The following is a 71,539-nucleotide window of genomic DNA, read 5'->3' as shown; positions in this document are numbered from 1 at the left end:
CAGAAATGGATTCTGAAGATGGGAGGAAATGGAGAAGACACAGAGCATTGCTTTGGAGAATGAAGGAAGAATGGAGGGGACAGGTGTCAGGTTCCCTGGGACACCTTCCCACCACTTCCCCACTGGGATCTCCTATCTGGGCTATGCGGTCTTCTCCCTGCTATGCCATCCATGCTTTGGGTAGAGAGCCTCGTTCCCACTCAGCATCTCTTTGCTTATTGTTTCCAAGGCTGGGTCTTTCTCGGCTCCTCAAATCACACCTCCTCCGAGAGACTTTCCTGGACCGTGCTAGCTAGAGCAGCGTTCTCTCTTCTGCCGTACACTCTTTATAGCACTCATGACTCTCTGAAATGATACACTTGCTTATTATCTGCCCTCTCCCCAGTGAACTATAAGGTCACAAAGGCATGGCCTTCCTGAAGGATGTGTTTGCTACTCTCTGAACCCTGGCAGGAGTTGGAGAATTTATATTCCCCGGATGCTCTTCAGGCACAAAAAGCTAGACTAGAGGTTTTCAACAATGTCCTAAGGGTCTTTAAAACTCTGGAGTCACCTCCATCATCTGTAGTCCTTTTACCTCCACTGGTGTGTCCATGGCAGGGCCCTGCTTTTTGCTGTCCTTTGGGGCCCTGGAAATCCCAGATCTGTTTTCAGGAAACACTCTTAGCAGAGGTAGTGCTCTGCCCCAGACCACACTTGCTGGGCCTCAGTTTTCTTGCCTGCAAAAATGGGCGGAATGATAACTGTTGCAAGCTCGTAGGGGTGTGAGGAGGGGAGGGCACGTTGTCCTGTGAGGTGGTAACCCCAAACTCTGTCACGAAGTATGGTGTCCCCTGGGTCCTGCCTAGGAGCTTGGAGCCCATTTTATACCTAACCCCACCAAGCAGCGCATGTATTCTGCCTGCCTTATTTCCTGCCCATGGCCCTTGCACAGGCCTGCTCTGCAGTTGGTCTCCCTCAGCGTGGCAGAAGAGCTTAAGGATAAAGTTGGGCTGAGCCTCCAGGAGCAGAGAGCGTGGGAGAGAAGTCACAGATACAAGGAAGATACTCAGAGCCTGCGAAATCCCCTCGGCTGCCTCTCGCCACCCTTGTCCTTGGCCTTGGAGTGTCCCTCCTGGGGAGGGGGATTGGCAGATGAAACTTTATCATGATGAAGGCAAGGGCCAGCACAGCTGAGCTCCTACATGGAGAGGACTCGGCAGCAGGGACCAGTTTGATGATACAGATGACAGCAACCATATACATAGCTGCTTGTCATGGGAGGGAACCTGGGGCTGGGGGGGAGGGCGGGAGTTCACTGTTGGGTGCATTTGTATCTGCTGCACCCACAGGGTTCAGAATCATAGATGGCTGTTTTCCTTGGGCAGGGGGGCACGGGTGGCCCACCCCAGAGCTCTGATTTCATCTTAGCTTCCTCGGTGCTGTTGATGAAATTCAGAGAAGTAAAGTTTATCAGGTTTGCAGAGAACCCAAAGCTGGGATACAAGGTGTCTAAGTAGGAGGACAGAATCAAGATCCAAAGCAACTGGAAGGTTGAATACTGGGCCTGCTTCCTTCTGGCAATGCCATTTCAGACAAGTCTCATGAAGTTTTTGAGCCTTGGTTTTCCCATCGCAAAATGGGGACAATGGCACCGACACTGCAGTGCTGTAAGGGTTAAGAAGACAGCCTACATACAGCACCCCGCAGAGGCTGTATGCCTGGCACACAGTAGTCCCTCACTCACTGGTGGCTACTGCTGAGATGAATACCAATGTGAGCTCCTTAGGCCAGCAGCCTTGTCTTTCGTTCCTGTATTCCTGGTGCCTGGTATGGCGTGGGCACTGAACAAATGTTTGTCAGATGAATGAACAAGATGAATTTGACAGGGATAAATGTCAGTTCCTGGACTCAGATCCAAAGACCCAGCTGCACGAGGATGCAGTGGGGGAGAAATGGCTTAGCAACAGCACATGTGAGAAAAGCGGAGGGATTGAAACTGACAGAAATTCAGTCAACATGAGGTGGCTGCCAAAACCAGCCAGGGCAAGCTTGGGTAGCATTATTAGAGGCTGGGTGCTCAGAGGAGGGAGGCCACAGTGGTCAGATCAGCCTCAAGAGCCACAGGGCCTTGTACGTTTCGCCTGTAGGGAGGCTGGCCAAACAGATGAGGTGGGGAAGAGCCCTAAAGAGCACATATCATGAGATACGACTGAAGAAACCAGGGCACTGAGCTTGGAGAAGAGAATCACAAGGCACGTGGCGGCATTCGGATCTTGCCTCTTCCACTTGCTCTGGACAATCAACAGCTCCAAGTCCCAGTTTCCTCATCCGTAAAATGTGCAAGCCACAGGTTGGAGGTCACGCCGCTGCTGGAGAAGGGCAGGAATGGGAACCCAAGCCTTAACTGGACCCAGCCCCCCTCCGCCTCCCTCCTGAGCTCTTCAGCATGGAGGTTGTTCATGCTGAGGACAGCTGGCAGGGAAACTGTGGGTGGCCAGAGGCGTCTGTTTCCATTTTAGGGGTTGGACCAGGATCACAGGGGCAGCTCCTTCCAGCCCTAACACTCCCTTCTCCTTTTCTCCACTTGTGGCCGATTCTGTAGTCTGGGTGCTTTCCTGGCGGCCAGCTTCCCTCTATTTGCATGGTTTCTGCGTGTAAGATTTTGTGTGCAAAAGGCTGGATCTGTTCCTCGTCTTCCCAGAAACCGCCCGGTGCCTGCAGTGTGCCCGCCTGGTGGGCCCTCTGCTCCCTCTGGTGGCTACAGGGGGTACTGCACTGGGCTCAACAGAGCCAACCAGAATAGCGTTGGAATCAGACATCTTGGTAAAAGTCCCGGCTCTCCATCAAGAGATGAATGGATAAACACAGTGTGGTATAACATACAATGGAATATTATTCAGCCTTAAATGGAAGAAAACGATGACAGCTGAATGAGTCCCAAAAACACGAAGAGAAAATAAGTTGGCACAGAAGGACAAATATTTTATGATTCCATTTATAGGAGGTACACAGAACAGGTAAATTCAGAGATAGAAAGTAGAACAGAAGTTACGAGGGGCTCACAGAGGGGGAACAGATGAGTTATCGTTTAATGGGTTCTGAGTCTCTATTTGAGATGTTGAAAAAGTTCTGGAAATGGATAATAGTCGTGGTCACACAACATCGTGAATATACTTAATGCCACTTACTGTGCCCTTAAAAATGGTTAAAATGGTAAATTTTGTGTTATATATATTTCATTACAATAAAAAGTAGTAAAATGTACGTAACACAAAATTTACCGTTTTAACCATCTTGCCACATAAGGGCTGCATGAGGTTTATCAAGTCACTTAACTTCTCTGGGCCTCTCTTTCCTCATCTGTAAAGTGGGGAGAGCAATAATGCTTACCCCACTGCCACCACCCTGGTCCAAGCCACCTTACTTTCTTACCTGGAGGATTGAAAACTGCCTCCTTGATGGTCTCCTGGCTTCACTTGGGCCCTCCCCAACAAGTCTTTTTCTATTAAGCAGCCATAACATCTAGAAACCTAGGTCAAATCAGTCATGCTCCTGCTTAAAATTCTCCGCACACTTCTCTTCTTGACCAACAGGATCTGGTCTGTGATCACCTCTCCTCCCTCAGTGCTTTCTGCCACCTCTCCCTCACCAAAATATTACTCCATGCTCCTTTTGCCTCCAGGCTTTTGGCCTCATTGGTTACCCTGACTGGAATGCTGTTTTCCCGATTGTCTTATATTGTCAGGTCATCCTTGTCATCAAGGTCTCATCTCAAATGTCATCTTCTTTTTCTGGGGATTTCATTTCTTACCAGCCACTCCAATGTTGCCTTACCTTCTAGCCTGACTCTTATCACCTCTGTCTTGTTTGATTTTCTTCATAGCACCTGTCATGATCTGAAATTGTCTTACCTCTGTGAAACTGGGTCATTTTATGGGCTGGATTTTGTAGAGTGTAAAGTAGGATATAGTTTTTATTTTTCTTCTGCCTCCATCCTTGCACTTGTTCTGTTGCTTCTCTCTCCCCACATTGTCTTAGTCCATTTTCTGTTGCCTATAACAGAATACCACAGACTGGGGAATTTAAAAAAATAAAAAAAGAGATTCATTTGGCTCATGGTTCTGGAGGGTGGGAAGTCCAAGAGCATGGTACCACATCGAGTGATGGCCTTAGTGCTGCATCATAACATGGTGGCAGGCATCACATGGTGAAAGAGGGTGAGAGTGAGACACAGAGAGAACTGGGGGTTGAACTTATCCTTTTACCAGGAGCCCGCTTCCAGGATAACTAACCCACTCCTCTGATAACAGCATTAACCCACTAATGAGGGCAAAGCCCTCATGACCTAATCATATCTTAAAGTTCCCATCTGTTTCAGATGGAATTTCACTCTTGTCTCCCAGGCTGGAGTGCAGTGGCATGATCTTGGCTCACTGCCACCTCCACCTCCCGGGTTCAAGCGATTCTCCTGCCTCAGCCTCTCAAGTAGCTGGGATTACAGGTGCATGCCACCAGACTCAGCTCATTGTTGTATTTTTAGTAGACATGGGGTTTCACCATGTTGGTGAGGCTGGTCTTGAACTCCTGACCTCAGGTGATCCACCTGCCTTGGCCTCCCAAAGTGTTGGGATTACAGGTATGAGCCACTGCGCCAGGCCCCCAGCTATTAATACCATCACAATAGCAATTAAATTTCAACATGAGTTTTGAAGGGGACATTCAAACCACAGCACCCCTCCTTGAAAATGTTTCAGCTAAGTATAGTTTACCCATTTTTTTCAGGTATTAGATCAATTTCAATTTTAGACATTAAAAGTCTGATTCTTTTAGAAGTTGTACATTGAAGGATTTAAGAATGAAGAGTCATGATGTCTGAAGCTAGCTTTCAAGTGGTTTAGCAAGACCATGTATACACACATACACACAATGTTAATAATTTTTGAATCTAGGTGGTGAATATATAGGTATTTATTATACTATTCTTTCAACTTTTCTGTATGCTTGAAAATTCTTATAAAATGTTAGGCAAAAAGGAAACTGCTTTTGTCAAGTTAAGAAAATAAACCCAGTCCTATCTAAATAAAAATATTTATCTCCCATCTAATAAAAAGCTTCTCCTATTCAAGCTGACCCAGGCCTGGCTTTCCGCAGTGAGGAAGGTTGCGGGGATGGGCAGTGGGTGTATGGCCAATGTCCTTACTCTCTTGGATTTACCTCCTCTCCCCATGCTAGCAGCTGCTTTAGCGGCTTCAGGGTCTGGGAAGGGAGGAGGGAGGGAAGGAAAAGGAGAGGGCTCCTCAACTGTGCTCTTGTCATCCATGTGGGGTGTACTGCTGGGCGTCCCCCTCTGGGAACTCTGCCCACACTATTGTTTTATTATTATTTTTATATTATTTGCTTATTTATTTGAGATGGAGTCTCACTCTCTCACCCAGGCTGGAGTCCAGTGGTGCAGTTTTGGCTCACTGCAACCTCTGCCTCCTGGGTTCAAGCAATTCTCCTGCCTAGGCCTTCCTAGAAGCTGGGATTACAGGTGTGCACCACCACATGCGGCTAATTTTTGTATTTTAGTAGAGATGGGGTTTTACCATGTTGGCCACGCTGGTCTTGAGTTCCTGACCTCAGGTGATCTGCCCACCTCGGCCTCCCAAAGTGCTGAGATTACAGGCGTGAGCCACAGCACCCGGCCCCCACACCATTCTGGATGTGAGTGATGCCCAGCTGATCTCTCACACTCTGCCTAGTACTACCAACAATGTCTCTTTCTGCTGGGGTCATCTGCCCACAGGTAGCCTTCTTGGGTGAGGTCCCATTGAGGAGACAGTGTATTAGTTCTCATGCTGATAATACAGATACCCAAGACTGGGTAATTTATAAAGGAAAGGTGGTTTAGTGGACTTGCAGTTCCACATGGCTGGGGAGGCCTCACAATCATGGTGGAAGATGAGGGAGAAACAAAATCACGTCTTACGTGGTAGCAGGCAGAAGAGAGTGTGTGCAGGGGAACTCCCCTTTATAAAACCATCAGACCTTGTGAGACTTATTCACTATCATGAAATCACTATCATGGGAAATGCCCACCCCCATGATTCAATTATCCCCTCCTGGGTCTCTCCCATGACACGTGGGAGTTATGGGAGCTACAATTCAAGATTTGGGTGGGGAACACAGCAAAACCATATCATTCCACCCCTGGCCCCTCCCAAATTTCATGTCCTCACATTTCAAAACCAATCATCCCTTCCCAACAGTCCCCCAAAGTCTATTCCAACATTAACTCAAAAGTCCATAGTCCAAAGGGTCATCTGAGACAAGGCAAGTCCCTTCTGCCTATGAGCCTGTAAAATCAAAAGCAAGTTAGTTACTTCCTAGATACAGTGGGGGTACAGGAATTGGGTATACACACCCATTCCAAATGGGAGGAACTGGCCAAAACAAAGGGGCTACAGCCTCCATGCAAGTCCAAAATCCAGCGGGGAAGTCAAATCTTAAAGCTCCAAAATGATGTCCTTTGACTCCATGTCTCACATTCAAGCCACACTGATACGAGAGGTGGGTTCCCATGGCCTTGGGTAACTCTGCTCTTGTGGCTGGGGAAAAAACAGGAGCGATCATGTAACATTCCTGAACACCAAGGTATAGTACAGTGGACTTTCCTGAGCCCTGCTTGGTCCCTGATGAAGGGATAGGGTTAGTGTTAGGGTTAGGGTTAGGATTAGGGTTAGGATTACAACGGGCTGGGATGGGGGTGGAGGTTGGCAGGGCTGCACTTCTTTTGGAGGTTTTCTCAGGCAGAATCAGTTCTGTTTTTCTCCTAGCATCTGGTGGCTCTGGGTCTTCCTTGACCTCTGGATGCACTCTCTGCACTCTCCAATCTCTGCCTCTGTGGTCACACTGTCTACTCTGCTGTGGGTGGAATCTCCCCCTGCCTCATGATCATAGGACATTTTTCACTGGACTTAGAGCCCTCTCAGGTAACCAGGATGAGCTCCTCCCTTCAAAACCCTTAAGGTTTTTTTTTTTAAAAAGTTAATTAATTTAAAAAATTTTTATTTCCATAGGTTTTTGGGGAACAGGTGGTATTTCATTACATGAATAAGTTCTTTAGTGGTAATTTGGGAGATTTTGGTCCACTCATTTCCCGAGCAGTGTATACTGAATTCTATTTATGGTCTTTTATCCCTCACCTCCTTCCCAGCTTTTCCCCCTGAGTCCCCGAAGTCCACTGTGTCATTCTTACACCTTTGCATTCTCATAGTTTAGCTCCCACTTATGAGTGAGAACATATGATTTTGGTTTTCCATTCTGAGTTACTTCACTTAGAATAATAGTCTCCAGTTCCATCCTGGTTGCTGTGAATGCCATTAATTCATTCCTTTTCATGGCTGAATAGTATTCTATTGTATATGTATACCACAGTTTCTTTATCCATTCGTTGATTGATGTGCCTTTCGGCTGGTTCCACATTTTTGCAATTGTGAATTGTGCTGCTATAAACATGGGTGTGTAGGTATCTTTTTTGTGTAATGACTCCTTTTCCTCTGGATACCCAGTAGTGGGATTGCTGGATCAATGGTAGTTCTACTTTTAGTTCTTTAAGGAATCTCCACACTGTTTTCCATAGCAGCTGTACTAGTTTACATTCCCACCAGCAGTGTAGAAGTGTTCCCTGTTCACTGCATCCACACTAACATCTATTATTTTTTGATTATGACCATTCTTGCAGGAGTAAGGTGGTATCGCTTTGTGGTTTTGATTTGCAGTTCTCTGATCCTTAGTGATGCTGAGGATTGTTTCATATATTTCAAAACCTTTAACTTAATCACATCTTTTATCATTTACAGTTATATTCCCAGGTGTTGGAGTTTAGGATGAAGACATATCTTTTTGGGAACTGCCTTTCAGTCCACTACAAGTGGATTTGGAAAGCTAGATTGACCTCCATCAATTTTGTAAAGGTGGAAGGAGAGAAAGAATGTGGATGAGGATTGTTTTCTCATTTGACCCAGCAATCCCATTACTGGGCAAATACCCAGAGGAACAGAAATTATTCTACCATAAAGACACATGCACATGTGTGTTCATTGCAGCACTGTTCACAGTAGCAAAGACATGGAATCAACGTAAATGCTCGTTAGTGACGGACTGGGTAAAGAAAACGTGGTACATATACACCATGGAATATTGTGCAGCCATAAAAGAAGAATGAGAGCATCTCCTCTGTAGGAACATGGATGGAGCTGCAGGCCATTATCTTTAGCAAAGTAACACAGGAACAGAAAACCGAATATGCATGTTCTCATTTATAAGTGGGAGCTAAATGATAAGAACACATGGACACATAAAGGCGAGCAGCACACACTGGGGTCTGTTGGAGGGTGGAGGATGGTAGGAGTGGGAGGAGCAGAAAACAATAGCTATTGGGCACTAGGGTTAGTACCTGGGTGATGAAATTACAACACACCCTCGAGACACAATTTTACTATATAACAAACCTGCATTTGTACCCCTGAACCTAAAAGTTAAAAAAGAAAAAAAAAGGAGTGTGGATATGGGAGGAAGCAGGCACCGGGAGAGCTGGGGGGGAGGTGTGTCGTGAAGCACACACACCCAAAGTGTATGTTTCATGCCTTGTGCTGAAATTGACCCTGACCTCAGTCTGTTCTTTTCATTTCCATGCCATTAGAGGAAAATCCAAGCTCCCGTCTTCAGGATACCCATTTCAGACCCTGCTGCAAAAACTCAGATTCCCACAGGACATCTCTCTATTCATTATTACTGTGTGGCAAATGACTCCCTCCACCAACCCTGGCTTGGTGATTTAAAACAGCACCTTTGTACTAGCTCACAGTTTCTGTGTGTCAGGATTCTGAACCTGGCTTAGCTGGAGGTCTCTGGCCCAGGGTCGTTCATGAGGTGGCCGTCGAGCTGGTGGCTAGACCCAGGGTTTTATCTAAAGGCTCTTTTGGGGCAGATGATCCAACTCCATGTGGTCATTGTCAGGTTTCAGTCCCCTACCGTGTGAGCCTCTCTGCATGGCTACCTCACAGCATGGCAGCTGACTTCCTCTGGAGTGAGCTGTGAGAAAGAGCGACTCTGACTCTCAAGATGGAAGCCACAGTCCTTTTATAATGGAATCTTGGGAGTGACAGCTTGTCACTTTTGCTGTTTTCCATTTGTTAGAAGCAAGGCAGTAAATGCAATCCACACTTAAGAGGGAGGGATTACATAAGGGTTCCAATACCAGGAGGTGGGAATCACTGGGGTACCTTAGAAGCTGCCTACCACAGCCCCCAAAGTCTAATATACATAAGACGTAAAATGAATTGAATTACCTTGAAGGTTAATCGTAGATTTATTTCCCAATTTATGATAATAAACCCAAACATTGGGGGGCTGTGGGGGAGACGGGTGTTACGGTTTCACTGTGTCCCCACCCAAATCTCATCTTGAATTGTACTCTCATAATTTCCATGTGTTGTGGGAGGGACCTGGTAAGAGATAATTGAATCACGGGGGGCAGTTCCTCCCATACCTTTCTCCTGGTAGACAGTAAGTATCGTGAGATCTGACAGTTTGATAAGGGGAGACCCGTTTTTCTTGGCTCTCATTCTGTCTCTTGTTGCCGCCATGTAAGAAGTGCCTCTTGCATTCTGCCATGATTGTGAGGCCTCCCTAGCCACATGGAACTGTAAGTCCATTAAACCTCTTTCTTTTGTAGATTGACCAGTCTTGGGTATGTCTTTATCAGTCGTGTGAAAACAATACAATGGGGATGGTTAATGGGCACAAAAAAATTAGAAAGAATGAATAAGACCTACTATTTTCAGCACAATAGAGTGACTATAGCCAATAATAACTTGATTGTATGTTTAAAAATAACTAAAACAATGTAACTGGATAGTTCATAACACAAAGGATAAATGCTTGAAGGGGTGGAGACCCCATTCTCCATGATGTGATTATTTCACTTTCTATGTCTGTATGAAAACATCTCATGTATCCCATAAATATATACACCTACTGTATACCCACAAAAATTAAAAATAAAAAAATAGCTCAGGTGTGGTGGCTCATGCCTGTAATTCCAGCACTTTGGGAGGCCAAGGCAGGTGGATCGCTTTAGCTCAGGAGTTTGAGATGAGCCTGGGCATCATAGTGAAACCCCGTCTCTATCACAAGAAATACAAAAAATTGGCCAGGCATGATGGTGCACGTTTGTGGTTCCAGCTACTCGGGAGGCTGAGGTAGGAGGATTGCTTGAACCTGGGAGGCAGAGGTGGCAGTGAACTATGATCACACCTCTGCCCTCCAGCCTGGGCAACAGAATGAGACCCTGTCTCAAAAACAAAACAAAAAACAAAACAAAACAACAACAAAAAAATCACACACACACACACACAAAACCAAACAAACAAAAACCAAAAAACAAAACCCCAAAAACCAAAAGGACCCATATAAATTAGTTAAAAAACCCCTAAACACCTTAAAACTAATGTGTATGTTCCCAAATCATCAATGAAACTGACATAAATGTCTCAGTAGGATTTTGAGTTAGATGGCTTGATCCCATTCTCCCTTTGTTTTCCTAGAAGAAGGGCCTAGAGAAGTTAATAACATTTCTGGAGTAAACACAAGAGTATGCTAGCATTGAACCCTAGGTCTCCCCAGTTTCACATCCTAGATGTGCCCGGGTTCCTGACAGGAGAGCAGATTTTACGAGTGACCTGCCACTGTGCGTCAGTGCTCAACTTCTCCACTCAGTTGACTTTACATTAGTTTCTTAGGGCTGCTGTAACATGGTCCACCAAACTGTGTGATTGAAAAAAAACCCAGAAATTTATTGTCTCACAGTTCTGGAGGCTGGAAGTTCAAAATTAAGGTGTTAGCAGGGTGAGTTTTTTTTCTTGTTAAACAAAGAATGCTTTATTAATACAAATACACATAAACCCTAAAGCATCAAGAAATTTAAATATTTATGTCATAGCATGGCCAGGCACGGTGGCTCACACCTGTGGTCCCAGCACTTTGGGAGGCCGAGGTGGGCAGATCACCTGAGGTCAGGAGTTTGAGACCAGCCTCTACATGGAGAAACCCTGTCTCTACTCAAAATACGAAATTAGCTGGGCGTGGTGGTGCATGCCTGTAATCCCAGTTACTTGGGAGGCTGAGGCAGGAGAGTTGCTTGAACCTGGGAGGTGGAGGTTGTGGTGAGCTGAGATCGCGCCATTGCACTCCAGCCTGGGCAACAAGAGCAAGACTCCGTCTCAAAAAAAAAAAAAAAAAAAAAAATATATATATATATATTTATGTCATAGCAAACAGGTGGCAATTCAACATCCAGTGTCAACAGAAGGGTTGAAAGAGACTACAACAGATTGGGTTCCCATGATGGAGAGGGCATCTTCACAGGTGGAGGCAGGCCCGGCTGAAAAAGCTTTTCAAGCTCTCTCTCCTTATCAAGGATCATAAGAGGTACTCCACTCAAGGGGAGGCCTGTAATCTGGTGCTCTTCAGGTTGGTTAAAACTCTCAAAATCTAGAAGATTGAAGTGAAATAATTTTTCTATTTCTGGATAACATTATCTGAGGCAGGAACAGAGCTTTTTGCTTCAACAGTCTTCCTGGTCATCTTTTTGGCAGAGAAATTTGGGTGTTTTAGTTTGAGGAGTCTGTTGGTCTTTACTCGCGTTTCTGTAGCCTTGTTGACAGTTCCAAAAGCCTTTCTGGTAGCTTTAGGTAAGGCTGGTAAAGCACCGGACATTTTGCCAACACATGGTGTTGAAACTTGAGATCTCCCCTTTACGGCTTTGATTGAAGGTCCAGATCCCAGCTTCAGCCTATCTTTAGGGGCTGCCTGGATACCTGGTTCTCCATTCTCCTTATCAATATAGATCAGAGCAGGGTGGGTTCCTTCTAAGGGTTCCGGGGGAGCATCTGTTCCATGCCTCTGTCTTTGCTTCTGGTAGCCCCAGGCATTCCTTGGCTTGTGGATGCATCTCTGCAGTGTTCCATCTCCACATGGTGTTCTCCTTGTGTGTCTGTGTCTTCTTGCCTGGACACCAGTCATATTGGGTTAGGGGCCCACTCTGCTCCAGTAGGACCTTATCCTGACAAATCACATCAGTAACAGCCCTATTTCTAACATGGTCACGTTCTGAGAACTTCACTATATCTTTTTTGGGGCCGCAGTTCAACCCATGACATACCCCTGAAAGATGAAAAGAGTAGAATTTGGGACATTATATTTCTAAGTAGTTAGAAAAACTACTTTTGTTCATCTAATAAAGGAGGTATTTGAAGTTGCCCCTTCAGCTTTAATGTTTTTAAAAACTGTTGACTCTAGGGTTTGCCTGATGGGTTAAAGGCTATCCCAGTTTTAGCCGCAGGTCAGTCATTTCACCTGCACCCTTCTTTGCCCTCAGGTGTGGATTAAGGACCTGGAGGCTGGAGGGGTTTTTCCTTTAGCAAGTGTTCCTATGACAAAATACTGAGCTGTTGACTGAGGCTGGGAAGAGGGGATATCCTTAGGACTCCTGTAGAGGGCTTATTCCAAGCTGTCTCTAAAGCCTCTTAGGCAGTGGGCTTTTGGGATGAGGACTGACACACCTTGCATGCCTGGAGGATGCTGGGCCACTGGGAGCTGGCTCTTCCTACTCTGCTCCAGGCTAGGGACCGAAGAAGCCCAATGAGTCATTTGCACAGCTGCAGTGAGTCCAAGAAGAGGGCTTCTTACCTGGTTTTGCCCATTCCTGAATCAAGAATCATTTCAGCGTTAGGTGGGATCCATCCAGACCAGTCACCTAGACATTTCCTTAAATTGGGATTTTTTTTTTTTTTTTTTTTTTGAGACAGAGTCTCACTCTGTCCCCCAGGCTGGAGTGCAGTGGTGCGATCTCTGCTCATTGCAAGCTCCACCGCCCGGGTTCACACCATTCTCCTGCCTCAGTCTCCCGAGTAGCTGGGACTACAGGCGCCCACCACCACACCCAGCTAATTTTTTGTATTTTTAGTAGAGACAGTGTTTCACCGTGTTAGCCAGGATGGTCTTGATCTCCTGACCTCATGATCTGCCCGTCTCAGCCTCCCAAAGTGCTGGGATTACAGGCGTGAGCCACCGTGCCTGGCCAATTGGAATTTTTTTAAGCAAAAAAAAGGATATATTGAGAATGATGGAACTCCTGGTCTAAAATGAGAACTATATATAACTCCTGGATTTTTGCCTTTCCCTCAACTCCCCTGCAATGGATTGAATGTTTGCGTCCCCCACAAATTCTTATGTTGAAATTCTAACCCTCAATAGAACAGTATTAGAAGGTGGGACTTTTGGAAGATAATTAGATGATAAGAGTAGACCCCTCATGAATAGGATTCGTGCCCTTGAATAAGAGCCACAGAGAGCTCTCCAGCCTTCTGTCTGTCATGTGAGGAGACAATGAGAAGACAGTAGTCTTCAACCCGGAAAAAGGCTTGTACCAGAGCCTGACCAAGCTGGCACCTATCTCAGATTTCCAGCTTCTGGAACTGTGAGAAATCCATTTCTGATTTTTATTGGCCACCGGTCTATTGTATTTTTATGGTAGCAGCATGAACAGACTAAGGCCTGTTGGCTTTACTTTCACAATGGAAACCAGTCTTTTCACTCCTCATTCTCTGCTGCTTCCTTTCTAATTCAAGCTACCATCACCGCTCCTCCGGACCCCTACACCCATCTTCCAGCTGGTCTCCCTCCTCCATCCCTGTCTTGTACAATTCATCCTCCACCTAGAAGCCAGAGTGGTGTTTTAGAAACCTGAATCCAAGCATGTTCTCTCTCTGTTAAAACTCTCCAATGCATTTAAAAATATCCACAATCTGCCCCCCCCCCCCCCGTTTACCTTTATCTGACACCACTCGTGTTGATTTTTTTTTTTTTTTTCTGACAGAGTCTCACTCTGTCACTCACGCTGGAATGCAGTGGCACGATCTTGGCTCACTGCAGCCTCTGCCTCCTGGGTTCAAGTGATCCTCCTGCCTCAGCCTCTTGCCGTAGCTGGGATTACAGGTGCATGCCACCACGCCTGACTAAGTTTTGTATTTTTAATAGAGACAGGGTTTTGCCATGTTGGCCAGTCTGGTCTTGAATTCCTGGCCTCAAGTGATCTACCCGCCTCTGACTGCCAAAGTGCTGGGATTACAGGTGTGAGCCACCTCACCCAGCCTCATGTTGGTTCATTTCTTGTTACTGTCTTTTCCTTCGCCCACCCTTACCCTCCTCTCCCCTTAGAATGTACACCTTTGAAAGAAGGGGCCTTGTTTGTCTTGATCATAGAGACAGGGCTGTGCCTGGCACTAGGTGGATGCTCAGTCAATATGTTTATAACGCAAATGGCAGAGACAGAAATTTAGGCAAGCCACCGTGGGTTTTCTGTATTCAGTTCTGATACCGACTTTCAGTTCTTTTCACCAAAGAATTGGCAAGAGTCCCGAGCTGGAGGGAATCGTTGTGACTTCTCTTCTAGGCTCTGCAGATAGCCTTCTGTGTGTCCCAATATTGTTCTTTTCGCACACCGATCCATGGCTTGGTGGCCCTTTTCACGTACAGCTTTCATTCTCGCCAACGTAGTTATGCAATGATTGTGTCAAGTACCGGAACATTCCACTAGAGGGCAGTAGAATATAGTGTTCAGAGTTTGGGATCTGAAGCCATTGACTGCCTTGCCATCTATTCTCTTCCAGGAATCATTCTGGAGAGAGGGCAGCAATCATTTTGAACTGTGATGATATGAGGGCAACCACCTAGGGATGGCAGAAGAGCAAGCTGGATCAAATGGCCATATAACACAAAAATCGCTATGGTTAAGAACTTAGTACCCCCTGCCCCTCCTTCCTGCCCCCTAAGGGCAGGCTGCCTGGGTTAAAAAGGGGAGGGAGAGGGAGATGATGTACATTACTCCTGCTCACATCCCACCGTCCAGAAAATACTGCTTGCTGAAGGGTTATATGGCTACACTTCCCTATAAGAAAGGCTGTGAAATGTAGCCTTTTTTCTTGGTGGCCAAAGACCTATCATGGAAGAATGGGAAAATGGATATTGGAAGTTAACTGGCAGTTTCTGCCACAATTTTTTTTTTTTTTTTTTTTTTGAGACGGAGTCTCGCTCTGCCCCCAGGCTGGAGTGCAGTGGCGCGATCTCGGCTCACTGCAAGCTCCGCCTCCTGGGCTCACGCCATTTTCCTGCCTCAGCCTCCGGAGTAGCTAGGACTACAGGTGCCCGCCGCTTCGCCCGGCTAATTTTTTTGTATTTTTAGTAGAGATGGGGTTTCACTGTGTTAGCCAGGATGGTCTCGATCTCCTGACCTCGTGATCCGCCCACCTCAGCCTCCCAAAGTGCTGGGATTACAGGCGTGATCTGCCACAAATTCTTAAAGCAGCTGAGGTTAAATAATCTGAGTTAAGGCTGGGCGCAGTGGCTCATGCCTGTAATCCCAGCACTTTGGGAGGCTGAGGCAGGGGGATCACAAGGTCAGGAGTTTGAGACCAGCCTGGCCAATATGGTGAAACCGTGTCTCTACTAAAAATACAAAAATGTGGCAGGTGCATGTAATCCCAGCTACTCGGGAGGCTGAGTCAGGAGAATCACTTGAAACTGGAAGGTGGAGGTTGCAGTGAGCCGACATCGTGCCACTGCACTCCAGCCTGGGCAACAAGAGCAAAACTCCGTCTAAAAAGAAAAAAAAAATCTGAGCTAAATAATCTGGGCTTTTGTTAGGGCAAGGGATTTCCAAGGTGATTCAGACCCAAGCCACTGGTCATCAGGCTTTGCTTCCTTCTTTGTAGTTAAACTTAACTTGTTATGTCAACTAGATTTTTGGATTTTATAGCCTGGAACCTCCCCCAGGGATGCACTTTTAGAATCCCCTATAGCTGGTGTCCTATCATTATGATTATGCAAAACTGGTCTGTTAGTATTATTAAAAACTTTTGTTTGCCTTATTAGCATCTTATTATATTTAGTAGCGCCATCTGGAAGTTTCATCTACTAGTGAGAGGTGACAACACGCTAGCAGCCCTCGCTGGCTCTGGGCACCTCCCCGGCCTCGGCTCTAGCCGCGCTTGAGAAGCCCTTCAGCCCGCTGCACTGTGGGAGCCCCTCTGTGGCTGGCGGAGGCCGGAGCCGGCTCCCTCTGCTTGCCGGGAGGTGTGGAGGGAGAGGCGCAGGCGGGAACCGGGGCTGCGAGCGGCCTGGCCAGCGCGAGTTCCGGGTGGGCGCGGGCTCGGCGGGCCCCGCACTGGGAGCGCCTGCAGGCGCTGCCAGCCCGGGCAGTGAGGGGCTTAGCACCCGGGCCACCAGCTGTGGAGGGTGCCCAGGGTCCCCTAGCCGTGCCGCCGGCCCATGCCGCTCTAATTCTTGTTGGGCCTCAGCCCCTCCTGGTGGGGCAGGGCTTGGGACCTGCAGCCCACCATGCCCAAGACCCCCACCCGTGGGCTCCCTCCGAGCCTCCCCGACAGGCACCACCCCATGCTCTGCAGCACCCAGTCCCATCAACCTCCCAAGGGCTGAGGAGTGCTGGAGCAGGCAGGACTGGCGGGCAGCTCTGCCCACGCCACTGCCTGGGATCCACTAGGTGAAGCCAGCTAGGCTCCTGAGTCCCCTGAAGACTTGGAGAACTTTTATGTCTAGCTAAAGGATTGTAAATGCACCAGTCAGCACTCTGTGTCTAACTCAAGGTCTGTAAAGGCACCAATCAGTGCTCTGTGTCTAGTTAATCTAGTGGGGACTTGGAGAACTTTTCTGTCTAGCACTCTGCCTCTAGTTAAAGGATTGTAAACACACCAATCAGTACTCTTGGTCTAGCTCAAGGTTTGTATATACACCAGTCAGCACTCTGTGTCTAGCTAAAGGTTTGTAAATGCACCAATCAGCATTCTGTGTCTAGCTAAAGGTTTGTAAACACACCAATCAGCACCCTGTCAAAATGGACCAATCTGTTCTCTGTAAAATGGGCCAATCAACTCTCTGTAAAATGGACCAATCAGCAGGATGTGGGTGGGGTCAGATAAGCGAATAAAAGCAGGCTGCCCTAGCCAGCAGTAGCAACCCTCTGGGGTTTCCTTACGTGCTGTGGAAGCTTTGTTCTTTTGCTCTTTGCAATAAATCTTGCTGCTGCTCACTCTTTGGTTCCACACCACCTTTCACTTGCTATTATGACCTATTTTTCCTTAGAATTTGGGGGCCAAATACCAGGCACCTGTTGGCTAGTTAAAAGTGACTAGTGTGGCTGCCAGACTAAAGACATGGATGTCAGGCTTTCTGGCAAAGGACTCTCTAATAACCCCCGACTCTTCGGAGTTGGGAGCGTTGGTTTGCCTGGACCCAGCTTCTGCTTTTCCTGTACTTCTGGGCTGAGCCGAGGGTCGACAGAGGGGAAAACCATTGAGCTCCGGGGTCCTGACAACAAGTTGGTTGGCCCTGTGGCCTTGAGCGGAACTCTCAAAGTCGTGTTGCCCAAGCGAGACTCGCCCATCTATTCTATCTACCCTGACCCTTACCTCCTGGGTCCTAACGCCTGTCAGACAAACTTCCTCTTGCCTCTCTTCTCCAAGATTGGTCCTGCTTCTAAAAATCACTCCCTGTTTCTGGTACTTTTCTAATTTCTCCTATAAGACTGATTTCTAGTATAAACTTCAGGACTCTGTTACCTTCTTTAGGTACCCAGAGTCACCAATCAGAAAGACATAATTTTTGCCCAAAACCCCATCGTAGGGGGGACTATCCAGAATTTTAGGATCCCTCCTCAGACAAGCAGGCCTAACAAAAGCTATTCCTGAAGCTAGGATATCGGGAGCCTCAGAAATCGTTTCCTTCCTATTCATATAAGTGAGGACAACAGGTGTCACTCTTCCAACCCTGGAGATCTCTTCCCTCCCTCAGGGTATGGCCCTCCACTTTGCTTTTGGGGCATAACATCTTTATAGGACATGGGCGAAGTCCCAGTACTAACAGGAGAATGCTTAGGACTCTTAACAGGTTTTTGAGAATGTGTTGATAAGGGCCACTAAATCCAATTTTTCTCGGTCCTCTTTGTGGTCTAGGAGGACAGCCAAGGGTGGAGGTTTTCGAGAATGCATCGGTAAGGGCCACTAAATCCGACCTTCCTCCGTCCTCTTTGTGGTCTGGGAGGAAAACTAGTGTTTCTGATGCTGTATCGGTGAGTGCAACTATTCCGATCAGCAGGGTCCAGGAACCGTTGTGGGTTCTTGGACGGGTTGTTTCTGCTGCTGCGTTGGTGAGCGCAACTATTCTGATCAGCAGGGTCCAGGGACTGTTGCAGGTTCTTGGGCAGGGGGAGAAACAAAACAAACTGAAACCATGGGCAGGTTTGTCTTTCAGATGGGAAATGCTCAGGCATCAACAGGCTCACCCTTGAAATGCATCCTAAGCCACTGGGACCAATTTGACCCGCAAACCCTGAAAAAAAGGTGGCTCATTTTTTCTGCACTATGGTCTGGCCCCAATGTTCTGTCTCTGATGGGGAAAAATGGCCACCTGAGGGAAGTACAAATTACAATACTGTCTTGCAGCTTGACCTTTTCTGCAAGAGGGAAGGCAAATGGAGTGAAATACGTTATGTCCAAGCTTTCTTTTCATTGAAGGAGAATACACAACTATGCAAAGCTTGTAATTTACATCCCACAGGAAGACCTCTCAGCTTACCCCCATATTCTAGCCTCCCTATAGCTCCCCTTCCTGTTGATGATACTCCTCCTCTAATCTCCCCTGCCTAGAAGGAAATAAACAAAGAAATCTCCAAAGCACCACAAAAACCCCCAGGAAATTGGTTATGTCCTCTACAAGCTGTAGGGGGAGGGGAATTTGGCCCAACCTGGGTATATGTCCCCTTCTTCCTCTCTGATTTAAAGCAGATCAAGGCAGACCTGGGGAAGTCTTCAGATGATCCTGATAGGTACATAGATGTCCTATAGGGTCTAGGGCAAAACTTCAACCTTGCTTGGAGAGATGTCATGTTACTGTTAGAGCAAACCCTGGCCTTTAATGAAAAGAATGTGACTTTAGCTGCAGCCTGAGAGTTTGGAGATACTTGGTATCTTAGTCAAGTAAATGATAGAATGACAGCCAAAGAAAGGGATAAATTCTCTACCGGTCAGCAAGCCACCCCAGTATGGATCCCCACTGGGACTTTGACTCAGATCATGGGGACTGGAGTCATAAACATCTGTTGACCTGTGTTCTAGAAGGACTAAGGAGAATTAGGAAAAAGTCCGTGAATTATTCAGTGATATCCACCATAACTCAGGGAAAGGAAGAAAATCCTTCTGTCTTCCTCGAGTGGCTATGGGGAGGCCTTAAAAAAATATACTCCCCTGTCACCTGAATCACGAGGGTCAATAGAGTCTAAAAGATAAGTTTGTTAGCCAATCAGCCACAGATATCAGGAGAAATCTCCAAAAGCAAGCCCTGGGCCCTGAACAAAATCTGGAGGCATTATTAAACCTGGCAACCTTGGTGTTCTATAATAGGGACCAAGAGGAACAGGCCCAAAAGGAAAAGCGAGATCGGAGAAAGGCCGCAGCCTTAGTCATGGCCCTCAGACAAACAAACCTTGGTGGTTCAGAGAAGACAGAAAATGGAGTAGGCCAATCACTTGGTAGGGCTTGTTATCAGTGTGGTTTACTAGGACACTTTAAAAAAGATTGTCCAATGAGAAACAAGCCGCCCCCTCGTCCATGTCCACTGTGCCGAGGCGATCACTGGAAGGTGCACTGCCCCAGAGGATGAAGGTTCTCCGGGTCAGAAGCCCCCAACCAGATGATCCAACAACAGGACTGAGGGTGCCGGGGGCAAGTGCCAACTCATGTCATCACCCTCACTGTGCCCCAGCTACATTTAACCATTGAGGGCCAGGAAACTGACTTCCTCCTGGACACTGGTGCGGCCTTCTCAGTGTTAATCTCCTGTCCTGGACGACTGCCCTCAAGGTCGTTACCATCTGAGGAATCCTGGGACAGCCTGTAACCAGGCATTTCTCCCACCTCCTCAGTTGTAATTGGGAGACTTTGCTCTTTTCACCTTCCTTGTTATGCCTGAAAGTCCCACACCCTTATTAGGGAGGGATATATTAGCCAAGGCTGGAGCTGTTATCTACGTGAATATGGGGAACAAGTTAGCCATTTGTTGTCCCCTACTTGAGGAAGGAATCAACCCTGAAGTCTGGGCATTGGAAGGACAATTTGGAAGGGCAAAAAATGCCCACCCAGTCCAAATCAGGCTAAAAGACCCCACCACTTTTCCTTATCAAAGGCAATATCCCTTAAGGCCTGAAGCTCATAAAGGTTTACAGGGTATTGCTAAACATTGAAAAGCTCAAGGCTTAGTAAGGAAACACAGCAGTCCCTGCAACACCCCAATTCTAGGAGCACAAAAACCGAACGGTCAGTGGAGACTAGTGCAAGATCTTAGACTCATCAATGAGGCAGTAATTCCTCTATATCCAGTTGCACCCAGCCGCTATACCCTGCTCTCTCAAATACGAGAGGAAACAGGATGGCTCACTGTTCTGGACCTCAAGGATGCCTTCTGTATTCCCCTGCATTCTGACTCCCAGTTTCTCTTTGCCTTTGAGGATCCCACAGACCACACGTCCCAACTTATGTGGACAGTCTTGCCCCAAGGGTTTAGAGATAACCTTCACCTGTTTGGTCAGGCACTGGCCCAAGATCTAGGCCACTTCTCAAGTCCAGGCACTCTGGTCCTTCAGTATGTGGATGATTTACTTTTGGCTACCAGTTCAGAAGCCTCTTGCCAGCCGGTTACTCTAGATCTCTTGAACGTTGTAGCTAATCAAGGGTACAAGGTGTCTAGGTTGAAGGCCCAGCTTTGCCTACAGTAGGTCAAATATCTAGGCCTAATCTTAGCCAGAGGGACCAGGCCCCTCAGCAAGGAACAAATACAGCTTCTACTGGCTTATCCTCACCCTAAGACATTAAAACAGTAATGGGAGTTCCTTGGAATCACCGGCTTCTGCTGACTATGGATCCCTGGATACAGTGAGACAGCCAGGCCCCTCGATACTCTAATCAAGGAAACCCAGAGGGCAAAGACTCACCTAGTAGTATGGGAACCAGAGGCAGAAACAGCCTTCAAAACCTTAAAGCAGGCCCTAGTACAAGCTCTAGCTTTAAGCCTTCTGACAGGACAAAACTTCCCTTTATATGTCACAGAGAGAGCAGAGATAGCTCTTGGAGTCCTTACTCAGACTCGTGGGACAACCCCACAACCACTGTCATACCTAAGTAAGGAAATTGTTGTAGTAGCAAAAGGCCAGCCTCACTGTTTATGGGTAGTTGCGGTGGTGGCCATCTTAGTATCAGAGGCTGTCAAGACAATACAAGGAAAGGATCTCACTGTCTGGACTACTCGTGATGTAAATGGCATACTAAGTGCCAAAGGAAGTTGATGGCTATCAGACAACTGCCTACTTAGATACCAGGCGCTACTCCTTGAGGGACTGGTGCTTCAAATACGTATGTGTGTGGCCCTCAACCCTGCCACTTTTCTCCCAGAGGATGGGGAACCAATCGAGCATGACTGCCAACAGGTTGTAGTCCAGAATTATGCCACCTGAGATGATCTCTTAGAAGTCCCCGTAGCTAATCCTGACCTTAACCTATGTACTGATGGAAGTTCATTTTTGGAGAATGGGATACGAAGGGCAGGTTGTGCCATAGTTAGTGATGTACCGTACTTGAAAGTAAGCCGCTTCCCTGAGGGACCAGTGCCCAGTTAGCAGAACTAGTGGCACTTACCTGAGCCTTAGAACTGTGAAAGGGAAAAAGAATAAATGTGTATACAGATGGCAAGTATGCTTATCTAATCCTACATGCCCATGCTGCAATATGGAAAGAAAGGGAGTTCCTAACCTCTGGGAACCCCTATTAAATACCACAAGGAAATCGTGGAGTTACTGCACGCAGCACAAAAACCGAAGAAGGTGTCAGTCTTACACTGCCAAAGTCATCAAAAAGGGGAAGGAGAAGGGAGAGCAGCAGCATAGGCAGCTGGCAGTGGCAGCAGAAAGGAAAGAGAGAAAGAGACAGGAAGTCAGAGAAGGAGACGGAGACAGAGGAAGAGACAAAGAGACAAAGTCAGAGAGGAAGAGACAGAGAGACAGAGAAAGAAAGAGAAAGAGAAAGACAGAAAGTCAAAGAGAAGCAGACAGAGAGAGGAAGAGACAGACAGAGGCAGTCAGAAAGAGAGAGATGAAGAAGTTAAAGAGAGAAAGAGAGATAGAAGTAGTAAAGAAAAAACAGTGTACCCTATTCCTTTAAAAACCAGGGTAAATTTCTAAATGTCTACCCAGCCAAGGTATATTCTTCTTATGTGGAACATTGACCTATATCTACCTCCCCACTAACTGGACAGGCACCTGCACCTTAGTCTTTCCAAGTCCCAACATTAACATTGCCCCAGGAAATAAGACCTTATCAGTACCCCTCAAAGCTCAAGTCCGTCAGTGCAGAGCCATACAAGTAATACCCCTACTTGTAGAGTTAGGAATGGCTACTGCTACAGGAACCAGTAATAGCCGGTTTACCTACTTCATTATCCTACTATCACACACTCTCAAAGGATTTCTCAAACAGTTTACAAGAAATAACGAAATCTATCCTTACTGTACAATCCCAAATAGACTCTTTAGCAGCAGTGACTCTCCAAAACTGCCGAGGCCTAGACCCCCTCTGCTGAGAAAGGAGGATTCTGCACCTTCTTAGGGGAAGAGTGTTGTTTTTGCACTAACCAGTCAGGGATAGTATGAGATGCTGCCTGGCGTTTACAGGAAAAGGCTTCTGAAATCAGACAACGCCTTTCAAATTCTTATACCAACCTCTGGAGTTGGGCAATATGGCTTCTCCCCTTTCTAGGTCCCGTGGCAGCCATCTTGCTGTTACTCATCTTTGGACCCTGTATTTTTAACCTCCTTGTTAAATTTATTTCCTCTAGAATTGAGGCCATAAAGCTACAGATGGTCTTACAAATGGAACCCCAAATGAGTTCAACTAACAACTTCTACCGAGGACCCCTGAACCAACCCTCTGGCACTTTCACTGGCTTAGAGAGCTCCCTTCTGGAGGACACTACAACTGCAGGGCCCCTTTATCACCCATATCCAGCAGGAAGCAGCTAGAGCGGTCATCAGCCAAATTCCCAACAGCAGTTGGGGTGTCCTATTTAGAGAGGGGATTGAGAAGTGACAATGTGCTAACAGCCCTCACTCGCTCTTGGTGCCTCCTCGGCCTCGGTGTCCACTCTGGCCATGCTTGAGGAGCCCTTCAGCCCACCGCTGCACTGTGTGAGCCCCACTCTGGGCTGGCCGAGGTCAGAGCTGGCTTTCTCTGCTTGCAGGGAGGTGTGGAGGGAGAGGCACGAGTGGGAACTGGGGCTGCACGTGGCGTTCGTGGGCTAGCACAAGTTCTGTGTGGGCATGAGCTCGGCGGGCCCCGCACTCAGAGTGGCCGGCCGGCACCGCTGGTCTCAGGCAGTGAGGGAATTAGCACCTGGGCCAGCAGCTGTGGATATGAAATTCTGGGTTGAAAATTCTTTTCTTTAAGAATGTTGAATACTGGCCCCCACTCTCTTCTGGCTTGTAGAGTTTCTGCCGAGAGCTTTGCTGTTAGTCTGATGGGCTTCCCTTTGTGGGTAACCTGACCTTTCTCTCTGGCTGCCCTTAATAGTTTTTCCTTCATTTCAACTTTGGTGAATCTGACAATTATGTGTCTTGAAGTTGCTCTTCTCGAGGAGTATCTTTGTGGCGTTCTCTGTATTTCCTGAATTTGAATGTTGGCCTGCCCTACTAGGTTGGGGAAGTTCTCCTGGATGATATCCTGAAGAGTGTTTTCCAACTTGGTTCCATTTTCCCCCTCACTTTCAGGCACCCCAATCAGACGTAGATTTGGTCTTTTCACATAATCCCATACTTCTTGAAGGCTTTGTTCATTTCTTTTTCCTCTTTTTTCTTTAGACTTCTCTTCTCGCTTCATTTCATTCATTTGATCCTCAATCGCTGATACTCTTTCTTCCAGTTGATCGAGTCAGTTACTGAAGCTTGTGCATTTGTCACGTATTTCTCGTGTCATGGTTTTTATCTCTGTCAGTTCATTTATGGCCTTCTCTGCATTGATTATTCTAGTTATTCATTCTTCCATTCTTTTTTCAAGATTTTTAGTTTCTTTGTGCTGGGTATGTAATTCCTCCTTTAGCTCTGAGAAGTTTGATGGACTGAAGCCTTTTTCTCTCAACTCGTCAAAGTCATTCTCCGTTCAGCTTTGATCTGTTGTTGGCGATGAACTGCGTTCCTTTGGAGGGGGAGATGCGCTCTTATTTTTTGAATTTCCACCTTTTCTGCCCTGCTTTTTCCCCATCTTTGTGGTTTTATCTGCCTCTGGACTTTGATGATGGTGATGTACTGATGGGGTTTTGGTGTGGGTGTCCTTCCTGTTTGTTAGTTTTCCTTCTAACAGTCAGGACCCTCAGCTGTAGGTCTGTTGGAGATTGCTTGAGGTCCACTCCAGACCCTGTTTGCCTGGGTATCAGCAGCAGAGGCTGCAGAAGATAGAATATTGCTGAACAGCTAGTGTACCTGTCTGATTCTTGCTTTGGAAGCTTCATCTCAGGGGTGTACCCCGCCGTGTGAGGTGTGGGGTGTTGGTCTGCCCCTAGTGGGGGATGTCTCCCAGTTAGGCTACTCAGGGGTCAGGGACCCACTTGAGCAGACAGTCTGTCTGTTCTCAGATCTCAACCTCCATGTTGGGAGATCCACTGTGCTCTTCAAAGCTGTCAGGCAGGGTGGTTTGCGTCTGCAGAGGTTTCTGCTGCTTTTTTTTGTTTGTTTATTTAGCTGTTCCCTGTCCCCAGAGGTGGAGTCTACAGAGACAGGCAGGCTTCCTTGAGCTGCTGTGGGCTCCACCCAGTTCGAGCTTCCCAGCGGCTTTGTTTACTTACTTAAGCCTCAGCAATGGTGGGCGCCCCTCCCCCAGCCTCGCTGCTGCCTTGCCGTTAGATCACAGACTGCTGTGCTAGCAATGAGGGAGGCTCCGCGGGCGTGGGACCCTCCTGGCCAGGTGTGGGATATAATCTCCTGGTGTGCCGTTTGCTAAGACCCTTGGTAAAGCGCAGTATTGGGGTGGGAGTTACCCGATTTTCCAGGTGTTGTGTATCTCAGTTCCCCTGGCTAGGAAAAGGGATTCCCTTCCCCCTTGCGCTTCCCAGGTGAGGCAATGCCTCGCTCTGCTTCAGCTCTCACTGGTTGGGCTGCAGCAGCTGACCAGCACCGATTGTCTGGCACTCCCTAGTGAGATGAATCCGGTACCTCAGTTGAAAATGCAGAAATCACCCGTCTTCTGTGTCGCTCGCGCTGGGAGCTGGAGATTGGAGCTGTTCCTATTCGGCCATCTTGCTCAGCCCCCTGTTCTCATATTTCTAAATCACATGTTGTGGCACCACATTTCCAAACCCTGGCCTGAAATACTGTCAGGCTTAATGGAGATGTCATTTCTGTGTCTTGTACACAGCACTCAGTGCTGACAGGATAGCCCTCACCACACAGATTGTAGTTCTCCATTTGTGTTTCTAGATCCCTGAAGACCAAGGTAGTCCCAGGACAGTGTGATTTGCAATAAATATTTCTTAGTGAATAAATATTTCATCAGTGGATGGAAATACTCACTAGTATAGTGATCTTTGAAACAGAGACGCTCATCTGTCTGATAAACGGCCATATTGGATGCCTTTCACCACCATTCCATGAATAGGAATGTAGCCACTAAATTCAGTGACTGAGATCCACATACCAGGTCCCACTAGAAGAAATAAAAACCAGCATAGTAGAGTTTTACAACAACTTATAACCCATCAGAGGAACCTGGTCAAAACTCCTTAACATAACCTGAATGTTTCATTATAGCAGGCCTCTGTCTTCCTCTGTAGCTTCCCTTTTCTTTACTATTTGACCTTTTATCATTCAGGTCTCAGCTTAAACATAACTTTCTCTAGGAACCTGCCTCTAAAACTGTAGGTTATATTAATAACAGCTTTTGCTCCATACTAAGTGTGGGTCTCAAATTTTGCCATAGAGTACAATCATCTGTGAACCTTAAAAAATTTAATGATTCATGATTATCACTGCAGACCTTCTCCTATGACTGCTCTGGGTGTACAGTTTGGGCATAGGGGTTTTGATCAACCTCCCAGGTATTTTTAATTGCAACCACAGGCTGAGCCTTACTGACTTGGCATGCAATTTATAACAAAATACATGAAATGCTTGCCTTTGGTCTTTGGTCTTCCCAAGAATGAAAGCACTATGATCGCAGGGTACATGTCTACTTTTGAAATCACTAGACTTATAAAATGCATAGGTGTCTCGTATTTAACAGAGAAGCAATTCATATTTGCTGAAAGAATGAAGAATAAGCACCTACATGTGACGAAATGCTGGTAACATGTTAATTACTTGTGTTATTTGTAAACACTCTGGTAGTGTATGCAGGAGGAAATAGGGGCCTCTTGTCCAGTCATGATGGTGGAGCGGAAGGAGCTTCTGTTGTACACCCTGCTGTCCACACAGGGTTCCATGTCTGGTTCATTCACGTTGAGGAATGACCCATTCAGGTGAAGGAGCTGCCACGGGGGATGGACGAAGTGACAACATTTCTCTGGCCTCAGGTTTGAGTCCAGTGGTGTAGGGAGACCCCCTGACACTATTGTTATGGAATAAAAGATGAAATGCTCCTGATTATTGTAAATACAAAGTTGCATGCAGGACTGTATAAAGACAATGCCAGGTTGGACTGCCAGAATGAGCCAACAGCACGTGATGTGCTTCCCCCTGCAGGGAGCCTATGAATGGACGTGCAGTCAGGGAGGTTTCACATCACCAAGATTCCTATCCCAGAAAAGCAGATGTTCATAGCTCTGGGAATGGAATGCGACCCTTGTGGACAGCCTATAAACGGACGCATGAAGAGCGCCTGTCCATATGGATAAGATAGGGCTATAAATACCCTCACCTTGCCATGACTCTTCTAGGCCTCTTTAGGGTTAAGGCATACTCCCTTCTGAGAAAAGTATGAAAGTGTGAAAAGTACTGAAAGTCAGTGCTTTGCTTGTTCAGTATTGAATGTTGGCTTAAAGAGTTAGTGTGAACTAATTAGAGCAATTTAAACATGGTACAACCTTTCCCCTTTAACAACTCTCTGCTTCAAGTCAAATCACAGCAGAAACTCATTTCGAACATAAGTTTTTCAGAAAGGGCAAATTCAGGGTAGTGAAGGAGGGCAGAGTAAGGCATGGCAAGCTGGTTTTCCTAGGCTTGTTGATTTATTCACATTGCATTTGTGAGAAACTTTTCTAGGCTCATTCCAGGGATACAATAAGTGCAAGATAAGGTCTTCAAGGTTCTTACAGTGAGTAACGGATAGGTACTTAAATATTCACCCTCTGATATAAAATGTTCACAGTCATGCATCACTGCAAAACAACAGGAATATGCTCTGAGAAATGCATTGTTAGGTGATTTTGTTGTGTGAACACCATGGAGTGTACTTACACAAACCTACATGGTGTAGTCTAATGCACACCTAGGCTATATGAAAAAGGAAGTGGGAGAGGAAGTTAGAGACTTAATATTAGGAAACTTGCAGATCATGCTAAGAAGTTTTGATCAAGTTACACTGAGGGGTAATAAACATGGATGTGCTGGCTTCCTTCTCTTCCAGTGGGATCTGGTATGTGACTCTCAATCACTGACTTCAGTGGCTAAATTTGTATTCATGGCTGGAATAATGGTGGGAGGCATCCTAGGTGGTCATTTATCAGACAGGTGAGTGCGTATGGATCACAGCTCTCTTTAAGGACATTTTTATCAACTTAAGAAACATTATTTCATCTAGAATTACTTACTACAAATTACACCCTCCTGAGGCTGCCTTGATCCCCAAACAGAAAAGGAAATTTGTAATCAGTATTTTGAGTGCTATTTTTAAAATCTGAGCTTTGTATGCAGGACACAGAAATGATATCTCTATGTGAACTGGGGGTGTTTCAAGACAGGGTTTAGAGAGAAGGTTCCACAACATGTGATTTAGAAATATGAGAAAGAGTTAATTAAGGGAATAGAAAAGAAGATGTTTCATCACAGAGGATTCAGTCTTGGCGAGGAGTACCAGGTCCAGTCCCACCTGGACACTGTGAGCTGATGGCTTGTGCCCAGAGAATGGTCATTACGTCGTAGTTCCAAGTGTGATGAGCATGCATTCCTCTAAAACCTGTAGGGTATATTTGAAGGTGTCATTGGTGGCGTGTTGAAAAATTATGTGTAGAAACTTGATTATTGTCTTTGCAAAAACAGCTTTTTAGAACCATGTGAGGTAAGTAATCCAAGGATAACACTATCACAGTCTGCGATGTGAGAAGTCTGGGATATTCACCTTGCTGTCTGTCTCCTGACATGGCAGGGAACAATTATGATCACCCAACCACGTCTCCTCTGATGGTCATGAGGGACTTGAAGTGCCCCTTGCCATCCACCAACATCATGTCTTCTGGTGTCTCACCTGAAAATGGGAACCTTGAGTGTATGACAGGAAATGGAATGTAGAGCGAGCTAAAGAGTCTGAGAGTTAATTTCCAATGGTTAGTCACCCAGTCCTCTGTGATCCTGTCCTGGGAAAATGCAGATGGACCAATTTTAATAGATCACAGGGTGGTAAAAGAAGGGGTAGGAGATGCCAGGCAGGAGATGACAGTGGAGAATCAGCTGAAGATGATAGGACAAGATAACCTAAGGATTTTGATATTTCTCACAAACTTAAGAGGAAATATTATGTGATTACATGCAGAGTAGGCTATGATGAAACTGATTGTTTTGAAATAACTCACTCAACTGTTTATGATATCTTAAAATCGGAAAGAATCTATAACCTCGTTAATAATAGGCTAATAAATAAGCAGATATTCACATAAAGAATTTTTACAGCAAAGGGAATGAATAAAGTACTATCTGCAATAAGATGAATTAACAGCAAAACCATTTGGTTAGGTACCACAAGAACAACAAAAAGATTACATACTATAGTGTTCCACCAACGTAAAAGTCAAAAACAAGGAATTACATTATGATGTGAGAAAAGGGAGAAATCTAATTTTCTTTAGATTTCTATTGGAATTGCATTAAATCTAAATGGCAGTTTGGGTAAGACCGACATTTTTTAAATATTGAATTTTCTGATCTATAAATATAATATTGCTCTTCATTAAGGTAGATTTTTGTTTAATTCCCCTTTGCAATAGTTTGTAGTTTATGTTAAAAGTCATGCATTTTTTATTAAATTTATTTCTAATTCATATGTAAAGATAATTTACATGTAAATTATGTACATATAGGTAAAGATAATTACCTTTTTCATAGTAAACTTACATCCTGCCAACTGGATACATTTATTAGTTCTAGTGGCAATTTATGGAGTCCTTAAGATTTCCCAACTTGATCATATCATCTGCAAGGTGGAATAGTTCAGATCATTAATTTTCTATTTTTTCCTTTTAATCTCTTTCGGGCAGTAGCTAAAACCTTTGATACAATGCCAATGACATTGGTGACAGCTGAAATCCTGCCTCACCACAGGCTATATTGTTACAGTTGCCTACAGAGACAACTGTTTTCCCAGAAAAGAGTAAAACACTAAATTCCCTTTTTCTTTTCTTTCTTTTTTTTTTCTCTCCCCTGTAACACTTTAGCAACTTTGATGTATTGTTCTATGGATGTCCCTTTCACATCAGTATACCCATAGCCTGCACTGTCCTAGACTTCTACATCGAGATTTAGATGCCTTATAGGCTATGCACTGCTCAGACTCTCTACTATGCTAAAGTACATAGGAGACACATTGTGTTATTAGTACACTGTGTGTTAGTACAAGGGACTTTTGATATGTTAAAATGTCCAATATTCCACCCTGTCTTATGTGGTTTCAATTGGTGTCGAAAATATACTGCTAAGAGATTGGAAAATAAGCTTTGATCTACTCAGTATCTATTTAGAAACAGGGAACATTTTGTCTGAGATCTGCCTTGATTATTGATTCTTTAAGCTTCAAATGCAAAGTTTCACTTGTTAAACATCTTTTAAGTTTCGAAGTGTGCCTTCTCTTGCTAAGTTTTTCCACTTGTTGTTATTGTTCCCGTTATCTAACCTGTTTCTGTTTCTCAGGTTTGGGAGAAGGTTCATGTTCAGATGGTGTTACCTCCAGGTCGCCATTGTTGGCACCTGTGCAGCCTTGGCTCCCACCTTCCTCATCTACTGCTCACTATGCTTCTTGTCTGGGATTGCTGCAATGAACCTCATAACAAATACTATTATGTTAAGTAAGTCAACACTTTAGATCCACATTTCCCAAACTGTGACTTTGAAACTGAAACTCCACCTTTGAAGTCAAAGCCTTATCTGTTTTTTTCTTCCAGTAGCCGAGTGGGCAACCCACAGATTTCAGGCCATGGGAATTACACTGGGAATGTGGACTTCTGGTATTGCATTTATGACCCTGGCAGGCCTGGCTTTTGCCACTCGAGACTGGCATATCCTCCAGCTGGTGGTATCTGTACCACACTTTGTGATCTTTCTGACCTCAAGGTATGTTTCTTTTGTCTTAATGAGATACTGGAATGAGAATATATGTGGAACTAGCACACTTGAATTTTTTTTTTGTTCTTTGTGTAAACCTGAGAGCACATCCTCTCATAATCTGTGCTTGATGTGCAATACAAGCAGAACACACGGAGTTTCCTGATAAAACTGAGGACAATCAATGAAATTTTAATATAAGGTAACCAACAAATATTTCTCTAAAATTATATCTCAAATATTGTAAGAGATATAATTTACTCAAAATTATTTATTGTTTATTTGAAATTTCATTCACCTGAAATTTCATATCACCTGATGATATGACCAGGAGTGATCCTAGTTGTATGAGGCCTTAAGCATGCATAAATTATTTGAGGGAATTTATTTTAGGAAAAAGAACACATTAAGAATAGACGTAAGTTATGACCTCACTAGGACCTTGGCAGGCATCTATCTGTACAAGTGATGGTCCTTCATGCTGCAGTGTCAGGAGGTCCAAGGTAAACTTGCCGAGTAAGAAGGGAGCCAGTATGACTCCAAGTCTGCATTCCCAACAGTGAACGTGTACTGGATGGAGGAGTCATCTCATATTTTTCTAGTTATGGTCCAAGAGAATGTGAGTTTACACTTCCTGGTAAAACCAAACAAGTGGTGGATATTAGCTTAGAGGGAGAAGACATCTTCAGAAAAAACTAATGTAAGAAATGAGGAAGTGAAAGTCGACTGCCCCTCTGTTCTCTTCCTTGGTCAGTTGGCTGCTGGAGTCTGCTCGGTGGCTCATTATCAACAATAAACCAGAGGAAGGCTTAAAGGAACTTAGAAAAGCTGCACACAGGAGTGGAATGAAAAATGCCAGAGACACCCTAACCCTGGAGGTGAGCTGGATGGGAGCTAGATATGGGATGTAGGGAAGACATAACTTGTCATCAATACTTAGCAGTGTCCATAAGGGAAAAAAAAAGGAATGAAACACAGGTATGGTTATGGGCTGTATCACCTCACTATCATTTTTAATGGGTTTCAGTATTGTTTGGGTTAACATTGAAGGGGAATATGCTGCTGCTGAAAGGATGAGACACAGATATTTTACTCAATGGAGGCAGAGTCACAAAGTATTAACTATTGTAAAGATTTTGCAATGACCTCATTCTAAGGTGTAATAGGAAGTAACCAAAACTAGTTCATTCCTTCCCATTTATTATTCTGTGGGTCTCTTTCAGGGTAGTAAAGCCAGAGGAAGGGTTAGTGAGCAAACAGAACAGAACATAAAGAGGTTCACTTATTTGTTCTTTCAATCCTACATTCTTCCATTCATGATACATTTAGTGAAGCACTACCTATGCCAGATTCCATTCTTCCTTGGAAATATTGCAGTGCTCATATCAATCCAAATCCCTGTTTGTCTGGAGTTTCATTATACTCACTCACTTACTATAAGTTCCTAAAGCATGACTAAGTGGAAATGCCTGTGAGAAGTCTTTCTCATTTTAATCCACCCCAGATCTTAAAGATAAATGTTGTCATGGATCTTGAAGTTAAATATTATCCATGTTATACACATATATAAAGTATTAATCTTAAAATGTGGTATGCACAAATGATACTAGATCAAGAATAACAGAATAAGTCAAGGTAACAGCCTGAATGAAGCTTTGCTATGACAGAGAATATCAATGGACAGATTTAAATCCAAATATTGGAAATGATAACAGAAAATAATGCTACTGGGGACAATAAAAACACATTTTCTCTCATTTTATTGAAAAAGGAGAGGATTAAGAGCGGTGGCTCAAGCCTGTAATCCCAGCACTTTGGGAGGCCGAGGCAGGTGGATCACGAGGTCAAGAGATCGAGATCATTCTGGCCAACATAATGAAACCCTGTCTCTACTAAAAATACTTAGCTGGGCGTGGTGGCGCATGCCTGTAGTCCCAGCTACTCGGGAGGCTAAGGTAGGAGAATCACTGCAACCCGGGAGGCAGAGGTTGCAGTGAACCGAGATCGTGTCACTGCACTCCAGCCTGGTGACAGAACGAGACTCCATCTTAAAAAAAAAAAAAAAAGGAACAAAGTGAGAAATTCAACAAATAAATATTGTAAATATTTCAAATGACCAAAATAAGTCAGGGAGTAGATGAAGACAATGACTGTGCTGGGGTAGATGTACAGGATGTGCAGGTTTGTTACATAGGTAAACATGTGCCATGGTGATTTGCTGCACCTATCAACTCATCACCTAGGTATTAAGCCCAGTATGCGTTAGCTATTTTTCTTAATGTTCTCCCTTCCTGCACCCAACCCCCAACAGGTCCCAGTGTGTGTTGTTTCTCTCCCTGTGTCTATGTGTTCTCATTGTTCAGCTCCCACTTATAAGTGAGAACATGCAGGAGTTCATTTCTCGAACTCCTGACCTCAAGTGATCCACCTGCCTTGGCCTCCCAAAGTGCTGGGATTACAAGCATAAGTCTTCGTGCCCAGCCGAACAAACGCTTTTCAAAAAAAGACATACACACAACCAACAAGCATATGAAAAAGATGCTCAACCTCACTAATCATTAGATAAATCGAATCAAAACCACAATAGGATACCATCTCACACCTGTCAGAATAGCTATTATTTAAAAGTCAAAAAATAACAGATGCTGGTGACACTGCAGAAAAAAAGGGAACACTTAAAAACTTTTGATGGAAATGTAAATTAGTTCAGGCACTGTGGAAAGCAGTGTGGAGATTTATTTGAGAAATAAAATTCCCATTCGACCCAGCAATCTATTACTGAGTGTATTCCCCCCAAAATACAAACCTTTCTATCATAAAGGCATATGCGTACGTAGGTTCATCATAACACTTTTCACAATAACAAAGACATGGAATCAACCTAAATGCCCATCAACAGTGGACTGGACAAAGGAAATGTAATGCATACACACCACGGAATACTAAGCAGCCAAAAAAGAGGTCATGTCCTTTACAGTAACATGGATAAAGATGGAGTTCATTATCCTAAGCCGATTAATGCAGGAAAGGAAAATCAAATACCACATGTTCTCACTTATATGTAGGAGCTAAACACTGGTCCAAATGGAGCTTTGTATATATACACACAAAGAAGAGGACAATGGACACCAGAGCCTACTTAGGGGTGGAAGATGGAAGGAGGTAAGTAAGGAGGTGAAGATCAAAAAAGTATCTATTGGGTACTCTGCTTATTAACTTGCTGATGAAATCATCTATACACCAAACCCCCATGAAACGCAATTTATCCACGTAACAAACCTGCACATGTGCCCCCGAGCCTAAAATAAAAGTTGGAAAGTAAAAAACAAAAAACAAATACAAGAGCATTGGAGTCAAAAAGGAACGATGCATTATTAAACTAAATGGGAACTGATGGTCCCATCAGTTCCCCAGGGAGAAAAGAGAGCATTGCTTATGAGATGCAATTGAAGCTTCGTAATGGAAAATGGATTTTATACATGGCTGAATACCTAATGTTGCTTAAATTTGAATTTATTATTTTGTAATGATTATTCATACATGTCTGGTCTTAGTCCTGTTTTAACCTCCATCTCACAGGTTTCCTAATGCATCTGTTCTAGACAACCCTCTAACCTAAAGCTGCTCCACATTATATCAATATCAATCCATTAATTACTCTGGTCTTATGGGTCTGGGAGCCCAGTAAATAGCATACATCTCCTCTGCCCAGATCACATATAACCCAGAGATAGTTAAAGTGGTTAGAAACATGAAGATCAAAAAATTTAGGTTTTTTACTACTGTGAGAACTGGAATAGAGAATGTGACTTTCCATACCTACCATCAACAGGATTTCTAACACTTCATTTCATAATTGAACTTACCTGTCCCAGTTTTTTGAACAGGTACAAAACCTGACCTGATAAATATAGGGTGTAGCCCAGAAAGCAGACCTGAATCTGATCTCTTTCTAAAAGTGTTCTGGGCACTGGAGAATGCCTATGGCATTCTCCCACACTCACCAACCAAATAACTCAGTTCTTTATGGGTAGCTGAGGGTATGTACAGAAGGGCCAGGATAGTCCCTTTTGAGAGTTATTCCTCATGGAAGCACGAGATTAGGGAGAAAGCAGCTCCTCCTTCCTCAACCTTCAGTATTTCTGAGCCAAGAACCAACATGAGTTCTCTCAGGAAATTCTTCTCCTTTCTGAGGCAAACTGTTTTTCACCAAGGGCAGTGAGCTGAGAACCAATGTCCATGTCTTTGGGGCTCATGTGGTCCAAATGGAGCTTTGGACTATAATCCAGTTTGGCCTTCATTTGGACTATAATCTTTATTCAGTCCCCATCACGGTCTGGTTCTCTAACATACATACCCTTTTCAATGCTCTGCAGCCACTTGGATCTCTTGCCTAAAATATCCTTGATACATAATTTCCTGGAGACTGCTTTAACGTCCTGATTCACTTTTCACATCATTTTTACACGTATCATTGCATTTAAGGCTTATATTTTCTACCAGACAGAACGAGCGGTCATCACACTTCTCAACTGTGGGTTGACCAGTGCCCCTACAGTGCCTACTCTTTTCTGACAACTGTTTATTGTTGCTGCTGTTGTTGAAGATTTTGCAATCCACCATGAAAAAAGAACTGGAGGCAGCAGAGAAAAAAAAACCTCTGTGTGAATTGCTCCACATGCCCAACATATGTAAAAGGATCTCCCTCCTGTCCTTTACGAGGTAAGCTTCATGCAGTGTTTGAGGGTAAGTTAACAGTACTGGAGACAGGAATCTTGTTCTCATTTCAAGTAGTACAGCATGTTGAGGAAACAGATATGCACGTAAAAGATGAGAAAGCCGTAAAGAGAATTGCTATGTTTGAATGTAGTAAAAGAGTTGTGAAAAGACTGACACAGAATTGATTTATGCAATAGTTTTTGTTTATCACAACACCCTATCAGGCTCATCACTGGACACCAATGCTGAGAACTTCAATTACAGTATACGCTTTGGCTTGAAGTTTCTTAATGTGTTTGTTCCAGTTTAATGAGGTAAATTACAAAGAGAATTTTGTACACAAATATATACAGCTCAATGAATATTTCCATATTTTGATATGTAATTCAGATCAAGGTACATAAAAACTTCTAAAACACTAGGACATGATCACAAGCACAGAAAAATCATAAATAGGAAGTCCTACCTGGTAATCCCCCACAGAAACACTGATTTAACAATGATTGGATCCAAACGCCCCTATGAGATTTCCAAAATAGAGGTAAGATGTTGTAAATGATGTTGTAGATGAACACAAACCCAAGAACACTTGCCCTGAAATGGGTAAGAAGAGTAATTTCACCTGACCCAGGACAACCCCTTCCCAAAGCTGTTTCAGCTCAGTGCCAAGGGAGAACACCCTGGCCTATGACCGCTCCCTCATAGAAAAGGAAGGAGCGGGGCATTCATGCACATCTGGGCCTTTTGACACACTGTGTGAGGAACTGGTGTTTGTCTCCCCTCACTCAGAGCACTTATGGAACTTGCAGATTTGGATGTTTGGGTCACTGAATAGAAGATGAGTACAAAGAAAATCTGTGACTGGCACAGCTCAGTGCAATAAAAATAAGATGGGCAATTTTAGATTTCTCCCTCAGGAGGGAGGGAAGGGAGTGCAGTATGTGTCCAACATTCCAATTTTTCAGGGAGATGCCCAAGAAATGTGTTTTTGTCTTTCCCACCCAGGATGCCAGTGGGACTCCAGATACTCTAGATATCTTAGGAACAAAACAAGATAAAAATCATCTGACTGTCATCCTGCTGCATCAAAGAGCTCATAGCACAGCAGACAGACACCACAGGGAGCCAGAGATTACAAGATATTTTAAAACAGAAACCAGTAAAACCAGTAGATCTCTCTGATCAGAAATATACACACACAAATACAGATAAGACACTTTACAGAGGAGGTTTGACAGGCCCCCAGAATCTCTGTTTGGGTTGACTGGTGAAGGTCTTCCCTATAAAAGCCAGTCTGGGAAGATAGGGACAGGGAGCTGTTTCTTCAAATGTGCACACACCAATGCAAAGCTTCAAAAAACGTGAAGAAACAGAGAAACATGACTCAAAAGGGAACAAAAAAAAAAATCCCCAGAAACTGACCATAAAGAGAGGTGTATGAATAACGTGATAACAAATTAGAAATAGCTACCATAACAATGCACACATAAGTCAAGATAAAAATGCATGAACAGGCCGGGCATGGTGGCTCATGCTTGTAATCCCAGCACTTTGGGAGGCCGAGGCAGGTGGATCACAAGGTCAAGAGATCGAGATCATTCCGGCCAACATAATGAAACCCTGTCTATACTAAAAATACAAAAATTAGCCGGGCATGGTGGTGCACACCTGTAGTCCCAGCTACTTGGGAGGCTGAGGTAGGAGAATCACTGCAACCTGGGAGGCAGAAGTTGCAGTGAACCGAGATCGTGTCACTGCACTCCAGCCTGGTGACAGAACGAGACTCCATCTTAAAAAAAAAAAAAAAAAAGGAACAAAGTGAGAAATTCAACAAAGAAATATTGTAAATATTTCAAATGACCAAAATAAGTCAGGGAGTAGATGAAGACAATGACTGTGCTGGGGTAGATGTACAGGATGTGCAGGTTTGTTACATAGGTAAACATGTGCCATGGTGATTTGCTGCACCTATCAACTCATCACCTAGGTATTAAGCCCAGTATGCATTAGCTATTTTTCTTAATGTTCTCCCTTCCTGCACCCAACCCCCAACAGGTCCCAGTGTGTGTTGTTTCTCTCCCTGTGTCTATGTGTTCTCATTGTTCAGCTCCCACTTATAAGTGAGAACATGGAGTGTTTGGTTTTCTGTTCCTGCATTAGTTTGCTGAGGATAGTGGCTTCCAGTTTCATCCATGTCCCTGCAAAGGACATGATCTCATTTTTTATGGCTGCATAGTATTCCATGGTGTATATGTACCACATTTTCTTTATCCAGTCTGTCATTGATGGGCATTTGGGTTGATTCCATGTCTTTGCTCTTATGAATAGTGCTGCAGTGAACATACTTGGGCAAGTATCTTTGTAATAGAATGATTTATATTCCTTTGCATATATACTCAGTAATGGAATTGCTGGGTCAAATGGTATTTCCGGTTCCAGATCTTTGAGAAATCACCACACCATCTTCCATAGTAGTCAGACTGATTTACCTTCCCATCAACAGTATAAAAGCATTCCTATTTCTCCTCAACCTTGCCAGCATGTTATTTCTTGGCTTTTAATATTTGCCATTCGGATTGGTGTGAGATGGTATGTTATTGTGGTTTGGATTTGCATTTCTCTAATGATCAGTGATGCTGAGCTTTTTTTCATGTGTTTGTTAGCCACATGAACGTATTCTTTTGAGAAGTGTCTGTTCATGTCCTTTGCCCACTTTTTAATGGTTTGTTTGTTTGTTTCCTTGTATATTTAAGTTACTTGTAGACTGGAAATTACAACTTTGTCAGATGGATAGGTTGCAAAAACTTTTTTCCCACTCAGTAGCTTGCCTGTTCACTCTGATGATAGTTTCTTTTGCTGTGCAGAAGCTCTTTAGCTTAATTAGATCCCATTACCAATTTTTGCTTTTGTTGCAATTGCTTTTGGTGATTTCATCATGAAATCTTTGCCCATCCCTATGTCCTGAATAGTGTTGCCTAGATTTAGTATTGTCCCAGCTATATGAGCTCTTTTGTCATTCCAGATAAATTTTAAAATAGATTTTTCTAATTCTTTGAAGAATGTCAATGGTAGTTTAATGGGAATAGTATTGAATCTATGAATTGCTTTGGGCAGTATGGCCATTTTCACGATATTGATTCTTCCTATCCATGAGCATGGCGTGTTTTTCCATCTGCTTGTGTCCTTTCTGATTTCCTTGAGCAGTGGTTTGTAGTTAGCCTTGAAGAGGTCCTTATTTTCCTTGTTAGCTGTGTTCCTAGGTATTTTATTCTCTTTGCAGCAATTGTGAATGGGAGTTTATTCATGATTTGGCTATCTGCTTGTCTGTTGTTTGTGTATAGAAATGCTTGTGATTTCTACATATTGATTTTGTATCCTGAGACTTTGCTGTAGTTGCTTATCAGCTTAAGAAGCTTCTGGGATGAGTCAGTGGGGTTTTCTAGATATAGGATCATGTCATCTGCAAATGAAGACAATTTGACTTCCTCTCTTCCAATTCGAATATGCTTTATTTCATTCTCTTGCCTGATTGCTCTGGCCAGAACTTCCAATGCTATGTTGACTAGGAACAGTGAGAGAGGGCATCTTTGTCTTGTGCCATTTTCAAGGGAAATGCTTCCAGCTTTTGCCCATTCAGAATGATACTGTCTGTGGGTCTGTCATAAACGGCTCTTATTATTTTAAGGTATTTCCTTCAATACCTAGTTTACTGAGAGTTTTTAACATGAAGGGATGTTGAATTTTATTGAAGGCCTTTTCTGTGTCTGTTGAGATAATCATGTGATTTTTGTCTTTGGTTCTGTTTATGTGATAAATTACATTTACTGATTTGCTTATGTTGAACCAGCTTTGCATCTGGGGATGAAGCCGACTTCATCGTAGTTGATAAGCTTTTTTGTGTGCTGCTGGATTCAGTTTGCCAGTATTTTATTGAGTATTTTTGCACCAATGTTCATCAGGGATATTGGCCTGAAGTTTTCTTTTATTGTTGTATTCCTGCCAGATTTTTACCCCTACCAGTTTAGGATGATGCTGGCCTCATACAACAAATTATACAATAAATTAGAGAGGAGTCTTTCCTTTTCAATTGTTTGGGATAGTTTCAGAAGAAATGGTACCAGCTCCCCTTTGTACCTCTGGTAGAATTCAGCTATAAATCCACCTGGACCTGGGCTTTTTTTTTTTTTTTTAAGTAGGCCATTAATTACTGCCTCAATTTAGAACTTGTTATTGGTCTATTCAGGGATTCGACTTCTTCCTGGTTCAGTCTTGGGAGGGTGTATATGTCCAGGAATTTATCTATTTCTTCTAGATTTTCTAGTTTGTTTGCATAGAGGTGTTTATAGTATCCTCTGATGGTAGTTTGTATTCCTGTGGGGCCAGTGGTGATATCCCCTTTATCATTTTTTATTCTGTCTATTTGAGTCTTCTCTCTTTTCTTCTTTATTAGTCTAACTAGCAGTCTATATATTTTATTAATTTTTTCAAAAATCTAGTCCCTAGATTCGTCAATTTTTTGAAGGGTTTTTTTGTTGTTTGTTTTTTTGTTTTGTATCTCTATCTCCTTCAGTTGCACTCTGACCTTGGTTATTTCTTGTCTTCTGCTAGCTTTGGGGTTTCTTTGTTCTTGGTTCTCCAGTTCTTTTAGTTGAGATGTTAGGGTGTTGATTTGAGATCTTTCTAGCTTTTTGATGTGGGCACTTAGTGCTATAAATTTCCCTCTTAACACTGCTTTAGCTGCAACCTGGATATTCTGGTATGTTGTCTCTTTGTTCTCCTTGGTTTCAAAGAATTTGCAGAAGGATTTTTTTTAACTTAAAGTAATTCCATTTGTTCACTTTTGCTTTGGTTGTCTGTGCTTCTGGTGTATTATTAAAGAAATCCTTGCCCAGTCCAATATCCTGGAGAATTTTCCCAATTTTTTCTTGTAGCAATTTCATAGTGTGAGGTCTTTGATTTAAGTATTTAATCCATTTTGATTTTATTTTTGTATATGGTAAGAGATAAGGATCTAGTTTCATTTTTCTGCATATGGATATTCCATTTCCCCAGCACCATATATCGAAGAGACTGTCCTTTCCCCAGTGTACATTCTTGACAACTTTCTAAAAGAGAAGTAGACTATAAATGTTTGGATTTACCTCTGGGTTCTCTATTCTGTTACACTGACCTATGCATACACTGATCTATGTTTTTATGTCTGTACCATGCTGTTTTGGCTACTATAGCTCTGTAGTGTAATTTGAAGTCATGTAATGTGATTCCTCCAGTTTTGCTCTTTTTACTCCAGATAGTTTTGGCTATTCTTGGTCTTTTTTGGTTCCACTTAAACGTTAGGATTGTTTTTTCTATTTCTGTGGAAAATGTCATTGGTATTTTAATAGGGATTGTATTGAATCTGTAGATTGCTTTGGGTAGTATGGACATTTCAACAATATTGATTTGTCCACTCCATGAACATGGAATATCTTTCCTTTTTTAAAACATCTTCAATTTCTTACATTAATGTTTTATAGTTTTCATCAGAGGGTGTTTTCACTTTTTTATTAACTTAATTTCTAGGTATTTTATTTTATTTGTAACTATTATAAGCATATTTACTCTCTTGATCTTTTTTAGATGGTTCCTTATTGGCATATAGAAATGTTATTGATTTTATTTGTTGATTTTGTATCCTGCAGCTTCCCTGAATTTGTATCCTGCAGCTTTACTGAATTTATTTCTCGTTTCTCATAGCTTTGTGGTGGAGGTTTTTAGATTTTTCCAAATATAAGATTATATCATCTGCAAACAAGAATAATTTGACTTCAGCTTTTCCAATTTGAATGTCCTTGATTTCTTTCTCTTCTCTGATTGCTCCAGCTAGGACTTCAAGGGCTATGTTGAATAACAGTGATGACAGTGGGCATCTTGTTGTGTTCCAGATCTTAGATGAAAGCTTTCAATTTTTTCTCCATTCTGTATGATACCAGCTATGGGTCTGTCGTTTATGGCTTTTATCATGTTGAGGTATGTTTCTTCTATGCTCAGTTTTTTGAGAGTTTTTTTTTTTTTTTAATCGGAAATGGATGTCAAATTTTATCAAATGCTTTTTCAGCATCAGTGGAAATGATCACGTGGTTTTGTCCTTTATTTGATCAACATGATATATCATGGTAACCAATATGCATATGTTGAACTATCCTTGCATCGTGGGATAAATTCCCTTTAGTAATAATGAATCATTGTTTTAATGCATAGTTGAATTCAGTTTTCTAGTATTTTGTTGAAGATTTTTGCATCAATGTTCAACAGGGATATTAGCCTGTAGGTTTCTTTTTTTAATGTGTCTTTGTCTGATTTGGGTATCAGGGCAATTTTAGTCTCATAGAATGAGTTTGGAAGTATTCCCTCCTCCTGTATTTTTTTTTTTTGGAATAATATGATAAAAATGGCATTAGTTCTTCCTTAAATGTTTGATAAAATTCAGCAGTGAAGCCATCAGGTCCAGAGCTTTTCTTTGCTGAAAGACCTTTTATTATAGCTTTGATCCCATTATTTTTTATTACTTTGTTCAGGTTTTAAATTTCTTCATGGTTCAACCTTGGTAGGCTATTCATGTCTAGTAATTAATCTGTTTCTTCTAAGTTTTCAAACTTATTGGCATATAGTTGTTAATGGTAGCCCCTTCTGACATTGTCAGTTTCTGTGGTATCAGTTACAATGTCTCCTTTTTAATCTCTGATTTATTTGGATCTTCTCTGTTTGTTTAGTTAGTTAGGCTAAATGTTTGTCAATTTTATCTTTTCAAAAACTAACTTTTAATTTTATTGATCATTTGTATTGTTATTTATTTTAATTTATTTCTGCTCTAATTTTTGTTTTTTTTTTTTTTTTACTTCAAGTTCTGGGATACATGTGCAGAACATGCAAGGTTGTTTCATAGGTATACACGTGCCAAATTCACACTCTCCCCCAAGTTGTGGCCAGAAGGCTTCACATCCAGTTCAAATTATTACAAAGTTCAGCTGGAGATGTCCTTCTCCCTGTGACATTTCTCTGCCTCTGTCCACAGCCCCCCGCAAAGGATCCCTGTAGTGCCAGGCAGGAATGGCTGGCTTGGGGGCCCAGCAAGCTCCCAGGGCCTTTCCTGCTGCTTCCTCTACCCCTGTGTTTATCTTGGCTCTCAATTAACTCAGCTCCAGGTAAGGTCAGAAACCTGTAAACTAGACCTTCGGTTTCCCCAGTGGGGGTGTGTGTTCAGGGGTGGAGGATCTCCCTTTTCTACTTCTGCAGTTTGGACACTCATAGTATTTGGGGTATCTCCTGGTTCCTGCAGGAGCAGTCTGCTTCCTTCAAAGGGTCTGTGGGTCTTCTCAGGATTTCCGTTTTGTTCCTGCAGTTGTTCTGGAGCTAAAATTCATGATACAAGCCTCCAAACACTGATCTCCAATTGCATTTTCAACTCCAAAATTTCTGCTTCATTATTTTTAATTAATTCCTTTGTTACATTTATCTGATAAAATTCTGATTGATTGTTTTCTCTGTGTTATCTTTAATTTCATAGATTTTCCTCAAAAGAGCGATTTTGAATTCTCTGTGTGAAAGGTCACATATCTCTGTCTCTGCAGGATTGGTCCCTAGTGCCTTATTTAGTTTACTTGGTGAGATAATGTTTTCTGGATGGTGTGGATGCTTGTGGATGTTCATCAGTGTCTGGGCACTGAAAACTTAGGTATTCATGGTAGTCTTCACAGTCTGAGTTTGTTTGTACACATATTTCTTGGGAAAGTTTTCCATGTATGCAAAGGAACTTTGGTGATTTGATCTGTTTTTCATCACTGCAGACATCTATTCATTAGGAGAGACCCCAAGGCCAGTAATGCTGCAGTTCTTGCAGACTCACAGATATACCGACATCATGGTCATGGATAACATCCAGAAGAATTATCTGGATTACCAGGCAGATGCTTTTGTTCTCTTCCCTTACTTTCTCTGAAATAAATGGGAGTTTTGTCTCTATACTGAGCTGCCTGGAGCTGGGGGAGGAGTGACACAAGCACCCCTGTGGCCACCACCACTGGAACTGCACGGCATCAGACCTGAAGCCAGTATAGCACTGGGTATCCCCCAAGGCCCATAGTAATCACTGCCTGGCTACTGCTTAGGTTTGCCCAAGGCCCTAGGGCTCTACAGTCAGCAGGTGTCAAAGCTGGCTAGGTTCATGTTATTCCCTTCATGGTCACAAGTTCCCCACAACCACAGGTGGGTCTATAGATGCCATGCAGCAACCAGGGTCTAGAGTCAGAAACCTTTGAAATCTATCTGGTGTTTTATTCTACTGTGGCTGACCTGGCACCCAAGGCACAAAAGAAAGTCTTTTCCACTCTTCCCACCCTTTTCCGTAAGCAGAGGAGTCATCTCATGGCCACCACCACTCCAGGTTTATGGTAAGTACTACATCCTTATTGCCGATGTGCACTCAAGGTCTAAGTGTTCTTCAGTCAGCTTGCGGTAAATGCTGCTTCCAGGACTGAGAATTACCTTTCAGGGAAATGGGCTCCCCTCGGCCCAGAGCAGGTCCAAAACTGCTGTCCAAGAGCCCAGGCTTGGATTTATGGACCCCAAGACCCCACTTTGTGTTCTATCCTACTGTGACTGGCTGCAAGACGAAGCCCCCTTTAATCTTGCCTCTTCTTTTCTCAAGTAGAAGGAGTGTCTTCCCTTAATTAGCGCTGCTGGAAATGTGCCAGGTCACACCTGAAGCCAGCACAGTGCAGAGTCTCACCCAAGGCCAATCGAGTGAACTACCTGACCACCACTGATGATTATTGAGGACCCAGGGTTTTTTAGTCAGCAGGTGATGAATCCTCTCAGGCCTAGGTCCTTCCCTTCAAGGCAGTAGGTTCCCTTCTGCCCCTGGAGGTGTCATCTGGGAGCTATGTCCTGGAATGCAGGCCCCAGGACCCTGTTCTACTGTGGCTGAAATAGTATCCATGTTGCAAGACAAAGTCCTCTTTATTCTTCCCTCTCCTCTCCTCAAGTCAAAGGGAGAATTCTCTCCTGGAGCTGCAAGCTGCTGGGCTCTCACTAGATCACAGGTCCCCCGAGTTCACTGACCCCAGGCCCAGCACAGCACCAGGGTTTGCCTAGGAATAGCAGTCCTTGTAGCCAAGACTGTCTTTTAAGTTTATTTAAGACCCCATGGCCCTTTAGTCCATGACAGTGAGGCTTGCCAGAACCCAGATTCTGACCACTGGGATGGGCAGTTCTTCTCTGGCTAGAGCTGGTCTAAATTCTCCCTCCGTGGTTGCTGGCTGAGTTCTGTCTGGTGCTGCTTTCCTCTGTGACAGGGCAGCACTGAGTTCCAATGCAAAGTCCCACAATAACTGTGCTCTCTATCCCCTAAGCACACAAAGATTCTCTGCACCAGGCAGCCACTGCTGGGAGATGGGCAGGGTTGGCATTGGCAATTCAAGACAGTCGTTCCTACCCTCTTCAGTGCCTCTTTCAGTGATATGAAATTAAAATCAAGTACTGTGATCTCCCACCTTATTTTTGGCTCTTATGAAGCTGCTTTTTGTGTGTAGATAATTGTTAAATTTTCTGTTCCTGTGGGAAAGATGAACTTAGAGGCTTCTACTCAGCCATCTTGCTCCTCCTCCTCATTCTGTGTTATTATTTCTTCAAATAAACTTTCTACTTCAGCGTATGCATCCGTATTAAGGCAAATAATTTAGACTTTAAAATACTTTATCATAAGGTATTTTTGCAGGCCTCATAGGAACCACAAAGCAAAAAATCTCTAATAGACACATCAAAATGAAAAGCAAGAAATTAAAACATACTACCACACAAAGTCACTTACACACAAAAAAGAAAGGAAGAAGGTATAGAGGGGACTTACAAAGTAACCACAAAACAAACAACAAAATGGCAGTTATAAATTCTTACTTATTAATCGCATTGAATGTACATGGACTAAATTCTCCAATTAAAAGACATGGAGTAGCTAAATGGGTTAAAAAACAAGGCCCAACTCTAAGTTCCTATAAGTAATGTACTTCACCTGTAAAATCACACCTGCACTAGAAATGAATGGCTGGAAAAAGATAGTCCATGCAAACAGAGGTCAAAAAAGAGCAGGAGCTGCTATGGTGATATCAAATAGATTGCACATCAATACTGTAAAAACAGACAAAGGAGATCATTATATAATGATAAAGGGGTCAATTCAGTAAGAATATATAACAATTGCAAATGTATGTGTTATCAACATGGGAACACCTAGATATATAAAGTAAATATTACTAGAACTAAAGAAAGAGATAGACCCCAGTACAAAAATAGTTGGGAATTTCAACAACCAACATTCTGCATTGATAAGTTCCTCTAGATGGAAAATAAAAAATGAAGCATTGGACTTTATTTTCATGATAGATGAAATGGGCTTAATAAACACTTATAGAACATTTTACTCAACAAATACAGGATGTACATTCTTCTCATCAGCACGTGCAACATTCTTTAGATAGACCATGTTAGAACAAAAAACTTCCCAGGAAATTTTAAAATTTCAGTCATATCCAGTTACCTTTTCTGATCACATTGGAATAAAACAATAACAAAAGGAACTTTGAAAAATATACAAATACCTGAAAATTAAACAATATGCTCCTAAATGACAAATGGGTCGATCAAGAAATTAAGAAGAAAATTAAAAATTTCTTGAACCAAATGAAAATGGAAACACAATATACCAAACCTTTGAGATATGACAAAAGAAGCAGTAACAGGTATGTTTATAGAAATAAACACCTACCTCAAAACACTAGAAAAACTTCAGATAGCCTAGGATGCATCTTAAAGAAGTAGACCTACAAAAACAAATGAAACCCAAAATTAGTAGCAGGAAAGAAAGAATAAAGATCAGTGCAAGAAATAAATGAAATTGACACAAAAAATACAAAAGTCGAAAGTTGTTTTGTGAAAAATAAACAACATCAACAAACCTTTATGCAAACTAAGAAAAAAATAGAAAAAACAAAAATAAATCGAATTGATGATAAAAAAGAGACATTACAACTGACATAACAGAAATTCAATGGATCATTAGAGACTATTATGAGCAATTTTATGCCAATAAATGGAAAACCCTAGAAGAGGTGGATACATTTTTTTGACACATAGAACATTGATTGAACCAAGCTGACACATTAAGAAATACAAACCATGAACAGAGCAATAACCAGCAGCAAGATACCAGCAGTAGTAAAAAGTCCCCCATCAAAGAACAATCTAGAACCTGATAGCTTCAGAACAACTGAATTCTACCAAACATTTAAAGAACTCATGCCTATTGTACTCAAACTATTTGAGAAAATAAAGGACGGGGGAATACTTCCAAACTCATTTCACAAGGCCAGCATTACCCTGATGCCAAAACCAGAAACAAACACACACAAAAAAGGAAACATCACTGATGAACATAGGTGTAAAAATCTTCCACAAAATAGTAGCAAACAAAATTTTAAAACACATTAAAGAGATCATTCATCACGATCAACTGTGATTCATCCCAGGGATGCAAGAATGGTTCTGCATAGGCAAGTCCATAAACATAAAACATAATGTTAGTAGAATCAATGTTATATAATCATTTCAACAGATGCCAAAAGCAACTGATAAAATTCAAATTCTCTTTATGATAAAAGCTCTCAACAAACTGAGCATAAAAGGAAAATACCTCAAAACAATAAGGTCATATGTAATAAACCCACAGCTAGCATCATAGAGAATTGGGGAAAAAATGAAAGCTCTACTTCTAAGATCATGTAAGAGACGAGTATGCCCACGTTCACCACTTTTACTCAATATAGTAGTGGAAGTCCTACCCAGAGCAACTAGGCAAGAGAAGAAAATAAAGGGAATCCATATTGGAAAGGAAGAAATCAAAATGTCCTCATTTGCATATGATATGATTTTATATTTACAAAAACCTAAAGACTCTCTCAAAAATCTATCTGAATAAACAAAAAATTCAGTAAAGTTGCAGGATACAAAATCAACATAAAACATAATTAACATAACTGTATTTCAATAAAGAACAATCTGAAAAACAAATTAAGAAAGCAATCTCATTTGCAATTCATTACAAAAAGTAAAAACCTAGTAATAAACTACACCAAAGAAATGAAAGATTTCTACAATGAAAACAATAAAACATTGATGAAACAAATTGAAGCTGATACAAAAAATAGAGACGTACCGTGTGCATGGATTAGAAGAATCAATATTGTTAAAATGTGCCTATTACCCAAAGCAATCTACAGATTCAGTGCAATCTCTATCAAAATACCAACGACATTCTTCACAGAATTTTTTTTAGTCCTAAAATTTATACAAAATCAAAAAAGACCCATAAAGCCAAAGAAATCCTAAGCAAAAAGAACAAGGCTGAGGTGGCTGAGCTAATTTGCATTCCCACCAGCAGTTTATTAGTGTTCCCTTTTCTCCACAACCTCAACAGCATTGTTAATTTTTGACTTTTTAATAACAGCCATTCTGACTGGTGTGAGATGCTATCTCATTATTGTTTTGATTTGTATTTCTCAAATGATTAGTGATATTATAAGTTTTTTTATATGCTTGTTGGCCATGTGTATGTCTTCTCTGGAGAACTGTCAGTTCATGTCCTTTGCCCATTTTTAATGGGTTTGTTTGTTCGTTTGTTTGTTTTTTGATTGTTGCTTTATTTGAGTCCCTTATAGATTCCAAACATTAGACCTTTGTCAAATGCATAACCCACAAATATTTTTTCCCATCCTGTAGGCTGTATGTTTACTCTGCTGTTGGCTTCCTTTGCTGTTCAGACACTCCTTGGTTTAATTAGTTCCCGCTTTTCAGTTTTTGGTTTTGTGGCAATTGCTTTTGGAGTCTTTATCATAAAATCTTTGCAAGGACTGATGTCCAGCGTGGTATTTCCTCTTTTCTTCTGTGTTTTTAACATTTTTACATCTTACATTTAAGTCTTTAATCCATCTTGAGTTGAATTTTGTATATGGTCAAAGGAAGGGATCTAGTTTCAAAATTTTGCATATGGCTAGCCAGTTATCCAAGCACTGTTTATTGAATAGGGAGTCTTTCCCCATTGCTTACTTTTTTCAGCTTTGTTGAAGATCAGGCAGTTGTAGGTATGTGGCTTTATTTCTGGGTTGTCTAATTAATGTGTTGCATTGGTCTATGTATCTGCGGTTGTGCCAGTATCATGCTGTTTTCAATACTGTAGCCTTGTTGTGTAGTTTGAAATCAGGTAGTGTGATGCCTCTCACTCTGTTCCTTTTGCTTAGGATTGATTTGGCTATTTGGGCTCCACTGCAACATTTACCCACATAACAAACCTACAAGTGTACCCTGAACCTAAAATGAAAGTTGAAAAAAATAATAATAAAGTTTTTTAACTAAATATAAAATTATGTTTTAAAAGATCACATAATTAGTAAATGGTACATTCAGAACTTGAACACGAATCTGACATTAAATCTTGCACTTATAGCCATGATACCATATTACTTTCCTTTTACACTAGACTGTCTTCACTCCATATGTAATTATTTTGGAAATTAAGTACCCTAAAATTCCCATAAACACTGACATTTTTAGAATATTTGTATGTTTGCTCACATTTCACCATTTTTTGAAGTTCACACATGTACATGCTCATCAACTTATGTTTCAGCTTCCCTGAAGGAAGATTTAAGAAGAATCGCCGGGCGCGGTGGCTCAAGCCTGTAATCCCAGCACTTTGGGAGGCCGAGACGGACGGATCATGAGGTCAGGAGATCGAGACCATCCTGGCTAACACGGAGAAACGCCGTCTCTACTAAAAAGTACAAAAAACTAGCCGGGCGAGGTGGCGGGCGCCTGTAGTCCCAGCTACTCAGGAGGCTGAGGCAGGAGAATGGCGTGAACCCGGGAGGCGGAGCTTCCAGTGAGCTGAGATCTGGCCACTGCACTCCAGCCTGGGCGACAGAGCAAGACTCTGTCTCAAAAAAAAAAAAAAAAGAAGAAGAAGAAAAACACTTTCCAAAATATATTAATACAAAAGATTGTTATAAAAAGTCAATGACTTACAATTGACAATGGGATAAATGGACAGATTCTAAGAATTTCAGACTATTAAATGAAATTAATATTGTCAGAAGACTAAAAACCAAATAAATATATAAAAGCAAAAAAGAATTCCATATTAATACATTTTCTAATTAAATTATCAAAGAAAATAGAGAATTTTGAAAGCAGCAAGATAAAGTAACTTGTTACATACTAAGAGAACATCCTCCATAAGACAATTGGGGGATGGCAGATTTCTGCAGAAACCTTGTAGGCCAAGAGAGTGGGATGATATGTTCAGAGAGATGAAAAAATAAAATGCTAACAAAAATCAATGTATCTTGCACACCATCCCTCAATAACGAAAAGAAATACTTTCCCACACAAACAAAAGTTAAGTGAGTCTGTCAGTACCCTACCTCCATTATTATTATTTCCAAAGGGAAACCTTGAACTTTAAAAAATGGCACTAAAGAGCAGCATGAGAGCCTATGAACGTATAAAGCTCACTGATAAATGACTAATATGAAAAGTCCAGTACTAATATTATACTCAACAATAAAAAACTGAAAACTCTTCCTTTAAGATCAAGAACAAGATAAGGATTCTACTCTCACCACTTCTATTCAGTATAGTACTTGAAATCCTAACAAGAGCAATTAGGGAAGAAAAAGAGATAAAAAGATAAGAAAAGGATATAAAATATGAAGTGTTTTATGGAGGATTAAACACATAAAAAATGAAATAGTATACCTATTAAGATTATCATTATCAAAAATAAATAAACAAGAAATAAGTGTTCAAAGGATGTGGGGAAATTGGAACTCTTGTATACTGCTGGTGGCCATATAAAATGCTACGCCCACCATGAAGACACTGTGGAGGTTAGAACTACCATATGATTCGGTATTCTCACTTATGGGATCTCAATTCTTCAAAAAAAGAATTGAAATCAGTATTTGGAAGAGATATTTGCACTCCCATATGTTCATTGTAGCATTATTCACAATTGCCAAGATATGGAAGCAACTTAACTATTGATTTACATATGAATGAATAAGCAAACTATGTTATATACATATAATGGAATATTATCCTCAAAAAAGAAAGAAAAGGTCATACCCAACAGGTATGAACCTTGGGCTAGCACAGAAGAACACACACTGTCTCATTTCACTTATATGAGGTATCTAAAAAAGCCAACGCATAGACGCAGAAAGTAGAATGGTGGTTTGCTGGGATGGGGGCAGAGGGGAATAGGGAGTTGTCATTTAAGGGCATAAAGTATCAGTTATGCAAGATGCAAATGTCTCAGAAATCTGCTGTTCAACATTATGCTTACAGTGAATACTGGACTGTACCTAAAAATTTGTTAAGTAGGTAAATCTAATGTTATATATTTTTATCACAATATTTTAAAAATAAGTGTGTTGAGAGCCCCCAGCTAAATTCAGATTTCAGTACCAGAGTGGTTAAAAACCCTGCCCTAAAAAGGAAAGGAATGGGAACTGGATGTAGGGGTTTACAGTGTTCACGCAACACTTTTCCTTCAGTGGATGGCCTGATGCCTAGTTGTTAGACCCGTGACCAGGGGAACCTTCACACAGGAAGCTTGTTTATACTGGCAGATGCCCTTGGGGCTCTTATCTGACCCACGTCCAGTTTATGTCTGCCTGACCATTGCTCTGGCTCTGGTTGCCTGACATTGTGTTCTCACTGCAGACCTAGGGAAAACCCAGCCTGAAACAGCCCCTAATTTTTCAGACAGAAAGCATAAATTCAGTATACCGCTACAAGAGAAAACAAATTCAGAGACGTCTACTTACAGATCCTGGGAAAGGAGAGGATAATGAATTGGGAGGGCAGTGTTCTGTTCCCGGGTCAGATGAGGTGGAAATGAAGAAACTGGCAGAGAGACCAAAATCTCAGAAATCACCACTAAAGAACTTATCCATGTAACCAAACACCACCTGCTCCCCAAAAGCTATTGAAATAATAATAATAATAATAATAATAATAAAAGGAATACATGGCAACTAGCAGTTTATATAAGGAAATCAGGTGTGGGTCACTTAAAGTTTGCAGGCAAATGCCTGAATAGTTCATTCAAAGGAAGCAACAGGAAAGCAGGGAACCCAGTCAGCTAGCCAGGAGAGATGCCTCTAAGTTATCTCTGGCATCTGGCTTGAGCCATTTGGAAGTGGTGTAAGAACTAGAAACTGTGTCAAGGGTGACTAAGCCCTGCTGTGGTGTGAGAAAGTTAAACTTGTAATCAAAATGAATGATGAGACAACATAAAATCGTAAGAATTCCCTCTAATAAGATACATACGTATACTGAATACATAATAAAAATGGACTCCTTTCTATGCTAATAAACAAAACCATCACGAGGTTATATGCCATTAAACATAAGTAATATAAAAATAGGTTTCCTTGTTCCATTCTGGATTTACTACACAGGACCACCTACACAGTGAATGCTGTGGATATACAATCTGTCACTCAGTAAGTCGTACATTTTAGTGATGTTTCTGATTGTAATGGAGGTAAATGGACATTTCAGCCCCTGAGGTACTCACTGGGAGTTTGACTAATATCTGTAAATTTTTATTTTTAATTTTATGGCCCTCAGGATAGTGAATTGTCTTGCAGTGGTTTTTGTTGTCATGTGAGCAAATTGGCTTTAGGATACTAATAAAAGCAATTAGTTATAATAAATAAATAAATAAATCCCAGGCCCTATAGTTTAATCAATCATCCATAAAACACTTGCTGTCTTCCAAAAAATTAATGACAATTATGACCATCATCATCTTACCATCATTTTATGGTCATTTAAAAATCAACATATTGTGGTATCTTCAGTTCTCTTTGACTCTTATTTTAGCTTTGAGAGACAGAACTTGGTGGTTGAAATGAGTTGGAGACTTGGTGTGCTTTTGCGGAGGAAGGTGGCAGCATTCTCAAATGGAACTCTCTTCCCACACCTTTAGTCATCATCTTTGTAGGTAGTATAATACTTTTGTCTCATTTTTATCAAATAGAAGCTACCAAAGGTACCTTTGAAAACTCTTCAGAAATTATCCTGCTTCATAAGACACAGTCTGTATCCCTTTCTGAACATATTTAAGCATCTAACTTCCAGCCTCTTGTCTAGTATTAATAACTTCTTCACAAAGAGTTCCATAATGTTATCATTGTCACTTAATAGATTTTTTAAAATCACATTGCAAGAAAATATTCCACGAAATGGACCCAGCCTTTATACTTTAACAATCCCTAGCTGCCTGGGCCAATATTATTCTCATTTGTAGGATGTAGGCTACACAGATTATAATATGTGCCTTTCCTTTTTAATCATCACAGATTTGCAAACTTCATGGCCTATTTTGGCCTTAATCTCAACATCCAGCATCTGGGGAACAATGTTTTCCTGTTTCAGACTCTCTTTGGTGCAGTCATCCTCTTGGCCAATTGTGTTGCACCTTGGGCACTGAAATACGGGAAGCATCGAGCAAGCCAGATGCTTCTCATGTTCCTACTGGCCATCTGCCTTCTGGCCATCGTACTTGTGCCACAAGGTGAGAAGAGATCACAGGTGGAAGAAAGAAAATGCCTTTCCCTCTTTTCTCAGGGATTGTACTGGTCACACCTATCTGAAGCCAGAAGGAAAGGGAGAATGGGGTTCTCAGGATTTCCTGACAACAATCTGGGGATTTGGGACAGATTCTGCCACAAGTTGCTGGAAAACGAGTCACAGATGAGTAAAGGTTGGCTCTATTATATGGTTGTCCTCATCATATTCAAGAAATACTAAGAAACTGAAGCCATTTATTTCTGATGGTTTCTCTACAACAGCAATCACTTACTTACTCTTTGGCCGATCAAACTTTAAATGAGTATAAGGTATAGGCCTTGTCATTGTTTCCCAACATGAGGACATAATACTGCTACTTCCTCTGTCTGGGCTCTTTCTTATTACTACAGCTTCAGTGACAAAGTACTCCCTAATTCCCATGTACTACTTGTGGGCCTTGTATTAGGTCACCTTAACTACCATCCTGGTTTAGGGGAGTCATCTTGACTTCAAGGGAACAAAAGTGCCCCATCTTTATGTAAAGAACTGTACAGTAGAAATGAAGAAACTGTCAGTTAATAGCCTCTTGTAGATTCTATTTTAAGAAATTAACTGATCATATGTAATAAGTAAGGGAACCCAGGTGGCCACCAGTCTTCACCTAACTCTCAATGTAGTAATGTATTTAACAGGATCCCAGATTGGTGTGCTCCACTCCCCTTCTTGAATGCCAGCAATGATCCAAGTGTGCTACAAAGCAACAGAACCCTCCAGTGTCATGAGGCTATTACAGGATTTCTTCAGTTGGATAGAAACAAGACTCTGAAACATCCTTTCAGTGCTTTCTAAAGTCTGACTTTTTTTCCTCTTTTCGAGATCCTTATTCCTGATCCTTAAAACATTGATAATGTCTAGCTTCTCTCCTAACATAGAACTCCTGATCTTTTATGACTCTCTTCTGCAACCCTAGCCCCATGTCAATACTGTGTATGTACCTAGGTTTTAAAGGCCAGGAGAACATGGATGGGTCTTACACTCCCAAGTATTGCACACATGACAGTTCTACCAGGTAGGCAGAGGAGTCCCTGGACAGAATAAATGAAAAAACATTCAGCTCAACTTACATGCCTCTCTTGCTATGGCGTATCTCTGATATATAGTGAGAAGTGAAGTAATAGCTCAGATCCTTTTTATTCACTGTTTAAGCCTCAAGGGGAAGATAAATCACGTTTCTCAGCTATCAGCCACTGCACATTCTTTGCCTCTATGCAGTTTCCCTGCAGTACATTTTAACCTTGCAAACACCTCCAATACAGTCCTTTTCACTTCTAGCTTGGGGGATGCTGATTCCTTCAGCTCAAATTTCCTAAGGCCTTGTGTTCTTCCTTTCTCCAGAAATGCAGATGCTGCGTGAGGTTTTGGCAACGCTGGGTTTAGGAGTGTCTTCTCTTGCCAATACCCTTGCTTTTGCCCATGGAAATGAAGTAATTCCCACCATAATCAGGTACAAAACCTTATGTATGCCCTGTCAGGTTCAAAATGGACCTTTCTCAGATAATTGACACTTTTTGTGGGAAGAAATCTAAGACTGGTTAGTTAAGAAAGTAAACTGTAACAGTCATAAACACAAATAATTATAGACCAACTTTATCTCAAGCTGACTTTTCGCCACTGTGTTAAGTCCTTTGATGTATTAGAGCATCCCACACAACCTTCTGAGCCACCTGAGAGGACGGTGCTAAGGACAGCCGTATTTCCTAAATGATGAAAATGCATCTAATGCACTTGTGACCTGAAAATTTAATTGCTAGCAAATAAAAGTGAACATTTCAAACACAGGAGTATTTCATCACCTCTGTGTGTCTAAATGTTTCCTCATAATTAGAGCAAAATGACAAATCACAAATTGCCTGTGTGGATTTTTAACAGATATTCTTGTATTGCTGTTTCCACTCAAAGAGCAAGAGCTATGGGAATCAATGCAACCTTTGCTAATATTGCAGGAGCCCTGGCTCCCCTCATGATCATCCTAAGTGTATATTTTCCACCCCTGCCCTGGATCATCTATGGAGCCTTCCCCTTCATCTCTGGCTTTGCTTTCCTCCTCCTTCCTGAAACCAGGAACAAGCCTCTGTTTGACACCATCCAGGATGAGAAAAATGAGTGAGTAAATAGCCCAGTTGCCCCTCAGAGGATCTGTGTGCTAAAGGTCTGTGCTGAGGAAAGCAAAATACCATTTAGGGTCACTGTCCTCCCAAAAGGCATAGACTGAGGATTTGCCCATGTAATCAGTGCCTTAGGTCTAGGTACAGCCTCATGCCTTCCCACAGTGACCTCAGACATCCCCTGAGGCTCTCCAGATCACACAGACCAGCTCTGCCCAGCTTGTCAAAGGTTTGTAGTGAAGAAACCAAAATTAGGTCTCCTCTTCCCTCCCTGCCCTAGTGTGATGTGCACATTCTTGAAGGTATTTTACAAACATGCAGAGATCCAAACACCAGATTTTCATCCCTGGGGAACCCACAAGCCAATGGATGTCTATAAAAGCTGTCTGAGACTGCCAGTGCTTACAGGCCTGACTACTAGGCCACTGAAGAGTCTGCGGATGCAGGGATAACCAATCTTTTGGCTTCCCTGGGCTACAATGGAATAAGAATTGTCTTGGGCCACACATGAAATACACTAACACTAATAATATCTGATGAGTTAAAAAAAATCACAAAAATATCTCATAATGTTTTAAGAAAGTTTACAAATTTGTATTGGGCCACATTCAAAGCCATCCTGGGCCACAAGCAGCCTGTGGGCCATGGGCTGGACAAGCTTGTACCAGGTGTCCAAGGATGACAAGTAGAAGGTATCTAAACTGCCTTCCCAGATCCTAATCTGGGAGCTTCATCTGTTACTTCACAAGGTTCACTCAGTCCCTTGGGGACAGAGATATGGTTTTTACCAAAGCTAATGGACAAAGAATCAACATGCCCTAAAGAATGCAGGACTTATACGCTTAGTCCATGTCTTTTCATTTTTGTGATTTTTTGTTTGTTGGTTTCTTTGTGTTTGTTCCAGGAGAAAAGACTCCAGAGAACCAAAGCAGGAGGGTCCCAGCATGAAAGTAACACAGTTTTAGGGAATTCCAGGAGCTGACTGCTGATCAATGAGCCAAATGAAGGGAACAATCAGGACTGTTCCTAGACACTAGCAAAATCTAGAAAATAAATAACAAGGCCGGGCGCGGTGGCTCACGCCTGTAATTCCAGCACTTTGGGAGGCCAAGGCGGGCAGATCACAAGGTCAGGAGATCGAGACCACCCTGGACAACATGGTGAAACACCGTCTCTACTAAAATAAAATACAAAACTTAGCTGGGCATAGTGGCACATGCCTTTAATTCCAGCTACTTGGGAGGCTGAGGCAGGAGAATCACTTGAACCCGGGAGGCGGAAATTGCAATGAGCCAAGATCGGGCCACTGCACTCCAGCCTAGTGACACAGCGAGATGCTGTCTCAAAAAAAAAAAAAAAAAAAGAAAGAAAGAAATTAAAATAAATAACAAGATATAGTGAATAAGTAGATTCACTTCACAATTGTGGTACTAAATAACTAAATATAAGCTATCTACAAATAATCATAGAAAAAGTTTGAAGAAAATTACATAACACTTTAAAATAAATCATAGTAGACTATATAGTTGCAGGTCCCTAGCAAGTTTCTGGATAGGAAGATTGAATAATATTAAACACAATGTTTCTTCTTCAATTATTTGATAGAGTAACTGGTGGGATAATTACAATGAAAAATCTGATACTTTTACAAAAAGTTGAAAAATAAGTTCAACTTTAGGAATTAATAGTAGACATTTGGTTCAGAAAAAGGAAGATCAGGGAGTGAAAATGTGACTGTCAGGTAAGTGGGGGAGATACACGAGCTTTATCGCAAGCTGTAATATTCATAACATTGTTAGCAGATGCATTTACAAAACAAAGAAATTCAAAAGTAGACTTTAGTATGTATAACATTTAATGTGTAACAATTTCAGCGTTGTGCATTCTTAGAGGAAACACCAAATTATGGAATAAATAGCATTAGCCCACGAATCGGAAATAAATGACTAACAATTCAACTTTTTTTTTTTTTTTTTTGAGACGGAGTCTGGCTCTGTCGCCCGGGCTGGAGTGCGGTGGCCAGATCTCAGCTCACGGCAAGCTCCGCCTCCCGGGTTTACGCCATACTCCTGCCTCAGCCTCCCAAGTAGCTGGGACTACAGGCGCCCGCCACCTCGCCGGCTAGTTTTTTGTATTTTTTAGTAGAGACGGGGTTTCACCGTGTTAGCCAGGATGGTCTCGATCTCCTGACCTCGTGATCCGCCCGTCTCGGCCTCCCAAAGTGCTGGGATTACAGGCTTGAGCCACCGCGCCCGGCACAATTCAACTTTATATCCTGCATTAGTCAGGGTTCTCTAAAGGAACAGAAATAATAGGATATATGTGTACATGAAAGTGAGTTTATTAGGAGAATTGACTCACACAATCACAGGATGAAGTCCCACATAGGCCATCTGCAAGCTGAGGAGCCAAGAAGCCAGTGCGAGTCCCAAAAGTAGGGAAGCCGACCATGCAGGCTTCAGTCTGTGGCCAAAAGCCTGAGAACCCCTGACAAATCACTGGCGTAAGTCCAACAGTTCAAAAGCTGAAGAGCTTGAAGTGGGATGTTTGAGGGCAGGAAGTATCCAGCATGGGAGAAAGATGAAGGCCAGAAGACTCAGCAAGTCTGCCCTTTCTGTTTTCTTCTGCCTGCTTTATTCTAGCTGTACTGGCAGCTGATAAGATGGTGTCCACCCAGACTAAGGGTGGGTCTGCCTCTCCCAGTCCACTGACTCAAATGTGAATCTCCCTTGGCAACACCCTCACAGACACACCCAGGAACTATACTTTGCATCCTTCAATCCAATCAAGTTGACACTCAATATGAACCATCACATTTCCTAAACCAATATGCCAATTATTATGATTATGACAATCATTTCACATTGTATACATACATGTATCATCACACTGTACATCTCAAATATATGCAAGTTTTATTTGTCAATCATACTTCAATATAGCTGAGAGTAAGTTAAATGGAACAAATAAACCATGCTTTCAAAGGAGCCTTGGCTACCAAAATTCGAAGAGGAAAAAAATGTTCTGAATAGGAAAGTAAATTCCAAATAAACGTATGTATACTTGACTAACTACTCATTTAAGCCTTCTGTGAAGAAAACCCAAGAAATTATGGGAAAAATCTATAAAAATATACAACAAAATGATTAAAAACATTAAATTTTCATAGTAGACCTCAAAGTTATTTAACTTTCTTCTTTTTAAGTGTATTCTAAGTTGAAACAAGGAATATGCAACAGCTTAAAATTTTATAAATTATATCATTTTTTTCACAGAATTAGGAAAAACAATTTTAAAAATCACATGGAACCAAAAAAAGAGCCTGCATAGCCAAAGCAATACTAAGCAAAAGAAATAAATTGGAGGCATCACATTATCCAACTTCAAATTATATCACAAGGCTATGGTAACCAAAACAGCATGGTACTGGTATAAAAGTAGACACATACACCAAAGGAACAGAATAGAGAACCCAGAAATAGAGCCCTATACTTACAACCAACCTATCCTCAACAAAGCATACAAAAACATAAATTGGGGAAAGAACATCCTATTCAATAAATGGTGCAGGGAAAACTGGATCGCCACATATAGAAGAATTAAAGTGAATCCCTATCTCTTGCCATCTACAAAAATCAACTCAAGATGGATCAGAGACTTAAATTTAAGTCCTAAAAATTCTAGAAGAAAATCTGGCAAAAACATTTGTGGACACTGGTCTAGGCAAAGAATTTATGTCTGAGACTCCAAAAGCAAATGCAACAAAAGCAAAAATAAATAAATAGGATCTAATTAAATTTAAAAAAAAAGATTCTTCACAGCAAAAGAAATAATCAGAAGAGTAAACAGACAATCCACAGTGTAGGAGAAAATATTCACAAATCATGCATCTCACAAAGGACTAATATCCAGAATCTACAAGGAACTCAAATCAGCAAGAAAAAAACAATCTCCTCCAAAAGTGGGTAAAGGACATGAATAGACAATTCTCAAAAGAAGATATACAAACAGCCAAAAAACATATGAAAAAATGTTTAAGTGCAAGAAGGGCCATGATTAAAATGTCAAAAAAAAAAAAGAATAGATGTTGGCATGTGTGTGCTGAAAAGGGAATGCTTAGACACTGTTGGTGGGAATGCAAATTAGTACAACCTTTCTGGAAAACAGTATGAAGATTTTTCAAAGAATTAAGAGTAGTAGAGAAAATAGTGGATGTACCATTCAATCCTGCAATCCCCCTGCTGGGTATCTACCTGTATTAGTCTGTTCTCACACTGCTATAAATAACTGCCTGAGACTGAATAATTTATAAAGGAAAGAGGTTTAATTGACTCACAGTTCTGCATGACGGGAGGCCTCAGGAAACTTACAATCACGGCGGAAGGGGAACCAAATACTTCCTTGTTTACATGATGGCAGGAAGGAGAAGAATGAGTGCTGAGCAAAGGAGGACGCCCCTTATGAAATCATCAGATCTCATGAGAACTTACTCACTATCATGGAAACCGCAGCATGGGGGTAACTGCCCCCACGATTCAGTTACCTCCTACCGGCTTCCTCCCATGACACGTGGGGATTATGGGAACTACAATTCAAGACGAGATTTGGGTGGGGACACAGCCAAACCATATCACTAACCAAAGGAAAAGAAGTCATTATATCAAAAAGATACCTGCATGCATGTTTATTGCAGCCCAATTCACGATTGCAAAAATATGGAACCAACCTAAGTGCCCAGCCACCAATCAGTGGATAAATAAAATGTGGTACGTATACATCATGGAATACTACTCGGCCATAAAAAGAAACAAAATAATGTCTTTTGCAGCAACTTAAATTGGCTGGAGGTCATTATTTCTTTTCTTTTCTTTTTTTTTTTTTTGAGACGGAGTCTCGCTCTGTCGCCGGGACTGGAGTGCAGTGGCCGGATCTCAGCTCACTGCAAGCTCCGCCTCCCGGGTTTACGCCATTCTCCTGCCTCAGCCTCCCGAGTAGCTGGGACTACAGGCGCCCGCCACCTCGCCTGGCTAGTTTTTTGTATCTTTTTAGTAGAGACGGGGTTTCACCGTGTTAGCCAGGATGGTCTCGATCTCCTGACCTCGTGATCCGCCCGTCTCGGCCTCCCAAAGTGCTGGGATTACAGGCTTGAGCCACCGCGCCCGGCCTGGAGGTCATTATTTCTAAGTGAAGTAACTCAGGAATGGAAAATCAAATATTGTACGTTCTCACCTATAAGCGGGAGCTAAGTTACAGTCTACAAAAGCATATGGAGTGGTATAGTAGACATTAGATACTCAGAAGGGGAGGGGAAGAAGGTTGAGGGGGAAAAAACCTACATATTGGGTACAACATACACTACTTAGGTGATGGATGCACTAAAATCTCCAACTTTACCAGTATACAATTCATCCATATGACCAAAAACCACTTGTACCCCAAAAGCTATTGAAATAAAAAGTGTACATATATTTAAAATTCAGATGACATCCACTCAGAAAAAAAATTATAAATTATTGTTATATTTTAAATTACAAAATACAAGATAAATTTTAGAATGCATACATATTTAGATTTCTTATGCTTACGAAAAAAGAATACATGATTCAATATACTATTGGGGAACGCCAAGAACATATAATTTTCAAAGGACTAAAGTCACATGACTAAACATTTATGTTTATAAATTGATGTGTGTAAACCCATTGGAAATAGAATAGCATAAAAGGTCCAGGAATAAATCCAAGCATATACAGCCAACTAATTTTGGACAGGGACACCAGAAAGACACAATGGGAAAAGGATAGCCTCTTCAATAAGTGGTGCTAGAAAAAACTGTATTTCCACACGTAAAGGAATAAAATTGAATCCTTACCTTACACCATACACAAAAATCAACTTAAAATGAATAAAAGACCTACATGTAAGACCATAAAACTCTTAGAATAAAACATAGGAGAAAGAAGAAAACACAGTTCCTTGACATTGGCCTTGGCAACAATTCCATTCCTTGGATAATACACTAAAAGGTCATGCTACAAAAACAAATATAAATAGATGGGACTACATTAAGCCAAAATGTTTCTGCACAGCAAAGGAAATGACAAAATGAAAAGGCAACCTATGGATTGGAAATACTTGCAAACTATATATCTGATAAGAGGTTAATATCCAAAATGTATGTAAAAATTCATACAACTCATTAGTAAGAAAACATATAATTCAATAATAAATGGACAAAATGCCCAAATAGATATTTCTCCAAAGATGACATTAAAATGGCCAACAAGTATAAGACAAGGTGCTCAACATCACTATTCATGAGGACAGAATAATGCAAATCAAAACTACTATGAAGTATCACCTTATATTCCTTAAAATAGTTATTATTTAAAAGATGAGTTAACAAGTGTCGTCAAGAGTGTGTACTTAGGCACTGTTGGTGGAATGTAAATTGCTGCAGCCATTAGGGAAAACACTATAACGGTACCATGTAAGAAAACTTCACAAGTATCCCCCGAACCTAAAATAAAAGTTAAAAGGTTCCACCCCAAAATTAAAGATAGAACTACCATTTGATCCAGCAATCCCTCTTCTGGGTATGTACCCAAAAGAAATGAAAGTACTACCTTGTAAAAACATCTGCGCTCCCATGTTCATTGAAGCATTATGCACAATTACCAAGATACTGAAACAATCTAGGTGTCCGTCAACAGATAAATGAAAAAGGAAACTGTAATGTGTACACACATACACACGAGTAATATTCAGCCTTTAAAAAGGAGATATTCAGTTGCACCCTAAATCTCAGCATCACACAATATATCCAGGTAACAAATCTGCCCATGTGCCCCCTAAATCTAAAATAAAAGTTGAAATTATAAAAATAGAAAAATAAAGATAAAAGGAGATTCTGCCATTTGCCACTATATGGATGTACCTGGAAAACATTAGGCAAAATAAAATAAGCCAGATACAAAAAGGAAAACATTGCATGACCTCACTTATATGTGGGAAAAAAGGTCAAATAAATAGAGATAGAGAACAAAACAGCAGTTACCAGAGACAAGGTGAGAAGGAGGAAATGGGGAGATGTAGGTCAAAGTGTACAAAGTACAAGATATATAGGATAAACAAGGCTAAAGAGCTAAGGTACAACATGAAGACTATAGTTGCTAACATAGAATTCAGAAGTTTTGCTAAATGACTAGATTGTAGGTGTTCTTGCCACAGAGTGAAAAATAAGTTAACTATATGAGTTGATAGATACATTAATTTGCTTCACCATGGTAACAATTTTATATATATATACACACACACATATATATAACTCATAGCATTATGTTGTATACCTTAAATATACATAATTAAATTTATTTTAAAAAGAAGAGAAAACTCATAACATGAAAAAAATTATTAATTCATCATGTAATAGCAACTAAGCAGTATGCTAGAAGCTCTGAATGCACAGAAGAAATGAAAAAAAGACATCACACAGATTTAATAGATATGAGTATTTGTCTGCAAATATAGATGTAACATCGCATTTTACTTGCTACCAGTAACAAAATTTCAATTTAAATTCCACCTTGCCTGTGGGTCGGCAAAAAAAAAAAAAAAAAAAAAAAATGCAAATAAGTTATTTTGAGGAATTATTTCCACAAATCTTTCACATCAAAGCTCTCTAGACTCCACAGGCACATGCAGAGTGTGTCAAGAAATAAAGTAGTAATGATGGAAGATTGCACTGGTTATCAGTTATCCGCTTAGAGGTTATCATGTAACTACTGAGTCTGCACACACTCAGTGCTGCAACTCTACCATTCCTGTCACAATGAGGCTTTGAAATGGGGATTCTGGTGTGGCCACTTACCTCCATTTGCAACCACGCTATTAGGAGTTCTCTGATTCCATGGGGTATTCTAAAGGTGAGTACCGGGTTCTGGTTCCCCCAGGACCCACAGACACTCCTCCACCCTCACCCTTCCCTAATACTCAACTTATTTTGATAAACTCTTTAGCTCTTGCACAGACCCTCTAGTTATATTGTCAATTTAGCTTTTGAAAAAATTTGTCTTTAAGACTTCTTTTGCTTGTCAGCTTCAAAACACCTTCCAAGGGATCAAAAAGTAAAGACATGACAACTCACAGGAATGTGGGAAAGAGGATATTCCAGGAAATCATCCATAATGGATATCATGAGTTTATCCAGTCTTATTCTTGTGCCTAATGAAATGTCTGCTAGCCCATTATGATGAAGACTACATGGCATCTATTTCTGTGCATCACCCCAAAAGATAGTGGTCCGTTCATAAAACAGGATGTTTCAAGGAAGAGAATTTCCCACAGGTCTTCATGAGTCTCTAAAACTACAGACCAGTGCTTGTGGCCCAACGGATAATATTTTTATTGGAGAAGTATAGTGAGCACAACTGTAGAAAAATCTACGGTGAGATGAGTGAACAGGCCTCCTTTCCATTTGACTTGGAGTAACAGAAGCATTCTTCAAAGACCTAGTTAATATTTTGCAGTGATTATCGTTTTGAAATAGGATTATCAGTGAACTCACTCTTTGTTGTCTAGTGTTTCTTGAATTGAATTTTGTAAAAAGAAAAAAAAAATCAGAGAACTAATGAATACATTTAAAATCATTGGGGAAATGCTGGAAATGAGGGCTAATTCTCGCTCCTAATTGTGGCAAAGAAGCTTCTTCCTGGACATGGATATGCATAGCCCGTTATCCAAACCCTCCTGAGCCATGTAGCTACAGATATTTTTTGAAAGTCATGTGCTATAAATCATGATTCTAATAATTAGCTGGATGTAATACCATGGAATCCAGTCTTAATTTTGTAAAGAACAGTACATAAAACAAGTGCAGCCAGAGAAACACAAAGACCACAAGATCTAACTTACTTGTGGAATCTAAAAACGTCAAACTCAGAAGTGTGCTGCCAGCAAAGTGGCAGAATAAGAAGTCATCCACTTGTATCCCGCCAAAACAGCAAGAATTCTGTACCCACCAACAGAGAAAAACCTCTTTATAGGAGCTGGGGACTGAGGTTGAAGTTTGTGAAACCCCAGTGGAGCCCAAGACTTTGAAAGATCATTTTAAGAGTGCAGGCCCACACCCAGGTGACAGACCTGCCAATCATGCTCCCACACTGAAGGTTTGAAAGAGCCTCATTTCCCGAAGGGCTTAGCTATAGCCTTGTATGGCCTTGACCCTGGAACCAAGACTATCTGCCAAAGCCTCCAGGAGGAATCACAATAGTGTCTTGGCAAAAAGGCTTGACTGCCCACCAACATTGGTCTCAGCAGCGGACTGGAGAGTTACCCTATAAAAGCTACAGTTCCCCTCAACTGTGGTCACAGCTTGACACTGCTTGCACAAGGCCTCAGAAAGAGCTCTCCCATGTGACACTAGGACAGGCTTGAAAGCCTCTGTCCCACAGCAGAGTCTAAATGGGCTCTATCTTTCAGCCCAGGCATTATCTTGCCCAAGCAGAGAATGACTGGGAGTCACCCATCTGAGCCTCCAAAACAGGCTAAGTTCCATCTCATTGCAGAGCCTGAAGGAGCCAATCTCAGCTCAAGCCCATTGGTGCCACAGCCAGGGAATTATCTGACCTGTACAAGGAACAGCAGGGAGACATGCCCATCTAAACAACTGGGACAGGCTTGCCAGCATCTGTTCTATAGCAGGTCCTCAAGGGGCCCAGCCTTAGACCCAGCCCCTCTTGCTGCAATGAGGAAATTATCCTAAAGGCACAGGGATCTGCTGGGAAACCCACCCCATCTGAGCCTCTCTGATGGACTTATTAGACTCTGCCTCACAGAAATTCTTGAAGGGGCACAGTCTCAGCTACAGCCTCTTACTGCCATGGCCAGAAAACTATCCCACCTATGCAGGGAACTGCTGGGAAATGCACCTATCTGAAGTAACAGGACAGAGTCTGTAGCTTCCATCCCATAGCAGATCCCAAAAGGGTCAAATGTCAGCTCCAGCCCCTGCCACTGCAGTCAGGTAACTATCCTACCTGTGCAGGGAACTGTTTAGAGATGTGCCCATCTGAGCCACCAGAAGAGGCTTGCCATCCTCTTTTCCACAGAAGATTCTAAAAAGGCCCAGTCTCAGTTCCAGCCCTTTTCTGCAGCAGCCTGGAAACTATCCTACCTGTGCAGCGAACTGCTGGGAGGTGCTCTAGTCCAAGACACCAGCACAGGCTTGCCATCCTCTGTCCTACAGGAGGACATGAAGAGGCCCTTAGTGCTGCGCTAGATCAAGCACTTACGAATCTAGCAACCATGACAGACAGTATGCTCAGAATTGCTGGATAGACCTCGTGTACAAGAACTATCACAGAGAAATCCAGACTGTGAACACTAAAATAAATACCTATTTCTTCAATGAATAGACACTGATGCACAACCATGAGGATCAAACACAATCAAAGAAAAATGATGTCACCAAACAAACAAAACAATATACCAGTAATTAGCACTAAACAGATGGAGACATAAAATCCACGTAACAAGAAAATCAAGGGAACTATTTTAAGGCCACTAATCAACCAACCAAAAAAAGCATAGAGAAGACCCAAACAAAATCAGAAATGAAAAAGGAAACAACAGCTGAGACCACAGAAATACAAAGAATCATTAGTGACTATTATGAACAACTATATGACAATTTGGAAACCTAAAAGTAATGGATAAATTACTGGACAGATACAGCCTACCAAGATTGAACCAAGAAAAAAAACATAAAACCTCAATGAATTAAAAATGTGTAACAAGAGTAAGATAATAATAAAATTCTCCCTTCAAAGAAAATCCCAGGACCAGATAGATTCACTGGTGAATTCTACCAAACATCAAAAGAACAACAAATATGAATTGATTCTACTCAAATCCTTCCAAAAAATTAAACAGCAAGGAATACTTCCAAACTCATTCTATCATGCCAGCATTACCCTGACACCAAAAGTACACAAGGACACATGAAAAAAGAAAACTAAAGGCCAGTATTATTGATTAACATATATGCAAAATCCTCAACAAAGTACTAGCAAACAAAATTCATCAACACATTAAAAGGTGATTCACCATGATCAAGTGGGATTCCTCCCAGGAATACAAGGATAGTTCAACACATGCAAATCAATAAACATGATACATCACATTAACAGAACCAAGAATTAAATAGATTTAAATAAATGATGAAAAAATATTTGATAAAATTCAATATCCTCTTATGATAAATATCCTCAACAAACTGAGTATAAAAGGAACATACCTCAAAGTAATAAAGGCCATATGTCACAAACCCACAGCTAACATTATACTGAACAGGGAAAATGGAAAGCCTTTCTTCTCAGATCTTGAACAAAACAAGGATGCCCACTTTTACCACGTTTATGCAACATAATATCAAAAGTCCCAGTCACAGCAATTAGGCAAGAGAAACCAATAAAGGGCATCCAAATTGGAAAGGAAGAAGTCAAATTCTCTTGTTTGCAGAAGACAATTTTTTTATGGGAGTTTAATCTTTTCACTGACAAGTAAGCTTTATTATGTGTCAAATCAACATTTTAGTTTTTTTATTGACACATTGTGACAATGTATGGAATGAGTAATAATCAAGCCAGGGTAATTTGGGATATCCATCACCATGCATGTATGCATGTTTATCATTTTTAGGTGTTATCATTTCCAGTCTTCTCTTCTAGTTACTTTGCAATATACATAATAGTATTGCTGCATATGGTCATCCTAGTCTGCTATCAAACATTAGGACGATTTCTTCAATCTAACTGCATGCTTGTATCCATAAACAACCTCTCTTCACCTCCCTTTCCCAGTTCCTGATATCTATCCTATTCTTGATGTCCATGAGATCCAGTTTTTAGCTCCCACATTTGAGTGAGAACATGTGGCATTTATCTTTTTGTGCCTCCCTTATGTCACTTATCATGACACCCAGTTCCATCCATGTTGCTGGAAAAGGATTCCACTCTTTTTAATGGCTGAATAGTGTATGTGTATATATGTGTATGGGTATGTGTGTGGATGTGGGTACGTATGGGTGTGGGTGTAGGTGTGTATCCAGAAAACAAATAGTGTGTATAAACATGTACATATGCATGCATGTGCGCGCGCACGCGCGCGCGCACACACACACACACACACACACACACACACACACCATTTTTCTTTTCCAGTCAGCCATTCATGAACGCTTAGGTTGATTCCATATCTGTGCTATTGGGAATAACATTGTGATAAACCTGTGAGCCAAAGGTATCCCTTTGAAACAATAATTTTTCTTTTGGATAGATACCCTGTAGTGGGATTGCTGCGTCATGTGGTAGTTCTAGTTTTAGTTTTTCTGAGAAATATCCATACTGTTTTCCATAATGGTTGCACTATTTTACATTCCCACCATGTCTAAGAGTACCCTTTTCTCTGCACCTTCACCAGCATCTGGGGGGGTGTGTGTGTCTGTGTGAGTGTGTGTATCTGTCTTTTTAATAATAAACATTCTGTGGTGAGATAATATCTCATTGTGGTTTTGATTTACAATCCCTGATAATTAGTGTTGAGCATTTTTCATATACTATTGGTCATTTGTATGTCTTCTTTTGAAAAATATTGTCCATTTTTAGTGGGATTGTTTGGTTTTCTATAGTTGAATTGTTATTCTTGTATAGAATACATATTAGTCCCCTTAGGATGAGCACTTTGCAAATGGCTTCTCCCATTCAAGTGACTTGCACTTCCCTTGTAATAGGTGATGTTGAGCAGATTTTCATATACCTATTAGCCATTTGCACATCTTTTTTTAGGTAAGATTTTATTTATTATGATGGGTTTGCTTGCCTGTTCATAAGTTCATTCCAGTCTGGAACACAGGAAAATAATTCTACCTGCATAGCTGCTGCACCATTCAGCCCATTTCTTTCCTTTGTTTTTAACTGGGTTAAGATAGAAAACCCTAGTTCACACTAACTAGTTGTTGTGAGTGGTAGTAATAGCAGGACACTCTTTTGACTTAACAATGGAAAGTCGTCCTTTACCTTAATCCAAAATGCTGATAAACTTAAGGTCTCATAATCATTCTTTAATGTATATGAAGAACTAAGCTGCAATAATTCATTCTCTTCTTCAGGCACCAAGTTTAGCTCAATTATTGATTCAGGGTTTCGAAAAGCAGATGGATCTTTTACCCAGCAGTTTTCCCTTAATGTTTCCAATTTTTCTTCTGGAAAGAAATGGTTAAAAGTTTGAGCTAAGTCACTTCAAAGATGGCCGAATAGGAACAGCTTCAGTCTACAGCTCCCAGTGAGATCAATGCAGAAGACGGGTGATTTCTGCATTTCCAGCTGAGGTACCTGGTTCATCTCATTGGGACTGGTTGGACAGTGGGTGCAGCCCATAGATGGTGAGCCAAAGCAGGGCAGGGCATCACCTCACCCGGGAAGTGCAAGGGGTTGGAGGATTTCCCTTTCCTAGTCAAGGGAAGCTGTGAGTGACTGTACCTGGAGGGACAGTACACTTCTGCCCAAATACTGCACTTTTCCCAGGGTCATTGCAACCAGCAGACCAGGAGATTCCTTCCCGAGCCTGACTAGGCAGGTCCCATGCCCATGGAGCCTTGCTTGCTGCTAGCGCAGCAGTCTGAGATCAATCTGGGATGCTGGAGCTTGGCAGGGAGAGGGGCATCCGCCACTGCTGAGGCTTGAGTAGATGGTTCTATGTTCACAGTGTAAACAAAGCGGCAGGGAAGTTCGAACTGGGCAGAGCCCACCGCAGCTCAGCAAGGCCTACTGCCTCTCTATATTCCACCTCTGGGGGCAGGGCATAGCTGAACAAAAGGCAAGAGACAGCTTCTGCAGATTTAAACCTCCCTGTCTGACAGCTCTGAAGAGAGCAGTGGTTCTCCCAGCACAGCGTTCGAGCTCCGATAACAGACAGACTGCCTACTCACGTGGGTCCCTGACCCCTGGGATTCCTGATGGGGAGACACCTCCCAGTAGGGGCCGACAGATGTCTCATACAGATGGGTGCCCCTCTGGGACAAAACTTTCAGAGGAAGGATCAGGCAGAAATATTTGCTGTTCTGCAGCCTCTGCTGGTAATACCCAGGCAAACAGGGTCTGGAGTGGACCTCCAGCAAACTCCAACAGACCTGCAGCTGAGGGGCCTGACCATGAGAAGGAAAGCTAACAAACAGAAAGGAATAGCATCAACATCAACAAAAAGGATGTCCACACAAAAACCCCATTCATTGATCACCAACATCAAAGACCAAAGATAGATAAAACCACAAAATGGGGAGAAACCAGAGCAGAAAGGCTGAAAATTCCAAAAACCAGAACACCTCTTCTCCTCCAAAGGAACACAACAACTCGCCAGCAAGGGAACAAAACTGGATGGAGAATAAGTTTGACAAGTTGACAGAGATAGGCATCAGAAGGTTGGTAATAACAAACTTCTCTGAGCTAAAGGAGCATGTTATAACCCATTGCAAGGAAACTAAACCTTGAAAAAAGGTTAGATGAATGGCTAATTAGAATAACCAGTGTAGAGAAGAGCTTAATGACCTGATGGAGCTGAAAATCACAGTACGAGACCTTCCTGAAGCATACACAAGCTTCAACAGCCAATTCCATCAAGTGGAAGAAAGGATATCAGTGATTGAAGATCAAATTAATGAAATAAAGTGAGAAGACAAGATTAGAGAAAAAAGGGTGAAAAGAAACAAACAAAGCCTCCAAGAAACATGAGACTATATGAAAAGACCAAATCTGTGTTTGATTGGTGTACCTGAAAGTGATAGGGAGAATGGAACCAAGTTAGAAAACACTCTTTAGGATATTATCCAGGAGAACTTCCCCAACCTAGCAAGGCAGACCAACATTCAAATTCAGGAAGTACAGAGAACACCACAAAGACACTCCTCTAGAAGAGCAACCCCAAGACACATAATCGTCAGATTCACCAAGGTTGAAATGAAGGAAAAAATGTTAAGTGCAGCCAGAGAGAAAGGCCAGGTTACCCACAAGGGAAGCCCATCAGACTAACAGTGGATCTCTCTGCAGAAACCCTACAAGCCAGAAGAGAGTGGGGGCCAATATTCAGCATTCCTAAAGAAAAGAATTTTCAACCCAGAATTTCATATCCAGCCAAACTAAACTTCATAAGTGAAGAAGAAATAAAACTCTTTCCAGACAAGCAAATGCTGAGGGATTTTGTCACCATCAGGCCTGCCTTAAAGAGTTCCTGAAGGAAGCACTAAATATGGAAAGGAAAAACTGGTACCAGCCACTGCAAAAAACAAACCAAAATGTAAGGACCATCAACACTATGAAGAAACCACATCAACTAATGGGGAAAATAACCAGCTAGCATCATAATGACAGGACCATATTCACATATAACAATATTAACATTAAATGTAAGTGGGCTAAATGCCCCAATTAATAGGCACAGATGGGCAAATTGGATAGAGTCAAGACCCATCAGTGTGCTGTATTCAGGAGACCCATCTCACATGTGAAGACACACACAGGCTCAAAATAAAGGGATGGAGAAATATTTACCAAGCAAATGGAAAGAAAAAAAGCAAGGTTTATAATCCTAGTCTCTGATAAAACAAATTTTAAACCAACAAAGATCAAAAAAGACAAAGAAGTGCATTAAATAATGGTAAAGGGATAAATTCAACAAAAAGAGCTAACTATCCTAAATATATACGCACCCAATACACGAGCAGCCAGATTCATAAAGCAAGTTCTTAGAGACCTACAAAGAGACTTAGACTCCCATATAATAATAGTGGGAAACTTTAACACCCCACTGTCAATATTAGACAAACCAATGAGACAGAAAATTAGCAAGGATATTCAGGACTTGAACTCAGCTCTGGACCAGGCAGACCTAATAGACATCTACAGAACTCTCCACCTCAAATCAACAGAATATACATTCTTCTCAGCACCACATAGCACTCATTCTAAAATCAACCACATAATTGGAAATAAAACACTCCTCAGCAAATGCAAAAACAGAAATCATAACAAACAGTCTCTCAGACCACAGTGCAATCAAATTAGAACTCAGGATTAAGAAATTCACTCAAAACCACACAACTATACAGAAACTGAACAACCTACTCCTGAATGACTACTGGGTAAATATCAAAAGTAAGGCAGAAATAAAAAAGTTATTTGAAATGAATGAGAACAAAGACACAACGTACCAGAATCTCTGGGACACAGCTAAAGCAGTATTAGAGGGAAATTTAGAGGGAAATTTATAGCACTAA

At 41.9% G+C, this 71,539-nt stretch overlaps 1 protein-coding gene and 1 pseudogene across 1 annotated transcript; one reads left to right on the top strand and one right to left on the bottom strand.

Annotated features, from left to right (window-relative positions):
- Positions 1 to 11,315: 11,315 nt before the first annotated feature.
- Positions 11,316 to 12,189, bottom strand: LOC117080743 (annotated as a pseudogene).
- A 15,437-nt stretch (positions 12,190 to 27,626) lies between these two features.
- Positions 27,627 to 56,370, top strand: LOC117080653 (solute carrier family 22 member 9-like). The gene is made up of 9 exons (XM_033205867.1): positions 27,627 to 27,859; positions 30,248 to 30,402; positions 30,499 to 30,667; positions 31,413 to 31,536; positions 35,265 to 35,380; positions 52,837 to 53,051; positions 54,443 to 54,551; positions 55,007 to 55,210; positions 56,117 to 56,370. The coding sequence occupies exons 1-9, from the start codon at positions 27,627 to 27,629 to the stop codon at positions 56,175 to 56,177; spliced, it is 1,386 nt and encodes a 461-aa protein (XP_033061758.1). The 3' UTR covers positions 56,178 to 56,370.
- Positions 56,371 to 71,539: the final 15,169 nt, after the last annotated feature.

This window comes from Trachypithecus francoisi, unplaced genomic scaffold (assembly GCF_009764315.1).
Source record: "Trachypithecus francoisi isolate TF-2019V2 unplaced genomic scaffold, Tfra_2.0 Lachesis_group8, whole genome shotgun sequence".
Taxonomy (NCBI): domain Eukaryota; kingdom Metazoa; phylum Chordata; class Mammalia; order Primates; family Cercopithecidae; genus Trachypithecus; species Trachypithecus francoisi.
The sequence above is the reverse complement of the archived record's forward strand: the minus strand, read 5'-3'. Positions and strand labels throughout refer to the sequence as shown.

Excerpts from the sequence above, each read along its gene's own strand:
- LOC117080653 (XM_033205867.1), top strand. The coding sequence starts at position 27,627 with ATGAAAAAGGAAGTGGGAGAGGAAGTTAGAGACTTAATATTAGGAAAC. Across the intron at positions 27,860-30,247 it reads GGTGGTCATTTATCAGACAG|GTTTGGGAGAAGGTTCATGT; the intron begins GTGAGTGCGTAT and ends TCTGTTTCTCAG. Across the intron at positions 30,403-30,498 it reads AACAAATACTATTATGTTAA|TAGCCGAGTGGGCAACCCAC; the intron begins GTAAGTCAACAC and ends TTTTTCTTCCAG.